This window comes from Oncorhynchus kisutch, linkage group LG10 (genome assembly GCF_002021735.2).
Source record: "Oncorhynchus kisutch isolate 150728-3 linkage group LG10, Okis_V2, whole genome shotgun sequence".
In the NCBI taxonomy this organism is placed as follows: Eukaryota; Metazoa; Chordata; class Actinopteri; order Salmoniformes; family Salmonidae; genus Oncorhynchus; species Oncorhynchus kisutch.
In genome coordinates, this window is record NC_034183.2 from 9,112,732 (window position 1) to 9,173,679 (window position 60,948).

Genomic DNA, 60,948 nt, shown 5'->3' on the forward strand with positions numbered 1-60,948 from the left:
GATGGATCATCTGAGGGCGTAGCGGGATTTCTTATAAGCGTCCGGATTTGTGTCCCGCTCCTCGAAAGTGGCAGCTCTAGCATTTAGCTCGATGAGGATGTTGCCTGTAATCCATAGCTTCTGGTTGGGATATGTACGTACGGTCACTGTGGGGACGACGTCGTCGATGCACTTATTGATGAAGCCGGTGACTGAGGTGGTATACTCCTCAATGACATTGGATGAATACCAGAACATATTCCAGTCTGTGCCAGCAAAACAGTCCTGTAGCGTAGCATCCGCGTCATCTGACCACTTCCGTATTAAGCAAATGACTGGTGCTTCCTGCTTTAGTTTTTGCTTGTAAGCAGGAATCAGGAGGATAGAATTATGGTCAGATTTGCCAAATCGAGGGTGCACGTGTCTCTGTGCGTGGAGTAAATGTGATCTAGAGTTTTTTTTCCCCCTCTGGTTGCACATGTGACGTGCTGGTAGAAATGAGGTGAAATGGATTTAAGTTTGCCTGCATTAAAGTCCCCGGCCACTAGGAGTGCTGCTTCTGTGTGAGCATTTTCTTGTTTGCTTATGGCCCATCTCGTTGAGTGAGGACTTAGTGCCAGCATTGGTTTGCGGTGGTAAATAGAAGGCTACGAATAATATAGATGAGAACTCTTGGTAGATTGTGTGGTGTACAGCTTATCATGAGGTACTCTACCTCAGGAGAGCAATACCTCGAGACTTCTTTAATATCAATGAGGTATTCTTAAGGATTCCTCCTAGATGTTTACTTTAACTGCATATAATAAAAATGTAAATATAAGTATAATAAGGAAAGTCAAAAATGTATTGTAATTTAAAAAGCTACAGCAAAAAATCTTGTTCCAGCAGTCGACAGGTTCTTCCCCTTTTATACCCTCGATCTTCCTTTCTCATTGTGGTTTATCTCCGATGACGCATTCAGTGGTTAACATCCTGTTCGGCAGGATGTTCTGATTCGCAGTATGCCCCCCTTGACAGGATGCCTAATCCTGGCCGCTCTGACCACGGAATTTCCTATGCAAGCTAGCACAATTTAGTACATTCCATTATCAATAACTTTTAAAACATTACCATTGACTACTTGGCTCTATTATAATGCTACTCCAACCCAACGTATTAACTCCCAGTACATCTTAAATCTTCACCAACTTAAACCTTCACCAACTTAAACCTTCACCAACTTAAACCTACACCAACTTAAACCTTCACCAACTTAACCTTCACCATCTTAAACCTTCACCAACTTAAACCTTCACCATCTTAAACCTTCACCAACTTAAACCTTCACCAACTTAAACCTTCACCAACTTAAACCTTTCATCATTTCAACATTGTAACCTTTCATTATCAACCTCCTACACGCCCTAAGGCCTTGTTCCTCCAAGCTTAACAAACATAGTCTATATTCATCATACCTTAAAGCAAACAACATAAAATTGTTAACCATTTAACTGCATTACTTCAATCATCCTTTACTATCTCCCTTGGTACATTTCCCAATGCTTTCACCCTTCAACAGTTAACATATTTAACCTTTAATCATTCTTTACTATCTCCCTTGGTACATTTCCCAATGCTTTCACCCTTCAACAGTTAACATATTTAACCTTTAATCATTCTTTACTATCTCCCTTGGTACATTTCCCAATGCTTTCACCCTTCAACAGTTAACATATTTAACCTTTAATCATTCTTTACTATCTCCCTTGGTACATTTCCCAATGCTTTCACCCTTCAACAGTTAACATATTTAACCTTTAATCATTCTTTACTATCTCCCTTGGTACATTTCCCAATGCTTTCACCCTTCAACAGTTAACATATTTAACCTTTAATCATTCTTTACTATCTCCCTTGGTACATTTCCCAATGCTTTCACCCTTCAACAGTTAACATATTTAACCTTTAATCATTCTTTACTATCTCCCTTGGTACATTTCCCAATGCTTTCACCCTTCAACAGTTAACATATTTAACCTTTAATCATTCTTTACTATCTCCCTTGGTACATTTCCCAATGCTTTCACCCTTCAACAGTTAACATATTTAACCTTTAATCATTCTTTACTATCTCCCTTGGTACATTTCCCAATGCTTTCACCCTTCAACAGTTAACATATTTAACCTTTAATCATTCTTTACTATCTCCCTTGGTACATTTCCCAATGCTTTCACCCTTCAACAGTTAACATATTTAACCTTCAATCATTCTTTACTATCTCCCTTGGTACATTTCCCAATGCTTTCACCCTTCAACAGTTAACATATTTAACCTTTAATCATCCTTTACTATCTCCCTTGGTACATTTCCCAATGCTTTCACCCTTCAACAGTTAACATATTTAACCTTCAATCATTCTTTACTATCTCCCTTGGTACATTTCCCAATGCTTTCACCCTTCAACAGTTAACATATTTAACCTTCAATCATTCTTTTTTGTAAATTCCAGTCCAAATGTATTTATTTTTGTTCTTATTCTTCTTTTCCTTGGTCAATGTCAATTCTCTCTCAATGTTCATTCTCCTTTGTGTGTGTGTGTGTGTGTGTGTGTGTGTGTGTGTGTGTGTGTGTGTGTGTGTGTGTGTGTGTGTGTGTGTGTGTGTGTGTGTGTGTGTGTGTGTGTGTGTGTGCGCGCGTGGGCTTACAGGATGCAAATGTGTCTCTAAAATGTCACAGAGAACTGGGCCTTAAAACTACTACTCTTGATAACCCGAATAGTTGCAACTGTGTAAACAATGGAAGTGACAACGGACGTACCTCAATAGCTTTAATTCATCAGATGAGTGAGTGTTATTTCTGTTGCAGATCCCCTCAGACTGCAATCAGTTCCTATAAGACAATATCAATAATAATTTCTAAATTATAGATTGAGCAACAGAAGTCACCTTATTCACTGGTTGCTCATTCTGCCTGTCCTCCTCTAGGAGCTGACTCATTCTGCCTGTCCTCCTCTAGGAGCTGACTCATTCTGCCTGTCCTCCTCTAGGAGCTGACTCATTCAACCTGTCCTCCTCTAGGAGCTGACACATTCTGCCTGTCCTCCTCTAGGAGCTGACTCATTCTGCCTGTCCTCCTCTAGGTGTGAGGAGCTGACTCATTCTGCCTGTCCTCCTCTAGGAGCTGACTCATTCTGCCTGTCCTCCTGTAGGAGCTGACTCATTCTGCCTGTCCTCCTCTAGGAGCTGACTCATTCTGCCTGTCCTCTTCAAAGACCTGACTCATTCTGCCTTTCTTCCTCTAGGTGTGTGGAGCTGACTCATTCTGCCTGTCATCCTCAGGAACTGACTCATTCTGCCTGTGCTCCTCTAGGTGTGAGGAGCTGACTCATTCTGCCTGTGCTCCTCTAGAAGCTGACTCATTCTGCCTGTGCTCCTCTAGGTGTGAGGAGCTGACTCATTCTGCCTGTGCTCCTCTAGGTATGAGGAGCTGACTCATTCTGCCTGTGCTCCTCTAGGTATGAGGAGCTGACTCATTCTGCCTGTGCTCCTCTAGGTATGAGGAGCTGACTCATTCTGCCTGTCCTCCACTAGGAGCTGACTCATTCTGCCTGTCCTCCTCTAGGAGCTGACTCATTCTGCCTGTCCTCTTCAAAGAGCTGACTCATTCTGCCTTTCTTCCTCTAGGTGTGTGGAGCTGACTCATTCTGCCTGTCATCCTCAGGAACTGACTCATTCTGCCTGTGCTCCTCTAGAAGCTGACTCATTCTGCCTGTGCTCCTCTAGGTGTGAGGAGCTGACTCATTCTGCCTGTGCTCCTCTAGGTATGAGGAGCTGACTCATTCTGCCTGTGCTCCTCTAGGTGTGAGGAGCTGACTCATTCTGCCTGTGATCCTCTAGGTATGAGGAGCTCACTCATTCTGCCTGTGCTCCTCTAGGTATGAGGAGCTGACTCATTCTGCCTGTGCTCCTCTAGGTATGAGGAGCTGACTCATTCTGCCTGTGCTCCTCTAGGTGTGAGGAGCTGACTCATTCTGCCTGTGCTCCTCTAGGTGTGAGGAGCTGACTCATTCTGCCTGTGCTCCTCTAGGTATGAGGAGCTGACTCATTCTGCCTGTGCTCCTCTAGGTATGAGGAGCTGACTCATTCTGCCTGTGCTCCTCTAGGTATGAGGAGCTGACTCATTCTGCCTGTCCTCCTCTAGGTGTGAGGAGCTGACTCATTCTGCCTGTGCTCCTCTAGGTGTGAGGAGCTGACTCATTCTGCCTGTCCTCCTCTAGGTATGAGGAGCTGACTCATTCTGCCTGTGCTCCTCTAGGTGTGAGGAGCTGACTCATTCTGCCTGTGCTCCTCTAGGTATGAGGAGCTGACTCATTCTGCCTGTCCTCCTCTAGGTGTGAGGAGCTGACTCATTCTGCCTGTGCTCCTCTAGGTGTGAGGAGCTGACTCATTCTGCCTGTCCTCCTCTAGGTATGAGGAGCTGACTCATTCTGCCTGTGCTCCTCTAGGTGTGAGGAGCTGACTCATTCTGCCTGTGCTCCTCTAGGTATGAGGAGCTGACTCATTCTGCCTGTCCTCCTCTAGGTGTGAGGAGCTGACTCATTCTGCCTGTGCTCCTCTAGGTGTGTGGAGCTGATCATCGGAGAACAGATGAATAAGTACAGGGCCAGACTGAAGGACATCAACAGTCTGGAGTTTGCTGAGAACAAGGCCAAGAGCAGACTGACACACATCAGGAAGTCCATGGTAAGGCACCAGGACAACAGGGGGTTGTATTCATTAGGCATCAAATGGAAGAAAACAGACAGAAAATTGGAGGGACTTTCTGGACTTGTCTAATAAGAGGGTCTCATTTTCATTGCAAAATGTTTTAAAGCGTTTTCTGTCGTCATAACCTAATGAACACGACCCAGGGGTCTCGTGTGAGGAGAAATGTAACCTTACCCTCTGACTGAGGTCATCCTAGACCTCCCTCTCTGTCTTCCAGTGGTTGACTTTAAACCTTTAACCCTTAATTCCTCTCACACAATGTAATGTCCTCCAACGAAGGTTACCCCCTCTAACCCTATTCTCCCCTTACTTACCCCACTCCAGAAACCTGTACTAATCGCTGTTAAGTTTATTGGCATAACCCGCACGACCACTCCGGTATGTATTCTTAGTATATACTCCATGTGACCACACCCAGTCCTGTTAGCCCATTTGTCTGTGGCGCTGTCAATCAACCAGTCCTGTTAGCCCATTTGTCTGTGGCGCTGTCAATCAACCAGTCCTGTTAGCCCATTTGTCTGTGGCGCTGTCAATCAACCAGTCCTGTTAGCCCATTTATCTGTGGTGCTGACAGTCAATTCTGCATACCCTCACAATGCCATCTCTTCTTTTTTTTCTCTCTCAATCCTACTCTCTCCCTCCTCTATCTCCGTCCTCTCTCACTGTCCTCTCTTTCCCCTTCCTTCTCTCTTTCCCTCCTCTCTGTCCTCTCTCAATCTCCTCTCCCACCTCTCTCTCCCTCCTTCTCGCTCTCTCAATCTCCTCTCTTTCTCCCTCCCCTCTCTCCCTTCTTCTCCCTCCTCTGTCCCCTCTCTCCCTTCTCTCCCTTCTCTCCCTTCTCGCTTTCCCTCTGTTTGTCTTCATCCTCCCTTTCTCTTTCTCTTTATTTTCCACAGAACATTGTCTTTGTGTCATACTCAGCTTGTCACGTACAATGTGTTCAGAAACTATTCAGTCTCCTTCCCTCTTTCCACATTATGTTACGTTACATCTTTATTATTCTAAAATGGATCAAATAAATGTTTTACTTAATCTTCACACAATACCCCATAATGACATCACAATACCCCATAATGACATCACAATACCCCACAATGAGTAAACCTTTTTTTTTTTTTTTTTTTTTTTTTTTTTTTGCACATAAAAAAAGACCATCTCTGCAGCACTCCACCAATCAGGCCTTTATGGTAGAGTGGCCAGATGGAAGCCACTCCTCAGTAAAAGGCACAGGACAGCCCGCGTTGAGTTTGTCAAAAGGCACCTAAAGGACTCTCAGACCATGAGAAACAATAACCTCTGGTCTGATGAAACCAAGATCGAACACTTTGTCTTGAATGCCAAGCACCATCCCTACAGTCAAGCATGGGGGTGGCAGCATCATGCTGTGGGCATGGTTTTCAAAGGCAGGGCCTGGGAGACTAGTCAGGATTAAGGGAAAGATGAACGGAGAAAAGTACAGAGATCCAGAGTGCTCAGGACCTCAGACTGGGGCGAAGGTTCACCTTCCAACAGGTCGACGACCCTAAGCACATAGCCAATTGGCTTCGGGACGAGTCTCTGAATGTCCTTTAGTGGCCCAGCCAGAGCCCGGACTTGAACCCGATTAAACATCTTTGGAGAGACCTGAAAATAGCTGTGCAACGATGCTCCACATCCAACCTGACAGAGTTTGAGAGGATCTGCAGAGAAGAATGAGAGAAACTCCCCAAATACAGGTGTGCCAAGCTTGTAGCGTCATACCCAAGAAGACTCAAAGCTGTAATCGCTGCCAAAGTTGCTTCAACAGAGTACTGAGTAAAGGGTCTGAATACTTACACTTCCGTTCAAAAGTTTGGGGTCACTTAGAAATGTCCTTGTTTTTGAAAGAAAAGCAAATTTTTTGGGCCATTAAAATAGCATCACATTGATCAGAAATACAGTGTAGACATTGTTAATGCTGTAAATGACATGAAACTGGAAACGGAAAAGGAATATCTACATAGGCGCACAGAGGCCCATTATCAGCAACCATCACTCCTGTGTTCTAATGGCACGTTGTGTTAGCTAATCCAAGTTTATCATTTTAAAAGGCTAATTGGTCATGAGAAAACCCTTTTGCAATTATGTTAGCATAGCTGAAAGCTGTTGTTTTGATTAAAGATGCAATAAAACTGGCCTTCTTTAGACGAGTTGAGTATCTGGAGCATCAGAATTTGTGGGTTCGATTACAGGCTCAAAATAGCCAGAAACAAAGAACTTTCTTCTGAAACTCGTCAGTCTATTCTTGTTCTGAGAAAAGAATGCTATTCCATGCGAGAAATTGCCAAGAAACTGAAGATCTCGTACAACTCTGTGTCCTACTCCCTTCACAGAACAGCATAAATCTAACCAGAATAGAAAGAGGCGTGGGAGGCCCCGGTGCACAACTGAGCAAGAGGACAAGTACATTAGTGTCTAGTTTGAGAAACAGACGCCTCACAAGTCCTCAACTGGCAGCTTCATTAAATAGTACTCGTAAAATACCAGTCTCAATGTCAGCAGTGAAGAGGCGACTCCGGGATGCTGGCCTTCTAGGCAGAGTTCCTCTGTCCAGTGTCTGTGTTCTTTTGCCCATCTCAATCTGTTCTTTTTATTGGCCAGTCTGAGATATGGCTTTTTCTTTGCATCTCTGCCTAGAAGACCAGCATCCCGGAGTCGCCTCTTGACTGTTGACGTTGAGATTTGTGTTAAAAAATCTTTTTTAAATGTACACATTTCTAAAAACCTGTTTTTGCTTTGACATTATTTTCATGCATGTTAACATTAGGAGCCCCCCCCCTAAGTTTATTTCATTCACTGCTTTAGCACCCTCTGCCAACCCGGATGTCCTAGCAGTGTCTGAATCCTGGCTTAGGAAGACCACCAAAAACCCTGAAATTTCCATCCCTAACCATAACATTTTCTGACAAGATAGAACTGCCAAAGGGGGCGGTGTTGCAATCTACTGCAGAGAGAGCCTGCAGAGTTCTGTCTTACTATCCAGGTCTGTACCCAAACAATTTGAGCTTCCTACTTTTAAAAATCCACCTTTCCAGAAAAAAGTCTCTAACCATTGCCGCTTGATATAGACCACCCTCTGTCCCCAGCTGTGCCCTGGACACCATATGTGAATTGATTGCCCCCCATCTATCTTCAGAGCTCGTGCTGCTAGGTGACCTAAACTGGGACATGCTTAACACCCCGGCCATCCTATAATCTAAGCTTGATGCCCTCAATCTCACACAAATTATAAATGTACCCATCAGGTACAACCCCAAATCCGTAAACACGGGCACCCTCATAGATAATCATCCTAAGCAACTTGCCCTCCAAATACACCTCTGCTGTTTTCAACCAAGATCTCAGCGATCACTGCCTCATTGCCTGCATCCGTAATGGGTCTGCGACCACCCTTCACCCCTGACCCTCGTCAACCATATCACTGTCAAACGCTCCCTAAAACACTTCAGCGAGCAGGCCTTTCTAATCGACCTGGCCCGGGTATCCTGGAAGGATATTCACCTCATCCCGTCAGTAGAGGATGCCTGGTTATTCTTTTTAAAAGTGCCTTCCTCACCATCTTAAGTAAGCATGCCCCATTCAAAAATGTAGAACCAGGAACAGATATAGCCCTTTGTTCTCTCCAGACCTGACTGCCCTTGACCAGCACAAAAACATCCTGTGGCATTTTGCATTCACATCGAATAGCCCCCACAACATGCAACTTTTCAAGGAAGTCAGGAACCAATATACACAAGCAGTTAGCAAAGCTGAGGCTAGCTTTTTCAAGCAGAAATTTTCATCCTGTAGCACAAACTTAAAAAGGTTCTGGGACATTGTAAATAGCCCATCTGTAAATAGCCCATCCAACTACCTCATCCCCATACTGTATTTATTTATCCTGCTCCTTTGCACCCCAGTATCTCTACTTGCACATTCATCTTCTGCACATCTACCATTCCAGTGTGTAATTGCTAATTTGTAATTACTTTGCCACCATGGCCTATTTATTGCCTTACCTCCCTTGTCCTACCTCATTTGCACACATTGTATTTAGACTTTTTCTACTGTATTATTAACGGAATGTTTGTTTATTCCATGTGTAACTCTGTGTTGTTGTATGTGTAGAACTGCTTTGCTTTATCTTGGCCAGGTCGCAGTTGCAAATGAGAACTTGTTCTCAACTTGTCTACCTGGTTAAATAAGGTGAAAGGTAATAAGGTGAAATAAAAAAATGAAAAATAAAATAAATGATGGGGTATTGTGTGTGCGTATATTGATGAAAGCAAAATAATGTAATCAATTTTAGAATTAGGCTGTAATGTAACAAAATGTGGAAAAAGTCAAGGGGTCTGAATACTTTGCGAATGCATCTCCACACCGATGACATGATAATAAATATAAACCTTTAATTTATTATGTGTTAATTCAAACAGTTCTATGATGAATGTATTATGACTGTCAACAGTCATTACTAGGTCACGTGAGCGAAATGAGAGCTGTGGTTGGTTCATTGGACAGATGGGCAGAGAAGTGGTTGGTTTGTTGGACAGATAGGCAGAGCAGTGGTTGGTTCATTGGACAGATGGGCAGAGAAGTGGTTGGTTTGTTGGACAGATAGGCAGAGCAGTGGTTGATTCGTTGGATAGATGGGCAGAGCGTCGGTTGGTTTGTTGGACAGATTTGCAGAGCGGTGGTTGGTTCGTTGGACAGAGGCAGAGCGGTGGTTGGTTTGTTGGACAGATGGGCAGAGCAGTGGTTGGTTCATTGGACAGATGGGTGGAGCAGTGGTTGGTTTGTTGGACAGATGGGCAGAGCGGTGGTTGGTTCGTTGGACAGATAGGCAGAGCAGTGGTTGATTCGTTGGATAGATGGGCAGAGCGTCGGTTAGTTTGTTGGACAGATTTGCAGAGCGGTGGTTGGTTCGTTGGACAGAGGCAGAGCGGTGGTTGGTTTGTTGGACAGATGGGCAGAGCAGTGGTTGGTTCGTTGGACAGATGGCAGAGCAGTGGTTGGTTTGTTGGACAGATATGCAGAGCAGTGGTTGGTTCGTTGGACAGATATGCAGAGCAGTGGTTGGTTTGTTGGACAGATATGCAGAGCAGTGGTTGGTTTGTTGGACAGATGGGCAGAGCAGTGGTTGGTTCGTTGGACAGATGGCAGAGCAGTGGTTGGTTTGTTGGACAGATATGCAGAGCAGTGGTTGGTTTGTTGGACAGATATGCAGAGCAGTGGTTGGTTCGTTGGACAGATAGGCAGAGCAGTGGTTGGTTCGTTGGACAGATAGGCAGAGCAGTGGTTGGTTCGTTGGACAGATAGGCAGAGCAGTGGTTGGTTTCTGTTAGCATGCTTTGTTTAATTTCTGTTTTGAAGTGTTGCATCCCGACCAAACCAAACCCCAAGGCTAACACAACATGTTTTTAAAAAATATATATGTTTTTGCTTCACAACATAATAACACTCAGCCTAACACAGGTCAAAAGGTCATGACTGTGTGCGCGTGCGTGTCCGCTACAGTTTGTTGGTTTTATAACACTCGTGAAGTAGCTTTGTCATAACGCTGCATAAAAATAGTCAAGAAAAATATGCACATCACTGTATAAATGATCCTCGTCAACCGTATCACTGTATAAATGACCCTCGTCAACCGTATCACAGTTTAAATGACCCTCGTCAACTGTATCGCTGTATAAATGACCCTCGTCAACCGTATCACTGTATAAATGACCCTCGTCAACCGTATCACTGTATAAATGACCCTCGTCAACCGTTTCACTGTATAAATGACCCTCGTCAACCGTATCACTGTATAAATTACCCTTGTCAACTGTATCGCTGTATAAATTACCCTCATCAACCGTATCACAGTTTAAATGACCCTCGTCAACTGTATCGCTGTATAAATGACCCTCGTCAACCGTATCGCAGTATAAATGACCCTCGTCAACCGTATCCACAGTATAAATGACCCTCGTCAACTATATCACAGTATAAATTACCCTCGTCAACTGTATCACAGTATAAATTACCCTCGTCAACTATATCACAGTATAAATTACCCTCGTCAACCGTATCCACAGTATAAATTACCCTCGTCAACTATATCACAGTATAAATGACCCTCGTCAACTATGTCACACATTGAGTTTTCTGTCCAGCCATATTGAACACTCATGTCTCAGGCTGTCTCCACTGTGTATGTGTTGTTAGTAGAAACAATAATCATGACACTGAGTCCGATGTGAACCATTAGATCAGCCTCTATCCTAACTATCTAATAGCCCATTGTAGCCTAGCCTAATAGCCTAGCCTAATAGCTTAGCCTATCTAATAGCCTAGCCTTTCTATCCTATCTAGTGACCTAGCCTAGTCTAGACGATCTTATAGCCTAGCTTCTATCCTAACTAGCTTTGTGTCCTGTGTCCTATAGGGCAAAAGTCGTCTGCGGAGGGGTAGCAGCCACCACACGCCCTCCCCGCCCCTCAGCCCCAGAGTGCTCCCGGTGGTGGATGGGGAGAGTGCAGAGGAGGAGAGGGCAGAGCCAGGGCTGACAGAACAGCAGCAGGCCACCATGCAGCAGGAAGAGAGGGTCCTCACGGAGCAGATTGAGGGCCTGCAGAGAGAGAAGTGAGCCTGATTGTCCCTTATTATTAACAGTATTCACAAGTCATTATACTCTACTAAAACTCTAATACTTTAGAACTCTGGAACTCTAGAACAACTCTAGTACTCTAGAACAACTCTAGTACTCTAGAACAACTCTAGTACTCTAGAACAACTCTAGAACAACTCTAGTACTCTAGAACAACTCTAGTACTCTAGTTCTCTAGAACTCTAGAACAACTCCAGTACTCTAGAACTCTAGTACTCTAGATCTCTAGAACAACTCTAGTACTCTAGAACTCTAGTACTCTAGAACAACTCTAGTACTCTAGAACAACTCTAGAACTCTAGAACAACTCTAGTACTCTAGAACAACTCTAGAACTCTAGTACTCTAGAACTCTAGTACTCTAGAACTCTAGTACTCTAGAACTCTAGTACTCTAGGGCTCTTCCTCAAAAATCTAAGTACAGTAAAGCAGTGGTCACAAACCTTTTCTGACTCAAGATCACTTTCTGAGTCAAAATGCAAACTGAGATTTACCGCTCTGATTTAAACGTAAGCCTTTGCAACATTAACCAATTAAAAACAGTTCTGTATCAATAATGTTTGTGCAGTAGGCTATAGGCCCAAAAATTTGAGATGTGCAATATGATCACACTGGTAATAGATCAGTTGTTGTATTACTTGTAGGACACAGCTGAGTGACTCACGTTTAAATAATGTACTTTTTATTGTTATTTTACTGGGCTGATGGTGCCCGCACCTGATGGTCAGTCTCAGCGGAGGGAGAGAGCAGCAGACTGAGGGTCAGTCTCAGTGGAGGGAGAGAGCAGCAGACTGAGGGTCAGTCTCAGCGGAGGGAGAGAGCAGCAGACTGAGGGTCAGTCTCAGCGGAGGGAGAGAGCAGCAGGCTGAGGATCCGTCTCTCAACATCCCTCCGCTCTCTCTTTCTTCCTGTGACACTGATATATACGCCATTTAGCAGATGGTTATATATATGTCATTAAGCAGATGGTAATATATATGCCATTTAGCAGATGGTAATATATACGCCATTTAGCAGATGGTAATATATACGCCATTTAGCAGATGGTAATATATGCGTCATTTAGCAGATGGTAATATATATGCCATTTAGCAGATGGTAATATATACGCCATTTAGCAGATGGTAATATATACGCCATTTAGCAGATGGTAATATATACGCCATTTAGCAGATGGTTATATATATGTCATTTAGCAGATGGTGATATATATGTCATTTAGCAGTTGGTAATATATATGCCATTTAGCAGATGGTAATATATACGCCATTTAGCAGATGGTTATATATATGTCATTAAGCAGATGGTAACACCACCTAGCAAGGGACACCACCAAGAAAGCAGCACCATGAAGACCAAGGAGCTCTCCCAACAGGTCAGGGACAAAGTTGTGGAGAAGTACAGATCAGGGTTGGGTTATAAAAAAATATCCGAAACATTGAACATCCCACGGAGCACGATTTATTTATTTTTTAAAGAATATGACACCACAACAAACCTGCCAAGAGAGGGCCGCCCACAAACTCACGGACCAGGCAAGCAGGCCATTAATTAGAGAGGCAACAAAGAGACCAAAGATAACCCTGAAGGATCTGCAATACTCCACAGCGGAGATTGGAGTATCTGTCCATAGGACCATTTTAACCCGTACAGTACACTCCACAGAGCTGGGCTTTACGGAAGAGTTTCCAGAAAAAAGCCATGGCTTAAAAAAGAAATAAGCAAACACGTTTGATGTTCGCCAAGAGGCATGTGGGAGACTCCCCAAACATATGGAAGGTACTCTGTTCAGACTATAATTGAGCTTTTTGGCCATCAAGGAAAATGCTATGTCTGGCGAAAACCCAGCAACTCTCATCACCCCAAGAACACCATATCATCCTAAGAACACCAATAACAATTTGACCCCCACAGGAAATCTTCACTGGCAGTTATAGAAAGACCCATTTACTATATATCCATTGATTCTTGAAGAATATAACTTATAAATGCCTCAAATGTTTCAACTGCATTACACAGTGAAGCATGGTGGTGGCAGCATCATGCTGTGGAGATGTTTTTCATCGGCAGGGACTGGGAAACTGGTCAGAATTGTTCAACTGTATTACACAGTGAAGCACGGTGGTGGCAGCATCATGCTGTGGAGATGTTTTTCATCGGCAGGGACTGGGAAACTGGTCAGAATTGAAGGAATGATGGATGGTGCTAAATACAGGGACATTCTTGAGGAAAACCTGTTTCAGTCTTCCAGAGATTTAAGCTGGGATGGAGGTTCACCTTCCAGCAGGACAATGACCCTAAGCATACTGCTAAAGTAACACTTGAGTGGTTTAAGGGGAAACATTTAAATGTCTTGGAATGGCCTAGTCAAAGCCCAGACCTCAATCCAATTGAATCTGTGGTATGACTTAAAGGTTGCTACACACCAGCAGAACCCATCCAACAGCTAGAGCAGTTTTGCCTTGAAGAATGGGCAAAAATCCCAGTGGCTAGATGTGCCAAGCTTATAGAGACATACCCCAAGAGACTTGCAGTTGTAATTGTTGCATAAAGTGGATCTACAAAGTATTGACTTTGGGGGGGGGGGGGGGGGGGGTGAATAGTTATGCACGCTCTAGTTTTTCATTTTTTTTGGTCTTAATTCTTGTTTGTTTCACAAGAAAAATTATTTTGCATCTTCAAAGTGGTAGGCATGTGTAAATCAAATTATACAAACCCCCCAAATATCTATTTTAATTCCAGGTTGTAAGGCAACAAAATAGGAAAAATGACAAGGGGGGGTGAATACTTTCATAAGTCACTGTATGTCATTTAGCAGATGGTTTTATCCAAAGCGTCTTACATTAATGTGTCCATACATTGTGTGTGTGTGTGTGTGTGTGTGTGTGTGTGTGTGTGTGTGTGTGTGTGTGTGTGTGTGTGTGTGTGTGTGTGTGTGTGTGTGTGTGTGTGTGTGTGTAGGGAGGAGTTAACGTATGAGATGTTGATCTTGGAGCCGCGGGCGTCTGATGACGAGACTCTGGAGTCGGAAGCCTCGATAGGAACAGCAGACAGCTCTGAGAAACTCAACATGGACCCTGAAGGAGCCGCCTTCAACCCCTCTGGTGAGACTGGTGTGTGTGTAGTAAACACTTTTCTCTACCATGTAGGGGAGTAAAAGTGGATATCTAGTCAATTCTACAACTGAATGCATTCAACTGAAATGTGTCTTCCACACAAGAGAGGTGCGGGGGGGTGGGGGGCAGTTAAGTGCCCTGCAGAGTGACAGATTCTTTACCTTGTCGGTTCGGGATTCGAACCAGCAACCGTTCGGTTACTGACCCAACGCTCCTACCCGCCAGGCTACCTGCCACCCCCCATGTCCACTCTATACAAAAGTATGTGGATACCTCTTCAAATTAGTGAATTGGGCTATTTCAGCCACACCTGTTGCTGACAGGTGTATAAAATCTAGCACACCGCCATGCAATCTCCGTAGACAAACATTGGCAGTCGATACTGAGCTCAGTGACTTTCTCAGTACCGTCATAGGATGCCACCTTTACAACAAGTCAGTTCATCACATTTCTGCCCTGCTAGAGCTGCCCCAGGCAACTGTAAGTGCTGTTATTGTGAAGTGGAAACGTCTAGGAGCAACAACGGCTCAGCCGCGAAGTGGTAGACCACACAAGCTCACAGAATGGGACCGCCGAGTGCTGAAGCGCATAGTGCGTAAAAATTCTGTCCCCAGTTGCAACACTCACTACCAAGTTCCAAACTGACTCTGGAAGCAACGTCAGCAGAAAAACTGTTCGTTGGGAGCTTCATGAAATGGATTTCCATGGCCGAGCAGCCGCACACAAGCCTAAGATCACCATGCGCAATGCCAAGCGTCGGCTGGAGTGGTGTAAAGCTCGCCGCCATTGGACTCTGGAGCACTGGAAACGCGTTCTCTGGAGTGAGTCACGCTTCACTATCTGGCACTCAAACGGACAAATCTGGGTTTGGCAGATAAATAAAAATAATGGTCAGCTAATTTTTTTCATGGTTCGGGCAAGGCCCTTTAGTTCCAGTGAAGGGAAATCGTAATGCTACAGCATACAATGGCATTATAAACGATTCAATGCTTCTCACTTTTTGGCAACAGTTTGGTTAAAGTCCTTTTCTGTTTCAGCATGACAATGCCCCCGTGCACAAAGAGAGGTCCATACAGAAATGGTTTGTTGAGATTGGTGTGGAAAAAACTTGACTGGTCTGCACAGAGCCCTGACCTCAACTTCATCGCACAACTTTGGGATGAATTGGAACGAGTCAGGCCTAATCGCCCAACATCAGTGCCCGACCGCACTAATGCTCTTCTTGCTAAATGGAAGCAAGTCCCCGCTGTAATGTTCCAACATCTAATGGAAAGCCTTCCCAGAAGAGTGGAGGCTGTTATAGCAGAATAGGGTGGGCCAACTCCATATTAACGCCCATGATTTTGGAATGAGATGTTGGACGAGCAGGTGTCCACATACTTTTAGTCATGAAGTGTATGTAGTATGTAACATGTATGTATGTATGTATGTATATATGTAACAGAAAAAGCTATTTTGTCCTTTCAACAGGCACCTATCACTCCCGGAAGTCTGAAGCCAAGAGCCGCCGCTGCCTCCGGAGACAACCCGACTCGGTCGACTCCACCTCCTCCTCCTCCTCCTCCATTATACCTCAATCCCCCAACTACCGCTTCCGCTCCTCCTCCTCCGGCCCCCTACTCTCCTCCTGCTCCTTGGGCCTAGGAGCCCCTTTAGTGGAATCCGAGGGGGGCCCGAGTGGCACTGTGGGGGTGAAGAGTCGCCACCGGCTCAGGTTGAGTAGAAGCTCGCCGCGCGAGGCCCCTGAGGGCCACAGGAGGGAGTCAGACTTCAGCTCACTGCCCCAACAGCTGGTTCTGTATGGCAGTAACGAGTTTATGGTATGAGGGAGAGTTGCAGAGGAGACAAGACATCCGAACTGCCTTCCATCCTCCATACCAATAGTGTGTATTTGGGGAAAGAGGGAGGGAGGAAGTGAAACAGGGCTGGAATGGGTCATGTGGGCATCCATCTCTCACTGCTGTCCTTCTCTAGCTCTGCCCATCTCTATCCTCCTTCTCAGTGCCCGGAGGAACGCCACCCTTCCCATGATGCAGTTGGGTGCCGTCCTCTCTGCGGGAGAAGTGAAAGGTGATGGAGAAACAAAAAGAGAGATGGAATGATGAATGGATAAAAGAAGGAGGAAGCCTCAGAACTGAGATGGAGGACTGGCAGGAGGCTGTAAAGGAATCAAACAGCGACTAAACGCCAGAAAGCAAGTGAGTGAGGAAAGGATGAGGGTAGCCTCCTTAACTCACCTGACCTTTGACTTCCATGCCCCTCGACCCCTGCTGGAGCCTCGGGGGGGGGGGGGGGGGGGGGGCACTGGGGGGCTGGAGATAAGAAAAGAGAGAAGCAAGTAGACAGCACCTTCTTTTGAACGCAGGTCTACGGTGGCTTGAGCCAGAGTCACTGACTGAGAGGACTATTGGCCATTTTGATACGAGCCACTCAGCTACTCTCCGGCCATTTTGATACAAGCTACTCAGCTACTCTTCGAGTCTTTTTGATACAAGCTACTCAGCTACTCTCCGGCCATTTTGATACAAGCCGTTCAGCTACTCTCCGGGCCATTTTGATACGAGCCACTCAGCTACTCTCCGGCCATTTTGATACAAGCTACTCAGCTACTCTCCGGCCATTTTGATACAAGCCGTTCAGCTACTCTCCGGGCCATTTTGATACAAGCCGTTCAGCTACTCTCCGGGCCATTTTGATACAAGCCGTTCAGCTACTTTCACGTCCGCTTACACGTTTACACAATACAACCTGTCCATGAGGCCGCATGCTCCTTCATTACACGTGTTTCCTATGCCAGTTAAAGAGACTATGGCGATGATGTGTTATAAATATGTATTATGTGACTTAATTGTTATGTTATTAAAAAATATATAAATGGAAGGAACTCCAATGCTGGGGTCGTTCAATGTTTATAATAACCGTCTCTTATCTGGGACCTTTTGCAAAGGGAAGTGTATGAGATTCAGGTTATGGTTTTGTTATTTGTTTGTTATGTGTTTTGTTGATTTTCAACACTGCAAAAAAATGTTTTCTGTCGCATACCCTAATGATCTCGACCCAGTGTTGAGTGTCTTGTTCAGTTAGTGCCACTTCTTCTCTTACAATTCAACAGCAAGAGGCTGATGGCAGTCTATTCTGACACCTAAGTTACACTGTTGCCATTGTGGTTGCTACGGCGACCCTGGATTTCAATGTTTATCAGATATAATGCATTGTAACGCCTTTTCCACCATTGGTCTGTGTTCCCCCACAATCCTACGTTGATGTTACATTGATCCTACATTTGTTCTGAAACATCTGTGTTAAGAGTAACCAAATCAAGGCTCAATCTTTTTTTTTGGGGGGGGGGGGGGGTACATTACTATTGTTGCTGTTGTTATAGTTACCGCTGAAACTATTGTCACCTTAGAAGAAATCCTATCTGTACCAAGAGGTTGTGTGTGTGTGTGTGTGTGTGTGTGTGTGTGTGTGTGTGTGTGTGTGTGTGTGTGTGTGTGTGTGTGTGTGTGTGTGTGTGTGTGTGTGTGTGTGTGTGTGTGTGTGTGTGTAAGTGAAACTGCTTCATGAGTGTGTGCGTGGGCTTACAGGATGCAAATGTGTCTCTAAAAATGTCACAGAGATTAATTATGGGGTTATTGTGTGTAGATGAGGGGAATGTTTTATTCAATCCATTTTAGATGAAGGCTGTAACGTAACAAAATTGTGGAAATAGTAAATGGGTCTGAATACTTTCCAAATGAACTGTACGTGTCAGAGGACTGAGAACCAACCACACACACACAGTCCTCTGACATCCATCTATACACAATAACCCCATAATTACAAAAACAGGTTTTTAGACTTGTTTGCTAATAAAAAATTATAATAATATATAAATACCTTGTTTACGTAATTATTCAGACCCTTTTGCTATGAGACTCGAAGACCAGGTGCATCCTGTTTCCATTGATCATCTTTGAGATGATTGGAGTCCACCTGGAGTCCATCTGTGGTAAACTCAATTGATTGGACATGATTTGGAAAGGCACACACCTGTCTATATAAGGTCCCACAGTTGACAGTGCATGTCAGAGCAGAAACCAAGCCATGAGGTCGAAGGAACTGTCCCCAGGGCCCCAATACAAGATTGTGTCGAGGCACAGATCTGGGGAAGGGTACTAAAAAATGTCTGCCGCATTGAAGGTCCCCAAGAACACAGTGGTCTCCATCATTCTTAAATGGAAGTTTGGATCCACCAAGACTCTTCCTAGAGCTTGCCGCCCGGACAAACGGAGAAATTGGGGTAGAAGGGCCTTGGTCAGGGAGGTGACCAACAACCCGATGGTCACTCTGACAGAGCTCCAGAGTTGCTCTGTGGAGATAGGAGAACAATCCAGAAGGACAACCATCTCTGCAGCACTCTACCAATCAGGCCTTTATGGTAGAATGGCCAGATGGAAGCCACTCCTCAGTAAAAGGCATATGACAGCCCGCTTGGAGTTTGTCAAAAGGCACCTTAGGGACTCTCAGACCACGAGAAACAAGATTTTCATATCTTATGAAACCAAGATTGAACTCTTTGGCCTGAATACCAAGTGTCACATCTGGAGGAAACCTGAACCATTCCTACGGTGAAGCATGCTGGTGACAGCATCATTCTTTGGGGATGTTTTTTAGCGGCAAGGACTGGGAAGCTAGTCAGGATCGAGGGAAAGATGAACGGAGCAGAGTACAGAGAGATCCTTGATGCTCCAGAGCACTCAGGAGCTCAGACTGGGGCGAAGGTTCACCTTCCAAAAGGACAACGACCCTAAGCACACAGCCAAGACAATGCAGGAGTAGCTTCGGGACAGGTCTCTGAATGTCCTTTAGTGGCCCAGCTAGAGCCTGGACTTGAACCTAATCGAACATCTCTGGAGAGACCTGAAAATACCTGTGCAGCAACACTCCCCATCCAACCTGAAAGAGCTTAAGAGGATCTGCAGAGTAGAATGGGAGAAACTCCCCAAATACAGGTGTGCCAAGCATGTTGCGTTATACCCAAAAAGACTTGAGGCTGTAATCACTGCCAAAGGTGCTACAACAAAGTACTGAGGAAAGGGTCTGAATATTTAAATATGTTTATTTTGTATACATTTGCTAAATATTCTTCAAACATGTTTTTGCTTTGTCATTATGAGGTATTGTATTTAGATTATGAGGGGGGGGGGCAATTGAATCCATTTTAGAATAAGGCTGTAACGTAACAAAATGTGGGAAAAGTCAAGGGGTCTGAATACTTTCCAAATGCTCTGTATGTGTCCCATACATCCTTGGTGCCAGCCAAGTCCTTCACCTCTGACTCGTCCTTCCTAGGTGTTTACATTGGTTCAAATATGAGTGAACCTTTCCATCCATTTACTCTGAGCTCAATGTGCATTTAAACACAGAAAAGGCCATCAGTTTCAACCGTCCAGTGGGATTTAACAGACAGACGACTATCTCTGCTACTCTGACAAATACTTCTATAGTCTCTCTGCCACTCTCTATACCGTGCAATATCCTGTGTGTCTTATAGAGAGTCTGTCTGTCTCTTCTCACCAGTGATTAACCTGGGGTTAAATTAGTCTTCTAATATCTTGCCGTTACTGTACTGTACTTGACATCCCGTGCTTTACAACAAGCACGCATTTGAAACAAAACAATCACAGTCTTGTCATGGGCAAGGGATAGGACTTGATTGCAGAATAGTCATAATAATGAATAGGGAATGTGTGGTTGCCTATGTGTTTGTCACAAGCTTGTCTCTTCTTAAACGGTACCATCCGGATTTCCCACTCTGTCCGAAACAGGTAAACGGGACTTGCTGCTTGTGGTCTACTATTAGGGTGGAGCGACGGAAATTCCAAATCATAGTGGTATTTTAGGGAGTGGGCACCTCAACCAGTCACAACCAGTCACAACCAAACAGGAGTCATATGCATTAGGCATCAAACTGAAGAAAACATCCTGAAACAGACAGGGACCACCTGAATTAACTACCAACTGCTTGTTTTCGTTTCTACGTTGTGGTGTGCCCTAATGAATGCCTTAATGAATACCGCCCTGGTTGTCAGAAACGGCACTCGGAAGTTCAGTTTGAGACAGGTGTACTGTGGGGTTTTGAGCAGTGTGGGAGAAAAATAACTATTCCTACTGGTCAACAACAAGCTAAACTAAGACGGTATTTGTATACCCTATAAGGTTAACATTGGCCAATGGTGTCCTGCTAAAGTGAATGTACCTATCACTGGAAGGCAGTTCTCTGCTGTTGTTGTTGTTGTTGTTGTTGTGTTCTTTTTATACACCGTATGTATGTTGTATTTATGATCATGCTTATGAGTGTACATTGTGTAAATGCCTGTTATAAAAATGATATATTATCCTGTGTATGACTCCTTATATAATATGAATCATGTTCAGTTGTTTTTACAGGCAACAACAAAAAAAAGACTTGAGAAATGTTCTCTTTGTGTGTGTGTGTGTGTGTGTGTGTGTGTGTGTGTGTGTGTGTGTGTGTGTGTGTGTGTGTGTGTGTGTGTGTGTGTGTGTGTGTGTGTGTGCGCGTGTGCTCTACTCTGGACACAGTTGTGTTGTTACTAGAGCAGTTATTGTCATATTTATTCTTCATTTTCAAGATATAAAAACAGTACCAGTCCAAAGTTTGGACAAACCTTCTCATTCAAGGATTTTTATTTTATTATGACTATTTTCTACATTGTAGAATAATAGTGAAGACATCAAAACTATGAAATAACACATATGGAATCATGTAGTAAGCAAAAATGTGTTAATCAAATCAATATATATTCACATTTTGAGATTCTTCAAAATATCCACCCTTGTGGCGGTTGCCGTACCAGGTAGTGATGCAACCCGTCAGGATGTGCATGAGGGTGCAGCTGTACAACCTTTTGAGGATCTGAGGACCCATTGCAAATCTTTTCAGTCTCCTGAGGGGGATAGGTTTTGTCGTGCCCACTTCACGACTGTCTTGGTGTGCTTTGACCATGTTAGTTTGTTGGTGATGTGGACGCTAAGGTACATGAAGCATTCAAACTGCTCCACTACAGCCCCATCAATGAGAATGGGGCCGTGCTCCGTCTTCCTTTTCCTGTAGTCCACAATCATCTTTGTCTTGATCACGTTGAGGGAGAGGTTGTTGTCCTTGCACCACACAGTGCAATAGGCTGTCTTGTCGTTGATCAGGCCTACCACTATTGTGTCATCAGCAAACGTAATGTTGGTGTTGGAGTCGTGAATGCTGTGCAGTCGTGAGTGAACAAGGAGTACAGGAGGGGACTGAGCACGCACCCCTGAGGGGCCCCCATGTTGAGGATCAGCGTGGTTGATGTGTTGTTTCCTACCCTTACCATCTGGTTGGCGGCCCAACAGGAAGTCAAGGATCCAGTTGCAGAGGGAGGTGTTTAGACCCAGGGTCCTTAGCTTATTGAAGAGCTTTAAGGAAACTATGGTGTTGAACGCTGAGCTTTAGTCAATGAATAGCATTCTCACATAGGTGTTCCTTTTGTCTAGGTGGGAAAGTGCAGTGTGGAGTGCAAAAGAGATTGCATCATCTGTGGATCTGTTGGTGCGGTATGCAAATTGGAGTGGGTCTAGAGTTAATATCTCCCTCCCGTCCGACTCATTGAAGAAAAACTCTTTGTCTAATCTGAGGTGAGTAATCGCAGTTCTGATGTCCAGAAGCTCTTTTCGGTCATAAGGGATGGTAGCAGCAACATTATGTACAAAACAAGTTACAAACAACGCAAAAAAACTAACAAAATAGCATGGTTGGTTAAGAGCCGATAAGGTGACAGCCATCCCCTCCGCCGATTTTGTCAGCAAAGTCTGGAATTCTCTGGATTTATGGTGGAAACTTGGGGGGGGGGGGACACACACTCCATTGAATAGCAGGCTACTGGTTGCTTAATCACTGATTTCTTCCAAACCACTCATTGTTGAATTTGTGATTTCCAAATGGTTGTATAATCTTTCTGTCCAATGGTCGATGAGCTCCAATACGTTTTATCTATAATTTTGTTTCATATGACAAGGATTAAAAAGGATTTGTCGACATGATTCATGATGATGACTGCTAGCTAAGACCTTGAAAATAAGATGTTGACATGATCAGTCCAATCAAAACTACTGTACATATAATGTGATTTGACTAATTTTATCTGAGGCCAATGACCTTGAGCCTTCTTGGAAGTGCCCTTGTAATATAACTCTCTGGTTGCGGTCACACCCTATCCCCCTCAGCCCTCAAATTAAGTGGACACTTCTGAAGACGTATTATGAACCTCTGACGAGTATACACTTGCAGGGCAAGGGGCGAGGGAGGAAATATATATTTTTAAGAAAAATCTAAAAATCAATTAAAAAGGGGCGAGGAAGGAAGGAATGATTTTTAAATGGACCACCCTTGGCCGGAAATTCTTCACTTGCTTATCCCCCGATGATTGTGTTTTCAGCCACCGGTAGCTTGTGGGTGCTTTATATGCGCTACAGTCAACTATGAGTGCATGTCTACTTATATTAAATATATAATTATTAATATACATATACTGTATGACAGCTAGCAAGTGAACTAACTAACGTTAGCCTGCCTAGCTGGAACTTCTGAAGAAGGAAAATGTTTTATTTCTACAATTTCCAAAAGATAACCAAACAAAAACAAATGTACTTTTTACGTAGTAGCAAAATTTCTAACTTATTTGCATTCGTTTTTCTTCCACTCCATTAATGTTGTTTTTAAGTTTTCGTTGACTTTTCGAATTGAGTTATGTGGCGTTTCAGGCCCCAGAGTGAACATACTTGTACACTCGCAAAGCCGACTAAAAACGGAGTCTGAGAGGCTGCAAACTTCCCTTGCTTTGCTAATTATTTGGACCACCCACCAAGATGGCGACGGGGATTTCCTCAAGGGCATACGGCGAGGGTAAGTGGACGAGGGTGTGTCTTTTGAGTGTTTGGACTGCACACTATTGCAGGACCCAAGGGCTGAAATTCTCTATGTCTGCCCTTACTAAGGACGTACAATTCGGGATGACATGGTGTCCCCATGAGTGACAGAACACTGAGCCAATCACAGCGCAATGCTCCTATTTTTTAGCTGGCTGGCCCAACAGAAAGCATTGATCTAGGCTGAAACACCTGCATTTTGGAGCTGCCTTACCCAAGAAAACAAAAAAGAGGCAATGTGTGTATGCGGCTTTATTAACTCAATGATATATTTTACATTGTTTGCAAACTGATATGTGACAAATATTAATGCCAAAATAACAAGCAAAACAGGCAATCCCTCCCCCAAAACAACTAAAACGTCCCAGAATTACGGGTCTGATCACGAGTCATTCCAGCCGAAAGAATGAAACCAGGCGTGGTGTGTGGAATATTCTACATTTGTTCGTTGTGTTGACGAAATCCTTCTGAAAATAGTCATCGGTAGTCATGCGGTTGTTATTCTTCACTTCCCTCTAGCCCTTTTCTATACCAATGTCACGATGTTTCATTAACGAAACGCATTTCTTTTAAATTGTTTAATGTTGAGTAAGCAATGCCTGAAACGAAAGTAAGTTTATAAGTATCGATTCGCTCTTACCACCTGCCCATCCGTTGTGGCCCATCCCTTATGACCACCTGAATAAACTATTATTTACGAGTCACTATAATATAAAAGGGTACTTCATTCGACGGCAGACAGGATGATTTGAGAAACTATTTAGGATTTTGACAGCTTCGACGTCGTTATGCAGTCCTCTTTGGTAAGATCATAATGCATTGATCAGTTGTTGATTTTATATCATTGACAAAGGATTGTTTAAAAAACGGTTTCGGAGAGTATTATCAAGTCATTCATTCATAATGAAGATATCATACATTGATTCATGGTACTGATTTGACTGACTGTACTTTGCTTATCCAGGGTATGGGAGCAGTGTCTGGTGATACCGTAATATTCTTTGATTTGGAGACTACCGGATTAGGTATTGTACAAAATATATACCCTTGTTTTTAAATATTGTTAGGTTGATAGAGTGCTCTATTGTTTTATGCTAAACGCCTCTATAATAAAACATTGATGTAGTAGATTTACAGTAGACTGAGGGTAATAGCCATTGGTTGGAAAAGTACCCAATTGTCGTCATACTTGAGTAAAACTAAAGATACTCTAATAATCCACTTGAGTAAAAATCTTTATAAAGTATTTGGGTTTTAAATACAGTATACTTAAGTATCAAAAGTATATGTAGTTGCTGAATGTATAGCTAAGTATCAAAAGTAGAAGTATAAATAATTTAAAAAATCCTTCAGCAAACCAGACGGACGGCACAATTTCCGTGATTTAAAAAAAATATATGTTTTACGGATAGCCAGGGACACCCTCCAACACTCAAGACATAATTTACAAATAAAGCATTTGTGTTTAGTGAGTCGGTCAGATCAGAGGCAGTAGAGATGACCAGGGATGTTCTCTGTTTAGTGAGTCGGTCAGATCAGAGGCAGTAGAGATGACCAGGGATGTTCTCTGTTTAGTGAGTCGGTCAGATCAGAGGCAGTAGAGATGACCAGGGATGTTCTCTGTTTAGTGAGTCGGTCAGATCACAGGCAGTAGAGATGACCAGGGATGTTCTCTGTTTAGTGAGTCGGTCAGATCAGAGGCAGTAGAGATGACCAGGGATGTTCTCTAGATAAGTGTGTGAATTGGACCATTTTTCAGTCCTGATAAGTAATTTGGGGTGTCCGAGAAATTGTATGGAGTTAAAAGTACATTGTTTTCTTTAGGAAGGTAGTGGAGTAAAAGTTGTAAAAATAATATATATACCCCAAAAGACAACTTAAGTAGGACTTTAAAGTATTTTAATTTAAGTACTTTACACCACTGGTAATAACTGCTTTGTTGTTGTTGCATTTCCCCTTTTAGTAGTAGACTACACACACAAGGTATTGTAAATGTTAGAGCTAAGAAACCCTGTATACAATTCAGGAACTCTCTTTGGACTACTTTTAAAGCAATATGTATTTCCAGTATATTTGTGACAAAGATGTGCGTGGGAGTTTATAGAGAGACAATTTGATCCCTGCTTTCTCTATTAACGAAAGTGATGTGTGAAAACGAGTTCCTGATGTTGTGCAATATCTACTGGCTCACTTGATGGTCCAGGATAGCTATGTTCTCATATTTATCATCAATAAACCATATTATTTATGAGCCATTCACAATAGAAAAAAAATCTGCGTAGCCTTAACAAGCCATTGGAAATAGAGCAACACGACACATGAGCCTGTGCTGCTATTATAATAAGGTATTATTATGAACTGCACACTATGGGCCCGATTCAGACTTAGAAAATGTACACCTTTCCTATGCACTTCTCAGTAGCTGGTATTCAGACTTAACTTATGTAGGTGCGTAATGGGGTTTCAGGCGTGGTTCCCTTGCGTGCGCTGAATAAATGTAATTCAACCGCTGACAACCCTCCCACTTGCTGGCCATCAGACTTTCATGTGGAGTTTTTATTCAGTAGGGTTTATTTATCTAGAGCCATCCCTTAAAATTTGGTGTACCTTTAATTAGAAATTATATCGACAGACTCATATACTATAATATATGGAATGGTTCCGAATATTAGGGATCCATTTAAAAAAATATTTTTATTTTATTTTACCTTTATTTAACTAGGCAAGTCATTTGAGAACTAAATATAATGGTGAATCAAAAATAGTGGTTTGATTCATCCTGAAAGTTGCTATATTCAATCTACCCAAATAATACTCATTCCTCCCTAACCATGGAACTGTGAGGATAACGGTGAGGATAACGGTCCTGTACAGTCGTCAGTTATAAATGTATGGAAACTAACACTAGTGACAGTTATAAATGTATGGAAACTAACACTAAAGAGACCGTTATAAATGTATGGAAACTAACACTAAAGAGACCGTTATAAATGTATGGAAGCTAACACTAAAGAGACCGTTATAAATGTAAGGAAACTAACACTAGTGACAGTTATAAATGTAAGGAAACTAACACTAGTGACAGTTATAAATGTAAGGAAACTAACACTAAAGAGACAGTTATAAATGTAAGGAAACTAACACTAGAGACCGTTATAAATGTATGGAAACTAACACTAGTGACAGTTATAAATGTACGGTATGTATAGTGGCTAATATTTAGCATGATACAAATTGGGGAAAAAAGACTGGGAAAAGTCCAGACAATTATACTGAACCAAAATAGAAATGCACCATGTTAACATGTAAAGTGTTGCAAGGATCTGTACACAATTCCTGGAAGCTAAAAATGTCCCAGTTCTTCCATGACCTGCATACTCACCAGCATGTTTGAGATGCTCAGGATCGACGTGTACGACAGCGTGTTCCAGTTCCCGCCATTGAAGTGGAGTGGGACAACATTCCACAGGCCACAATCAACAGCCTGATCAACTCTAAGCAAAGGAGATGTGTCGCGCTGCATGAGGCAAATGGTCACACCAGATACTGACTGGTTTTCTGATCAACACCCCTCCTTTTTTGTTAGGTATCTGTGACCAACAGATGCATATCTGTATTCCCAGAGTCATGTGAAATCCATAGATTAGGGCCTAATGAATGTATTTCAATGGACCGATTTCCTTATGAACTGTAATTCAGTAAAATTGTTGTGTTTATATTTTTGTTTCCGTGTAAAACATTCTAGAAATCCTAAAACAACTCTGTAGGTTTGGCGCGGTACTGTCATGGCTACAGAAGCCGATAGCGTGGATCTCCACATTTTATCCCTGCAAGTTATAAGACTAGCATTTCATAAACCTCACTGTGGAAAAGGTGATATGTTGATATGCTTCAGTTTGCTGCCATATGACTGGTTCCACATTTGTCTCCACATTTGTTTCCAGCGATCATACGGCTATATTTCCAATCCCCTTATCCAAACGGCTTAATCATTCACCTATCTCTTATCAATAGCTCTTATCAATAGCTCTTATCAATTAGTCAATTACAGTGCATGGATAATGCTGTTATTTCTATTGGTGGAAAAAAAGGAAAGTAGATGTTCTTCCACTTGGAACAGACAGGTTGCTCGACTTTATTCATCGTGCGTAAAGGTGGTGGAATTATGAAGTATTCAAGTCAAGGTCAGATTACGGTGTATCTGTGGACACTCCTCCTCCACGACCTTCATTTATTTGATCTCCACGCCAAACGAATAGCGGGTGAATAGCATTATCTCATGCTTAAAGTTCAAGGTCAGAAATAAGTGTAGGGAAAAAAGTGCATAAAAAGGAATGATGTTCCATTTACCTGCGATTTAACTCAGGTCAACACCCCCCTATTAGTAAACAGGTGCTGCATTACTCAGGTCAACACCCCCCTATTAGTAAACAGGTGCTGCATTACTCAGGTCAACCCCCCCCCTCTTAGTAAACAGGTGCTGCATTACTCAGGTCAACCCCCCCCCCCCTCTTAGTAAACAGGTGCTGCATTACTCAGGTCAACACACCCCTATTAGTAAACAGGTGCTGCATTACTCAGGTCAACCCCCCCCTATTAGTAAACAGGTGCTGCATTACTCAGGGCAACCCCCCCCCCCCTATTAGTAAACAGGTGCTGCATTACTCAGGTCAACCCCCCCCCCCCCCTATTAGTAAACAGGTGCTGCATTACTCAGGTCAACCCCCCCCCCTATTAGTAAACAGGTGCTGCATTACTCAGGTCAACCCCCCCCCCCCCCCCCCCCCTATTAGTAAACAGGTGCTGCATTACTCAGGTCAACCCCCCCCCTATTAGTAAACAGGTGCTGCATTACTCAGGTCAACCCCCCCCCCCCCCTATTAGTAAACAGGTGCTGCATTACTCAGGTCAACCCCCCCCCCCCCCCTATTAGTAAACAGGTGCTGCATTACTCAGGTCAACCCCCCCCCCCCTATTAGTAAACAGGTGCTGCATTACTCAGGTCAACCCCCCCCCCCCCTATTAGTAAACGGGTGCTGCATTACTCAGGTCAACCCCCCCCTATTAGTAAACAGGTGCTGCATTACTCAGGTCAACCCCCCTATTAGTAAACAGGTGCTGCATTACTCAGGTCAAACCCCCCCCCTATTAGTAAACAGGTGCTGCATTACTCAGGTCAACCCCCCCCCTATTAGTAAACAGGTGCTGCATTACTCAGGTCAACCCCCCCCCCCCCCCTATTAGTAAACAGGTGCTGCATTACTCAGGTCAACCCCCCCCCCCCCCCTATTAGTAAACAGGTGCTGCATTACTCAGGTCAACCCCCCCCCCCCCCTATTAGTAAACAGGTGCTGCATTACTCAGGTCAACCCCCCCCCCCTCTTAGTAAACAGGTGCTGCATTACTCAGGTCAACCCCCCCCACCCCCCCCCCCCCCCTCTTAGTAAACAGGTGCTGCATTACTCAGGTCAACCCCCCCTATTAGTAAACAGGTGCTGCATTACTCAGGGCAACCCCCCCCCCCCTATTAGTAAACAGGTGCTGCATTACTCAGGTCAACCCCCCCCCCCCCCCCTATTAGTAAACAGGTGCTGCATTACTCAGGTCAACCCCCCCCCCCCCCCCTATTAGTAAACAGGTGCTGCATTACTCAGGTCAACCCCCCCCCCCCTATTAGTAAACAGGTGCTGCATTACTCAGGTCAACCCCCCCCCCCCCCCCTATTAGTAAACAGGTGCTGCATTACTCAGGTCAACCCCCCCCCCCCTATTAGTAAACAGGTGCTGCATTACTCAGGTCAACCCCCCCCCCCCTATTAGTAAACAGGTGCTGCATTACTCAGGTCAACCCCCCCCCCCCCCCCCCCCCCCCCCTCTTAGTAAACAGGTGCTGCATTACTCAGGTCAACCCCCCCCACCCCCCCTCTTAGTAAACAGGTGCTGCATTACTCAGGTCAACCCCCCCTATTAGTAAACAGGTGCTGCATTACTCAGGTCAACCCCCCCCCCCCCCCCCCCCCCCTCTTAGTAAACAGGTGCTGCATTACTCAGGTCAACCCCCCCCCCCCCCCCCCCTCTTAGTAAACAGGTGCTGCATTACTCAGGTCAACCCCCCCCACCCCCCCTCTTAGTAAACAGGTGCTGCATTACTCAGGTCAACCCCCCCCCCTATTAGTAAACAGGTGCTGCATTACTCAGGTCAACCCCCCCCCCCCCCCCTATTAGTAAACAGGTGCTGCATTACTCAGGTCAACCCCCCCCCCTATTAGTAAACAGGTGCTGCATTACTCAGGTCAACCCCCCCCCCCCCCTATTAGTAAACAGGTGCTGCATTACTCAGGTCAACCCCCCCCCCCCTCTTAGTAAACAGGTGCTGCATTACTCAGGTCAACCCCCCCCCCCTCCCCCCCCCCCCCCCCCTCTTAGTAAACAGGTGCTGCATTACTCAGGTCAACCCCCCCTATTAGTAAACAGGTGCTGCATTACTCAGGGCAACCCCCCCCCCCCTATTAGTAAACAGGTGCTGCATTACTCAGGTCAACCCCCCCCCCCCCTATTAGTAAACAGGTGCTGCATTACTCAGGTCAACCCCCCCCCCCCCCCCCTATTAGTAAACAGGTGCTGCATTACTCAGGTCAACCCCCCCCCCCTATTAGTAAACAGGTGCTGCATTACTCAGGTCAACCCCCCCCCCCCCCCTATTAGTAAACAGGTGCTGCATTACTCAGGTCAACCCCCCCCCCCCCTATTAGTAAACAGGTGCTGCATTACCCAGGTCAACCCCCCCCCCCCTATTAGTAAACAGGTGCTGCATTACTCAGGTCAACCCCCCCCCCCCCCCTATTAGTAAACAGGTGCTGCATTACTCAGGTCAACCCCCCCCCCCCCCCCCTATTAGTAAACAGGTGCTGCATTACTCAGGTCAACCCCCCCCCCCCCTATTAGTAAACGGGTGCTGCATTACTCAGGTCAACCCCCCCCTATTAGTAAACAGGTGCTGCATTACTCAGGTCAACCCCCCCCTATTAGTAAACAGGTGCTGCATTACTCAGGTCAAACCCCCCCCCTATTAGTAAACAGGTGCTGCATTACTCAGGTCAACCCCCCCCCCCCCTATTAGTAAACAGGTGCTGCATTACTCAGGTCAACCCCCCCCCCCCCCCCCCCCCCCCTATTAGTAAACAGGTGCTGCATTACTCAGGTCAACCCCCCCCACCCCCCCCTCTTAGTAAACAGGTGCTGCATTACTCAGGTCAACCCCCCCTATTAGTAAACAGGTGCTGCATTACTCAGGTCAACCCCCCCCCCCCCCCTCTTAGTAAACAGGTGCTGCATTACTCAGGTCAACCCCCCCCCCCCCCCCCCCCCCCCCCCTCTTAGTAAACAGGTGCTGCATTACTCAGGTCAACCCCCCCCCCCCCCTCTTAGTAAACAGGTGCTGCATTACTCATAAATGTTTTTACACAGAACCAAAACGTCTCCTACAGGGACAGCCGAGGCACACATTGTTTTAGTTAGCACCTTTGTTCATATTTTACATGTGAATCCAGCCTTGCCACAATACTGGCAAGTATTAAACCTACTTACCAACAACCCTAACCCCTCCTAACCTTAACCCAACTGTGAATAGAGTTTATTAACAGGGCATAAGGGTAAACGGTACTATCCTTTAAATATGACGGAATCTCCATCTACCTCCATAGACACATCCATGTGTGACATCATCCAGCTGTCGGCCATCAGCGGGGAGAGGGCATTCAACGTGTACGCTGTTCCCCGTTGCACCATGACGGACGAGGCCTCCAGGGTCACAGGGTTCACCGTCAGGGACCACCGGACCCTGCTCCTACACGGTCGACGGGTGGACACCATCCCCCTCAGGGAGGTCCTCACCTCCTTCATCTCCTTCCTCCGCTCCTTCCATAAGCCTCTGCTGGCGGCCCACAATGCCCGGCGCTTCGACTGCCCCGTGCTGGCCAGGGCTCTGAGGGAATGCTCCCTGACGGACGAGTTCCAGGAAGTAGTGTCTGGTTTCCTAGATACTTTCAGGATTAGTAAGGTGATGTTTCCATTCAAACTGGGCAAGTACTCTCAGGAGTACATGGTGAAGGAGTTCCTCAATAAGACGTACGATGCTCACAATGCCTTGGAGGATGTCAAGGCCCTGCAGGAGCTCTATCAAAAATGGAGTCCCAGCCAGAAACTGGTGCGCCGTCTCACATTCCCCCTGTAACATGCCTCTAACCCAAACACTAGACAAGTTTTCTAGTCGAGGGAAGCATCTGTAAAAAAAATATATATATATATAAACTAATATTTTATTACACATGCAGGTTTTTTCAGTGTTTTCACACTGTATTTCCACAGTTACTTGTTTCTAGTCGAGGGAAGCATCTGTAAAAAAAAAATATATATATATAAACTAATATTTTATTACACATGCAGGTTTTTTCAGTGTTTTCACACTGTATTTCCACAGTTACTTGTTTCTAGTCGAGGGAAGCATCTGTAAAAAAACTATACATATAATAATACTTTATTACACTCAGATTATTTGTGTGCTCTGGTCTTTCCTGTGCATATAGAACTTTTGTGGATGATCTTGTCCACAGTATAAAAATAAGAAAATGTAACTAAGTATTGTCATGCACAATTTTTAGCAAACAATAATCATGTGGTTGTGTGTGTAAAAAAAAAAAAAAAAAAAAAGTTTTTTAACATGCTTTATGAAATTGTTATTTGAAAATTGTTATTAATTAAAGTCTGAAACAGGTTTAGGATTTTTGTTGTCTTCTTGGTTTTAATGTAAACATATATGAAGAAATGGGCCTACCTTGGAGAAACTACTGACTATTAGGTTGGACAGGAACTGGGGATAAAATCTAAACAAATCTGTCAAACCTAATGGATTCTGTGCTTCTCAATAACATTAATAATGCTATATGAGAAACTCAGGGAAACGTTTTGGTTGGACAACTAATTTCAGGTCGAGAGGGGTCAACTCATTAGTGGACTGCGCTTTTCAGGGTCCAGCTGCGATATCATCTCTCAGTGCATCTGTCCGGAAAAATGTGTGTTTCGAAAGGAGTGGTTGTTCCTTTAGAAACCCCCACTTCTCCTTATATGGTTCCTTTATAAACCCCCACATCTCCTTCTATGGTTCCTTTAGAAACCCCCACTTATCTTTATATGGTTCCTTTAGAAACCCCCACTTCTCCTTATATGGTTCCTTTAGAAACCCTCACTTCTCCTTATATGGTTCCTTTAGAAACCCCCACTTCTCCTTATATGGTTCCTTTAGAAACCCCCACTTCTCCTTCTATGGTTCCTTTAGAAACCCCCACTTCTCCTTCTATGGTTCCTTTAGAAACCTCCACTTCTCCTTATATGGTTCCTTCAGAATCCTCCACTTGTCCTTTTTATGGTTCCTTTCGAAACGCCGACTCCGTTCGACACCCCTGCGTTTCCTGAGAGATGCACTGAGAGACGACCTATCAGTAAGTGGAAGCATAGACACCCTGAGGGATGACTGAATTTTTGTATGGAGGTCAATGAGAGAGTGTTGAATTTTGATCAACAAAAAATGCAATTGCTAATTTGCTACTGTATGTGATGCCTAGAAGTATCGTAATTGTATTTATTTTCGGTAATATCAATTACCCAAACAAAGACTTTCTTTAAAAAAAGTATACTTTGTCATAAGACTTTATATGGGCAAATAAAACTCATAGAATAAAAAGGAAAGTTTAACATCTTCCTAAATCTGAGGCTGGTTTTAACCTTCCAGGTTTGGAATTGTATCAACTCACCAGCCAAGGCGTTTACTTGCAACATATAGTTAAATACACTGAAGAGGAACAATGGGTACATATTGAAGATACGCTCATCCCCAAAATCTTCTTATGTGTATATTTTCAAGGGAAAAGCTAAGAACATTAACAACTTGATAGTTAAGAACACTATAACATTAAGGAAGAAAATGAAAGGTATTCTCCATGAACCAATATCAGTCCCTAAAAACACACCTTTATGGAACAAACCTAGGATAGCTTTTCAGAATTCACAGATAAATTGGTCTACATGGAAAACTATAAAGGCATAGAAACTGTAAATGACTTGGTAACAGGAAATCCATTTATTTCAATGACAGAATTAAAAAGACATTTTGGATTGATACATATGCTATTTAATAGTTTCATATCACAGAAATTCTGATTGAAATCTTTTGGACATCAGAGAAACCTTGAGGGAATCTTATTTGAGTCAGAAAAGGATGATCATATGATAGGTAAGATATACAGTGCCTTGCGAAAGTATTCGGCCCCCTTGAACTTTGCGACCTTTTGCCACATTTCAGGCTTCAAACATAAAGATATAAAACTGTATTTTTTTGTGAAGAATCAACAACAAGTGGGACACAATCATGAAGTGGAATGACATTTATTGGATATTTCAAACTTTTTTAACAAATCAAAAACTGAAAAATTGGGCGTGCAAAATTCAATGACAATGACTCATTCCCAATGAGCCATGCTTTCTGGGAACGCTAATGAAGTCCAAAAGTGATGGGCGGAGCTATTAAGTTGGCTGTCAGAAGTATTAGAATGTAAACCTACTTTTAATCCGTCTGTCTGCATATTTCAAGACATGGGATATGGGGTTGTAGTGAGAACCTGTAAGTCTAACTGTCAGTTACATTGGGTATGTCGTTGTTTTTTGTTTGAATTGTTTACGTGTCCGCTGTGCGGGGGAAATGATAATTACAAGCGGAACTACGTAGCTAATGCTGTTGTAACGGGGATCCTTATTGTAGCAACACACTTTTGGAGGGAAGGCGATCCTGCGCTGCGTTAGCTAAGTTTTCATGTCATCGGGTGTATGTTTGAATGTTAAATGACGAGACAGAGGCGTGAAGAAAAATCTTATTGCAAGAACTGGGAGCTCTTTAAATTTGAGGTGTCCAAATATCTTAGAAAATATGGTAGTAATCTTGCTAAGACCAGAAGAGCTGAGGAGGAAAAGGTGATCATTAAGATAACTTCCCTTTCTCAGAGGTCCCCAGCTGACCTCTTGGGGGAGGAGAAGATGGAACTAATTGAGTTACAAAATAAACTGGATAATATATATAAATTAAAAGCAGAAGGAGCCTTTATTAGATCTAGGAAAAAATGGATTGAGGAGGGAGAACAGAATTCATCCTATTTCTTTAGACTTGAGAAATTTCACTCTAAAAATAACACTATCCATAAGTTAAACATTGATGGTGTTATTACAGATGACCAAAAATTCATCGCTAAATACTGCAGCAATTTTTACAGAAAATTGTATAGCTCTACGTACTGTCAGGAATCCACAGATATGTTTTTTAACTCACTGAATAATGTTCACTCTATCAGTGATATAGAATCTAAACAGTGTGATGAACCCATCAAAGTTGAAGAGATTATAGAGTCTATCAAACATCTAAAGAACAATAAATCACCAGGTGTTGATGGAATTACATCAGAATTTTACAAATTATTTTCTGAACAAGTAGCTCCCTTCCTATTTGAAGTCTTTTTAGAGAGTATTAAAAACAATGTTCTCCCTCCTACAATGAGTCAGGGGTTAATAACACTGATACCTAAACCTAAAAAAGAAGTGCTGCTCATCGATAACTGGCGTCCAATTTGTCTTCTTAATAATGACTATAAGATATTAGCCTCACTACTTGCAAAAATAATTAAAGAAGTTCTGGATGCAATTATTGATGAAACACAGTCTGGCTTCATGAGGAACAGACATATTTCTAACAATGTCAGACTAGTATTAGACGTACTTGACTACTCAGACCTAATAACTGAGGATAGCTTCATATTATTTTTAGATTTTTATAAAGCATTTGACACAGTAGAGCATCAGTTTCTCTTCCACTCCCTTGAGAGACTTGGCTTTGGGGATTTTTTCTGTAAGGCTATTAAGACTCTCTATGCAAATGGTAACAGCTCTATCAAATTGAAATATGGCACCTCACCTAGATTTGAGTTAAAGAGAGGAATTAGGCAAGGTTGTCCTATCTCTCCATACCTGTTTTTATTAATCACCCAACTTCTTGCAAATTCTTTAAATAATAGTCCTGTACAAGGTATTTCCATAGCTGGTAAAGAAATTATTATAAGCCAGCTGGCTGACGATACTACACTTTTTCTGAAAGACGCTAACCAAATTCCCATATCGATCAATGTGATACAATCCTTTTCCAAAGCGTCTGGTCTATATCTTAACATTAAGAAATGTGAACTCATGGCTGTCAAAGATTGTGTGACACCTTCATATTATGGTATTCCAGTAAAAGAAGAACTTACATATTTAGGCATAACCATTACAAAGGATCAGAAGTCTAGAGGCTTACTAAATTTTAACCCTCTTATTAAAAAAACCCAGAAGAAACTAAATCAATGGCTACAGAGGGACTTATCTTTAAAAGGTAGAGTCCTGATAACCAAGGCTGAAGGTATCTCTAGACTAACATATGGTGCTCTATCTTTATATCTTGACCGTAAAATAAGCAAGGAGATAGACCAGATGCTTTTCAACTTTCTTTGGAGAAACCGTACCCATTACATTAGGAAAACTGTTGTAATGAACACTTATGAGAATGGTGGACTGAATTTTCTGGATTTTACTACTTTAAATAATACTTTCAAGATCATTTGGATAAAACAATTCCTAAGAAGACCCACTTCTATCTGGAATTTTATTCCTCATCATGTCTTCTCTACTTTTGGTGGCCTTAACTTCATGTTGTTTTGCAATTATAATATTGACAAAGTTCCAGTGAAACTTTCTGCTTTTCATCGGCAGGTTTTCTTGTCATGGTCCTTAATTTATAAACACAATTTTTCTCCACACAGATATTATATATGGAATAATCGGGATATATTGTATAAAAATACCTCTCTGTTTTTAGAATATTGGTTCAGAAATAATATCCTATTGGTGAGCCAACTGGTAAATGCAGAGGGTTTTTTACTCAGTTATAAAGAATTCTTATCACTTTACAAGGTCCCTGTAACACCTAAAGATTTTGCAATTGTTTTAGATGCCATTCCCTCAGGTGTTGCTATGTTATTCAGGAACATGTCAAGACCTGACCCTCAGAGCCTACCTTCTATTGACCCTGTTGACTCATCAGTAGGAAAGATTTGTTTCTCTTTTGGTCCATTCAACAACAGAGCGATACGATCCTTGTTTCAGCAGGATGTTGTATCTATACCTTATGTCATGCCTTATTGGAATGGATTTATTGATAATATCTGTTGGAAAAAAGTTTGGATGTTGCCACAAACATACCTACTTGTTAACAAAATTAAGGAAATTTCCTTTAAAATTATTCATAAATATTATCCTGCCAACCACTATATGAAGAAGTTTAAGGAAAACATCAACTCAAATTGCTCCTTTTGTAATGACCACCCAGAAACAGTTGTGCATCTTTTTTGGCATTGTATGCATGTAAGAAAACTGTGGCAAGACATCAGTAGGTTTATAATTGAACACATTTATGAAGATTTTACACTATTGTGGAGAGATGTACTGTTTGGATTCTTTACATACAATAGAAATAAGCGGAATCATTTTTATGTAATTAATTTCATTATTCTTTTGGCCAAATTTCATATACACAAATGTAAATTTACAAACAGAAAACCACATTTTCGTACCCTACAAAAAGAAATTGAACTGTATTTTAAGACGGTTAAATGCTCTACTAACAAAAAAGCTGTTAGAATTGTAAGTATATGCATGTCCCTTAAGGTCCTTGTGTAATTGTAATGTGATATTGTACCCCCTAGCTCGATTGTCTATTGTTTGTAATCTATGTATGCTTGTGTTCCCTCATGTGCTTTATGTATTGATTTGTTGTTAATAAAAATAAAAATAAAAAAAAATAAATAAATAAAAAAAAATATATAAAAAAAAAAATTAAAAAAAAAATGACGAGACAGAGGCATTGATGCGAGTAACCAGTCTTGTTCAGTACATCACAACCCATCCGAGTATCTCAAGCACCCCGGTAAAACACAAGAGTTGCAGTAATGAACATTTACCAACAGATGGCATCACTGTGCCAGTGTAGTTCATAAAGGTAAAGAAGAGTGTATGTTAGGATGAAGTGTGAATTCATGCCAGGAATAATAAGTGTGAGGTTTGATTTCCTCCCTTCTGTAATAAACCTTTATGAACTACACCCGATGACATGAAAACTTAGCTGACGCGGCGCAGGATTGCCTTCCCTCCAAAAGTGTGTTGCTACAATAAGGATCCCCGTTACAACAGTATTAGCTACGTAGTTCCGCTTGTATTATCATTTCCCCCCGCACAGCGGACACGTAAACAATTCAAACAAAAAACAACGACATAACCTGTAAGTCTAACTGTCAGTTACACCAATGGACTGGACGATTCTCTTCTCATCACTCATCTTGAAAAAAAAACGTATACTAAAAACGTGGGGGTAAATCACTCCGACACCATTAACACAATGGAAAAATAAAATGATTTATTATTGAAATATTGTAATAGCATGTGTGACCAAGAAAAACAAATTGGTACAATTTAAGGCCATGTGGCAAACAATAATGCAGGCACTGTGGATGGGGGTGTGGCCAGGCACTGTGGATGGGGGTGTGGCCAGGCACTGTGGATGGGGGTGTGGCCAGGCACTGGGGATGAGGGTGTGGCCAGGCACTGGGGATGGAGGTGTGGCCAGGCACTGGGGATGGAGGTGTGGCCAGGCACTGGGGATGGAGGTGTGGCCAGGCACTGGGGATGGATGTGTGGCCAGGCACTGGGGATGGATGTGTGGCCAGGCACTGGGGATGGAGGTGTGGCCAGGCACTGGGGATGGATGTGTGGCCAGGCACTGGGGATGGAGGTGTGGCCAGGCACTGGGGATGGAGGTGTGGCCAGGCACTGGGGATGGAGGTGTGGCCAGGCACTGGGGATGGAGGTGTGAGCATGCGAGTCTGGGCAGATGAGATGGAGTCATTATTTGTAAGTCTGTCTGTAAATTGTTGTTCGTATGTGTAACTGGTTTGGGGGAATATTTTTTTTACATTTTTTTTATTGAAAAAGTAATTTCGTAATGGTTAGGTTGTTATGAATGCACTGATATAAGTGGGTGTAAGTGGCATTTCGGCAATTTTGATAAAAACACCTACTTATATTGTTAAATAAAGGTTAAATAAAAATGATTGAAAATATATATACCGGAGTTGTGCCTGGATATAACCTGTTTTAGCATGGACATTGCCATTGAGGGACTACACCATGTTAAAGTAGTCAACTGGTGGAGATTCCTATGAGTTGGGAGCAATAAGCCAATGAAGAAGAAAATGTACAACTTTAAAATGGAGATAGCCTCAATGGCACTTCCCATGCTGTCACAGACAATATAATGGCACAGATACAAAAGGGAGTCCTCTATCTCTATGGTCTGTTGTTCACACACTTATATCTTCCCTCTCATTGGCTAGAATGGTCCCACCTGATTATCGCTTCCTCCCGCATGCCTTCCATCTTTGAGGGCATGTATTTCCATTGTTAGAGTGGTCACTTGAGAAAGTAGAAACCTTCCATCATCCCAGAGAAGAGTCCCCTAAGCAAGCTGGTCCTGGGGCTCTGTTCACAAACACGAACACACCCAACAGATCCCCAGGACAGAAACACAATTAGACCCAACCAAATCCTGAGAAAACAAAAAGATAATTTACTTGACACATTGGAAAGAATTAGCAAAAAAACAGAGCAAACTAGAATGCTATTTGGCCCTAAACAGAGAGTACACAGTGGCAGAATACCTGGCCACTGTGACTGACCCAAACTTAAGGAAAGCTTTAACTATGCACAGACTCAGTGAGCATAGCCTTGCTATTGAGAAAAGTCGCCTTAGGCAGACCTGGCTCTCAAGAGAAGACAGGCTATGTGCTCACTGCCCACAAAATGAGGTGGAAACTGAGCTGCACTTCCTTACCTCCTGCCCAATGTATGATGACCATATTAGAGACACATATTTCCCTCAGATTACACAGACCCACAAATAATTCATATTTATGTTTATTTATTTTCCCTTTTTTACTTGAACTATTTGCACATCATTACAACATTGTATATATACATAAGATGACATTTGAAAAGTCTTTATTAATTTTTGAACTTCTGTGAGTGTAATATGTACTGTTAACTTTTTATTGTTTATTTCACTTTTGTTTATCTATTTCACTTGCTTCGCCAATGTCAACACATGTTTCGCCAATAAAGCCCCTTGAATTGAAATGTGTCTGCAGAAGGGAAAAGCCTAGATGTCCATGTCAAATCAAATCAAACTTTATTTGTCACATGCCGAATACAAGTGTAGACTTTACCGTGAAATGTTTACTTACAAACCCTTAAGAAAATAATTACCAAATAGACTAAAATAAAAAGTAATAATTAAAAGTAACACAATAAGAATAACGAGGTTATATACAGGGGGCACAGGGGGGCACCGGTACCGAGTCAGTGTACAGGGGTACAGGTTAGTTTAGGTCATTTGTACATTTGTACATTTGTTAGTTTAGGTCATTTGTACATTTGTACAGGTAGGGGTGAAGTGACTATTCATAGATAATAAACAGCGAGTAGCAGCAGTGTACAAAAAGGGGGGGTGAATGTAAATTGTCCGGTGGCGATTTTATTAATTGTGTTGTGGAAGAGATTATCTCATGTGTTGTAAAAGTGAAAAGAATGTGAAGTGTTGCAATTGTGGTTGGAACCATGAAGCAACGGTTTTTGGCATGTCCCGACTAGGGCTCCCTGCCATCCAGGACCTCTATACCAGGAGGTGTCAGAGAAAGGCCCTATAAAATGTCTGTCTCCAGCCACCCAAGCCATAGACTGTTCTCTTTGCTACAGCACGGCAAGTGGTAAAGGTGCACCAAGTCTGGAACCAACATGACCCTGAACAGATTCTACCCCCAAGCCATAAGACTGCTTAATAGTTAGTTAAATAGTTCACCAAATGGCAACCCAGATTATCTGCATTGACTCATCACATACACTGCTGCTACTGTTTACTATCAGTCGTTTTTTCCCCTAGTTATATGTACATATTTACCTCAATTACCTAGTACCACTTGTATAGACTCGGTACTCATACCTCTTGTATTTAGCCAAGTTATCGTTACTCATTGTGTATCTATTAATACTTTCATTATTACTTGTTTTACTTTTCTGTTATTTCTCTCGTTTCTTTCTCCCTGCATTGTTGGGAAGGGCTGTAAGGAAGCATTTCACTGTTAGTCCACACCTTTTGTCTACAAAACATGTGACGAATAAAATTGTATTTTATTTTTACCTTGTTTTTTCAACCCCTTCCAGTTGGTGGCGGCAATACACCTTTTTTGGGGATGTAGTTCGCCATGAAACGCACAAGAACAAGAAGCGGAAGAAGACGTCGTCACAGTAAAAACAATGGTTTGTCATACACATCTTTGATATTGTCGTCTTTCTAGAGTTTCCTCCCTCATTGTACTAGTATTTGTGCTGTTGCCCAAGGTTTGGGATTTCCGACACTAGCTGAATAGTCCCAAATAGAAAAGTAAGAATCCAAGCAAATTAGAGAATTGATTTGGTCTAGTGATATTTGTTGTTTCATTGTCTTGTCTCTAGCGAATTGTTTGCTCTTTATAACTTAATTCACGGCGCATTTATAGTAAATCGTCAGCTTGAGCTCTGCATTTTCACAACATTTTTCTCTTTTGATTTATAGACGTGATGAGAGCTAATGGAAAATGAGAACAATCGCCTCGTTGTGGCCACCAGCCCTGGCCGAAGTTTGGTTTTCTTTGACTTGGAGACAACAGGACTTGGTCAGTCACTCGATATTCTTGCTACATTACTGCAGTTTGTCGTGTTGTTGATACATTGTGGCAGTTTGGTTGGGGTCTCTACTTTTGCAACAGTGTATGAAGAACGAACGTTGGCGCGATGTTTATACACTTTCAATCAAAGACAACGTTTACGTTTTTTCATAATCATTCAATATAATCATGTAGGGCAGGTGATATTAATTTCCCATAGTAGTGTGATCAGTCTGTCTTGGTTCTGGGGACCAACAACAGACCTGCCAACATGCACGCATTTTGCGTACCAACTACGCAGTTCTCTGTCCATGTACGCAGGTACGGGACCCGAGTATTTTCTCTATATATTTTTTTGTACATTTTACTGAATAAATACACGGAGTAAATCTAACATCCCGATTCTCGAGCTGCAACACACAGACATGTGCGTAGTTTTTGTCAACGGACATGGATATTAATATATAATTATTCGACGTAGCTACCCAGTGTCTGCCCCTCGTTGTTATTGCAGCCAGTCAGTAAAGCTATGTCAGACGACGAGAGTGAGGAAACCGGCAGAGCAGTAACTCCGAACCCCCCAAAAAGCAGAATACACGCCCCTCAGAAGTTCCTTCCTCGATACCAGAAGTGGTCATGCTTGACGCAATCTAAGCTATCATATCATGCATTTTATACTTTGTGCAAGTATGATGACATCAGTCATCAAGGAAGCTCAGGTAAGTGCTTACAAATAAGGATGCTAAATGATTTGATCCTAAGAAATATTGGATAATATTACTATTGCCCATATTACTTAGTGATTTGAATAAATGGATCATGTCAAATGAATACAGCCATGGCCATGTTATTTCCCCACTCAATTTATTGTACAATGTGGTTCCTCTTTCAGTTTTAGATTGTAGACATCATGTGGATGGGAAAAGGCATCAGAAGCTACTGGCAGCTACAGCATCAACCCCAGCTATAGCAACCTTTTCCCACCAAGCCAGTGATTTAATTTATTTAATTTTTATTTAACCTTTATTTAACTAGGCAAGCCAGTTAAGAACAAATTCTTATTTACAATGATGGCCTAGGAACAGTGGGTTAACTGCCTTGTTAAGGGGCAGAACAACAGATTTTTACCTTGTCAGCAAAGGTATTCGATCTAGCAACCGTTCGGTCACTGGCCCAGCACTCTAACCACTAGGCTACCCGCCCCATCGAATCCTCAAGCTGACAAGGTAAAAATCTGTCGTTCTGCCTAGTTAAATAAAATAAAAATCTGGGCTGAAACTCTCTTTACGGCATATATTGTTGCACACAACCTGCTGTTGTGTGGCAGACCATGCAGGCCCACGTTTTCAGAAGATGTTTCCCAACAGTGACATCACAAAGCAGAATGGCTGTGCCAGGACGAAGACTGCAAACATCAAAACACTGGCCCTTGATAATGAGCAAGGATTCACAGAGGCAATGAAGAGGTGTCCTTTCAGCCTGGCTACCGATGGCAGTACCAACATGGAGCATGTCAAAATGTAACCGATTGTATTACGGCTCTTCGATGCAAGTATGGGCAAGGAAGTGGTGTTATGTGAAGCGAGAGAGAGTCTACAGGAAGAGCTGTAATTGACACTGAAATGAAGAAGAGGAGCATTCCGTGGTGCAATTGTGAGTTTTTTTTGTGGATAATGCTGCTGTCGTACAAGGTCTGGGAAAAGGGGTGGCATAATTTGTGAAGACCTGAAATGAGAATGTGTACTTGGTTTGTTGTGCCTGCCATTTGCTACACATAGCTGCAGAGAGGGCGTCGAGGCAACTCAGTGTTAATACTGAAGACTTTCTCTTAACCATCTTTTACTATCTCGACAAGAGTAGCAAGAGGAAGGCTTCTCTGTTTGACACTGATGTCAGGAAGATTTTGAAGCTGGTATCTACAAGATGGTTGTCCCTTGGCCAGTGTATCAACTGCCTTCTGCAGCAATGGGATCCTCTGTTCTTTGCCGATGAGGTATCGGAGAAAGACCACTGTGCCCCCGAGCTTCACCACAACAGCCACATCCTCGTCCTCACTTGAGCCCTCTGCTAGGCAGCCCAAGAGTTTTTCCTCCTCCTCCACCACCACATTGCCAATGCCACGGCTCAAGCCCCCAGCTGACTCTACTCCACCGGGCTCCCCCGAGCCCCCACCTGGCTTCCCCGAGCCCCCACCGGGCTCCCTCGAGCCCAAATCCCTCACCTGGCTCCCCCGAGCCCTCACCTGGCTCCCCCGAGCCCGGATCCCTCACCTGGCTCCCCCGAGCCCTCACCTGACTCCCCCGAGCCCGGATCCCTCACCTGACTCCCCCGAGCCCTCACCTGACTCCCCCGAGCCCTCACCTGACTCCCCCGAGCCCTCACCTGACTCCCCCGAGCCCTCACCTGACTCCCCCGAGCCCGGATCCCTCACCTGGCTCCCCCGAGCCCTCACCTGGCTCCCCCGAGCCCTCACCTGACTCCCCTGAGTCCTCACCGGGCTCCTCTGGAAGCAAAGTCATGCCATCCTCCATCAAATGTGGACCTACTGACAAAACCTTCGACCTGACTCTCAGTATCTGTTCAAGCAAAGGGATATTGGGGTCAAAGTGGCAAAACAAAAGGCAGAGAAGAATGAAAAAGGACCAAAAGATCTTACAAATCCTGAGAAAGTCCTAAACTCTCTCAGATCCGGTATCAAAAATCTATGCATACTTTACTTTTTTTACAGAGAGCCATATCAATTTTTTTATGTTGGAAATCTGATTCTGCAACGAGAGGAGCAGTGTGTTCAAATTTTACTGTCAATTTTAGAGATGCAACTGCAGAAACTAATGTTGTCCTTCTACAAGCCAGACACTGTCACTACCCTTATGATGGCAGAAACGAGTAGTGGTGTCAAGCCTACACACTACCTGGAGAGACAAAACCAGCTTCCTGACGAGCTGTCCATTGGCCAGGACACCCGCACCTACATAGGAAGCCTTCTAGGCAGATGTCAGAAACATATTTTCTTCTGCGGTAGACTACATGTTGCTGAAATGTCCACTTGGAGATGTGCTCCTCCAGCATGCAGTGGTCGCTGACATTGCCAAGAGGCAGACTGCCAAGTTCTCAACCTTTTCATGGCACGCTTTCCCTGCATTATTCCTGAGGGAGCCTCTGTTGATCTGGTGGAAGATGAGTTTAGACTCTATCAGGCAACAACCTTTGAGCACGGATCAGGCCTGGAGAGAAATCGGCACAATGAGAAGGGGGGGCCAGCCTGGTCTACTCCCACCTTTCGGCTGTGATGCGGGGGATATTGGTCATATTCCACAGCAATTCAGACTGTGAAGAAGGTTTCAATGATTGCCAGAGGAACTGTTTGTCATAGAGAAGTCTACCCTGATGCTATGCTGCGTAAGGCTAAATCTGCTAGCTAACAGGCAAATCTGTCTAGGAAATGAAAGATTTGTTCTCACCCACTGTTTCCTGTCGTAGCCTTTTCCTTTTTATTATGGATAGCATGGCTGATTTGATACTGATGCTCTGCTCTGCTCAAACATTTGTTCTTATCATATCAGAGTTTTAAAATAAATATCGTGGCTCAGACATTTTGTACCTAAACAAATAACTTGTTATTATTTGTTTTAATAAAATGAAAAAAACTCCAAGAATAAAGGCCCTTTGTGTGTTCTTTCCAATTACATCATGTTAGTGATGTTTTACCGTATGTGTAAATAGAATGCTGTCAAGGTATTCCAACCTTGTATAGACTTGATTTGGTACAATTCTATAATTGCAATCAGACTCACAAACAGCGTGTGTGGGGGGGCGGGAGAACCCCTATTTGGCACGTGCTATGCCTGCGAGTTGAATCTCCAATTTGCCGTGCATCTGGTACTCTAAAAACTTTTGTCTCAGGCAGCCCAGAACTAACACAGATAGAATCAAAGAATATCACAGATATGAATTCACCTTGAATCATGTGTGTAGATCTGTAGTGGAAGAAAACCCTTCAACCCCTGTGGGTCTCCAGGACCGGGACTGAAAATCTCTAACCTAATGTTATGTGAACGTCTCAATCATTTCTATACGGGCTATCGTGGTCTTGAAAACTGATTGAGTGTTTGTAATGCTTGTCATTCCAACAGGTCAGAGCTGTGAAATCGTTCAGCTGGCTGCAGTAAGTGGGGGTCACTCCCTGAACCTCTACACTGTCCCTCGACGTCGGATGCAGCGTGGAGCCGCCAAGGTCACAGGCTTCAGAGTCTGGAGGCACAGGCTCTACCACCATCGCTGCCCTGTCCTGACCAACTCCCTCAAAGAAGTCCTAGTCTCCTTCATAGCCTTCTTGCGCATGCTTGACCGCCCAATTGTCATTGGTCACAATATCCGTCGCTTCGACTGCCCTGTGCTAGCTAGAGGGCTTGATGAGTTTGACCTTAAAGCGGAGTTCCAGTTCGCAGTTTCTGGTTGCTTGGACACGCTCCCATTGGCGCGAGAGATTCTGAAGGGACGCGGACTCCAGAGTTTTCGTCAGGAAAACCTTGTTCGGATAGTGGTTGGCATCTCCTACGAGGCACATGATGCCTTGGAGGATCTGCGGGCACTGCAGAGGCTCTATGGTGCCCTCAGGCCCACGCCACAGCAGGTCCTCAGGCAGAGCTTCACCCTGGACACCATGGCAGAGCCAGCACCCAAGCAGCCCCCTGCAGCCAAGGCCAAGGGGTCCTGTAGGGCAACAGGTCAGTGGCCCCTGTGGAAGAACTTCAAACAGGAAGTGAAGGTCACAGAGGGACCCAAAGGGGGCACCACAGGCCAGGGTGATGCAACTCTTATAATGGATAATGGTTGTAAATGAAACTAAATGGGCATTTTCACATGTTGTGGAGATAATAAATTAGACGCTCAGTTAAATAATTTAAGGTTCTGACTTTGTGATGGATTGTAATGTGTTTGTGTAATTGTTTTTAAATTCAATATGTTTTCAGAAAATAAAACTTATTTTGTTTTTGTAACACTTCAACCTGTTAGGGGAATTCAACCAGAGATGGGTTAGAACAGTTACCTGCTACCCTCCCAGGGGAATTGTTAGATATCTCTGTATAAATGCTATGGCTATCAAATGTCTTAGAATAGGGAGTGCTGATTTTATGATCAGGTTTGCCTTCTTAAATCCCTATGAATAATATTACATGGAGATGGGACCTGATCCTAGATCAGCACCACTACTCTGAGATGCTCTCCTTTCCAAATTCTACTTTACCAATAATGTTATGGGTTTGTTACATTTGTTGAGGAATAAAAGTACATTCAAAAGGTGTGTAGTAGGCTAGAAATGTATCTTTTTTTGAGAAAAGGGGATTGGTAAAATGAGAACCTGTGAACTTCTGGAACCTAATCCCACTGTTCACTGTGGCAGTAGGGGGAAGTGCACCACCCTTGTTATTTCACATATTTAAAGAGACACTAACGTACTCACACAGGAGAGACCCATATCACTGCTCCCAGTGTGGGAATAATTACACACCCTCTAGTGTCTTAAAGACACACTAACATACTCACACAGGAGGGAAGCCATATTACTGCTCCCAGTGTGGGAAGAGTTACACGCCCTCTGGTGTCTTAAAGAGACACTAACATACTCACACAGGAGAGACCCATATCACTGGTCCCAGTGGGAATAATTACACGCCCTCTGGTGCCTTAAAGAAACACCAGCTCACTCACACAGGAGAGAAGCCATATCACTGCTCCAAGTGTGGGAAGAGTTACACGCCCTCTAGTGTCTTAAAGAGACACTAACGTACTCACACAGGAGAGAAGCCGTATCACTGCTCCCAGTGTGGGAAGAATTTCAGCGTCCAGCATAATTTTAAAAGTCACCAGTTCACTCATACAGGAGAAAAAATGTACATTTGATCTACTATTTATTAGGATCCTCAATAAGCTGCTGCTGAGACAGTGGCTACTCTTCCTGGGGTCCAAACAGGAAACACAAATAAAATACATCAATATATACAAAGCACTACATTTACAATTGAATCATTTAGCAGATGCTCCCATCCAGAGAGACTTGCAGCTAGTGCATTCATCTTAAGATAGCCATGCGAGACAACCACATATCACAGTCGTATCCGAACCTTGTATCACATACATAATCCAATGCAAAATACATAATGTCTGTGTGTGTCTCTTCACAGTCCCTGTAATGCCGTATGGTGTTCCTCTATCCGTTTTTTATCTGGTTTTATTGCTAGCTTGAGTTACCTGGGTGACAGAGTCATGTAGTCATGGCTATATTTAATACTGTGCGTTTCCCAGCCGCTGTTCTGGACCTGGGTACTGTAAAGTAACCTCAGGCTGCATGTCTTGTGTTGTACAGATGAGTGTCTGAACTGTGTGCCAACTGCTTGAACAGACAGTTCGGTCACATCAACACTTTGCACAAAGACTAATAGTGACGCAGTCAATCTCTCCTTAACATTGAACCAGGAGAGACTGACATGCACGTCACTGACATTCACCCTCTGTGTACATATAAGTGCCATATGTGCTGCTCTGTTCTGGACCAACTGCAATTTGCCTATGTCTTTCTTTGCCGCACCTGACAAAACTAGGGCCTGTAGGACGTATCTGGTTGACTGAGAAGTCAAGAAATCAGGGCAACGTCTTATCATGGACAGACCTCTTCCCAATTTAAGAAAGGGAAAGGGGGATACAACCACTGAGTCTATGTTTTGACCATGACAGCATGCTATCTAGGGTTACACCCAGCGGTTTAATCTCCTCAACTTACTCAATAGCCACATTATTATTAATTTTTTATGCTTTTAGTTTTTTAGGTATTTAGCACCAGTCTATTGCGGCAGGGTAGCCTAGTGGTTAGAGCGTTGGACTAGTAAACCCCCGAGCTGACAAGGTACAAATCTGTCGTTCTGCCCCTGAACAGGCAGTTAAACCCACTGTTCCTAGGCCGTCATTGAAAATAAGAATTTGTTCTTAACTGACTTGCCTTGTTAAATAAAGGTTAAATAAAAAATACAACTGACTGTAGCTCTATGTTAAGGGAGTCAGTTATTTATTGGAAGTTTATTAGTAAAAACCAAAAAACAATAATGGACCTAGCCAGTTGCCCTGTGGTACACCACACTCAACCGAATTTGCATCAGAGAGTGTTCCTTTAAAGAAAACCCTCTGTGTTCTATTAGATAGGTAACTCTCAATCCTTGATAAGTCAGAGGATGTTAATCCATAACACCTACGTTTGCTATGACCAATGTTTGAACCATTGAAGGGTGCTTTACGGAATGAGTGTTGCTTCCCTCCAGGCCTGAGGGCACACTCCGTCTTCAAGGCTTTGATTGAAGACGTGACAAATAGGAGTTGCAATGTATTCCGCTACCAACCACAGTAATATACCATCCAGGTTGTCGGTACCAGGTGGCTTGTCCTTATTTAGAGAGAGCAGTATTTTTTTCACCTCTTCCACACTAACTTTGCAGACTTCAAAAGCTACAGTGATTGGCTTTCATTATTTGGTTCGTTATGCGTGAATTTAAAAGCTCAGCATTTGTTGTTTGCATGTCATGCCTAAACGTTCTAATCTTGTCAACAAAAAAGTTATTTGTGTAAAAATCAAAGGCTTTTGTTTTATTACATTTTTTTTTATCATGAATGAGCTATCAGCCTCAATACAAAATGGAGCTTAGCCTTTCTGCCTAGAAATTCATTTAAGCTACTCAAGCTTTTTTACTAGTATTCTTTATATGATTTATCTTTGTTACATAGTATAGTATTTGTTTATTTTTGTTTAGTTACGTGAATTTCTCAATTTACTGTATCTTTGCCAATCTGCTGTGTTGCCAGGCTTATTTGCCATTCCCTTTGCCTCATCCCACTCAGCCATACCGTTTTTTTCAATTCATCATATATCCGGTGGGATTTAGTAGTTTTAACAGTCAGTTTCTTCAGTGGCATGTATTCATTGATGCTAAGGGAATCCAGGCTTCGCCAAAACATTTACCAAGAAAATAAAATCTATTATTTTATATTTAGTCTCTCTGTGATTCAGATTCTTCCTTCAATTCGGGAAGAGGCTGAATTTATCTCACTGGAGATGGCTGTTTCGCTCGCTCGGATGCTATCTGTCTCAGTATGTGTAGCTGATCTATACTGAACAAAAATAGAAACGCAACATGTAAAGTGTTGGTCGCATGTTTCATGAGCTAAAATAAAAGATCCAGTAATTTTCCATACTCACAAAAAGCTTATTTCTCTCAAAGTTTGGTGCACAATTTTATTTACATCCCTGTTAGTGAACATTTCTCCTTTTTCCAAGATAATCCGTCCACCTGACAGGTGTGACATATCAAGAAGCTGATTAAAGAGCGTGATCATTACACAGGTGCACTTTGTGCTGGGGACAATAAAAGGCCACTCTAAAATGTGCAGTTTTGTCACACAACACAATGTCACAGATGTCTCAAGTTTTGAGGGAGCGTGCAATTGGCATGCTGACTGCAGAAATGTCCATCAGAGCTGTTGTCAGATAATTTAATGTTAATTTCTCTACCATAAGCCGCCCCCAACATTGTTTTAGAGAATTTGGTAGTACGCCCAACCGGCCTCACAACTGCAGACCACGTGTAACCACCCAGCCCAGGACCTTCACATCCGGCTTCTTCACCTGCAGGATCGTCTGAGATCAGCCACCCGGACAGCTGATTAAACTGTGGGTTTGCACAACCAAAGAATTTCCACACAAACTGTCAGAAATGTCTCAGGGAAGATAATCTGCATGCTGGTTGTCCTCACCAGGGTCTTGACCTGACTGCAGTTCAACGCCGTAACCAGTGGACAAATGCTCACCATCAGTGCCCACTGGCACCCTGGATAAGTGTGCTCTTCATGGATGAATCCCGGTTTCAACTGTACCAGGCGTTGTGTGGGCGAGCGGTTTGCTGATGTCAAAGTTTTAAACAGAGTGACCCATGGTCGGGTTATGGCATGTACAGACATATGTTATGGACAACTACACTGCTCAAAAAAATAAAGGGAACACTTAAACAACACAATGTAACTCCAAGTCAATCACACTTCTGTGAAATCGAAATGCCCACTTAGAAAGCAGATTGACAATAAATGTCACATGCTGTTGTGCAAATGGAATAGACAACAGGTGGAAATTATAGGCATTTATAGCAAGACACCCCCAATAAAGGAGTGGTTCTGCAGGTGGGGACCACAGACCACTTCTCAGTTCCTATGCTTCCTGGCTGATGTTTTGGTCACTTTTGAATGCTGGCGGTGCTTTCACTCTAGTGGTAGCATGAGACGGAGTCTACAACCCACAAGTGGCTCAGGTAGTGCAGCTCATCCAGGATGGCACATCAATGCGAGATGTGGCAAGAAGGTTTGCTGTGTCTGTCAGCGTAGTGTCCAGAGCATGGAGGCGCTACCAGGAGACAGGCCAGTACATCAGGAGACGTGGAGGAGGCCGTAGGAGGGCAACAACCCAGCAGCAGGACCGCTACCGCCACCTTTGTGCAAGGAGGAGCAGGAGGAGCACTGCCAGAGCCCTGCAAAATGACCTCCAGCAGGCCACAAATGTGCATGTCAGAAACAGACTCCATGAGGGTGGTATGAGGGCCTGACGTCCACAGGTGGGGGTTGTGCTTACATGTATATTTTATAACAATTTAAAAGTAAAATGCATTTCCGCATTCGACTAAATTAAACAATTTACCGTATATTGATTCCTTCTTGATTCCAGTGGTTGGATCACCTCGTTGTCTGCCATCGCCTCCAACAAGGCGGTGGAAGCCATCATGATGGTGGTGGCCTACTTCTTCACTGCCTGTGCTGTGCTGTCAGTCATCCTGCTGAGGATGGTACGTGGCGTTACCGTAACTCCCTGGGAGAATCTCTATTGCATTTCCTTGATTCCTCGCATCCTCACCACCTCATCAAAACCCATCGGATGAGAAGGTCAGAGGGGAGGAACCTCATCCAGTTGATTTTAGGAATTTAACCACGGTGTAGTGACTGTATCCATGTAGTTAAACAGAATGTAAGCTGGTGAGATCAGGATGCTTCTTACGGCAATGTTATAATTAACCTGATTCATTTTATCAACCATCTAATTATTAGAATCAGGTGTGCTAGATTAGGATTGGAGTGAATTTACAGGACGGTAGCTCTCCAGGGACAGGGTTGGAGAGAACCTAGAGGATGGTAGCTCTCTAGGGACAGGGTTGGAGAGAACCTAGAGGACGGTAACTCTCCAGGGACAGGGTTGGAGAGCCCTGCTATACATTCTATACTATAACCCCTAATGATGTGGTGTCCTCCCCCAGGTGCACAGCCAGTACAGGCGTACCGGGGCCAGCTTCCAGAAGGCCCAGCAGGAGTTCTCCCAGGGCGTGCTCACCAACAAGACCTTTCAGACGGCTGCCACCTCCACAGCCGCCTCCGCTGCCTTCCAGGGGAACAACTAGACCCAGGCCGGGCTAACTCAACCCCCAGATACCCCCTTCACCTCCTCCATCCAATGTCCACCACCACAACACTTGTTTGGGATGGATCCCCTCCCCTGCTGTCACCATCCAGTGCAGGTCCCACCATGGAGCTCATTTAATATATGAGATGTGGTCATCAGACAGCAACAAAATGGTTGCTTGAGTAGGAAACTGTACCCACTGTGTTTTTTGGGAATTGGAAGCCTGATGTTGTGATGTTCTTCAGTATGTGTTCATGTACATCTTTTTTTGCGATGCTCGTATGTGTGGATATTCTCTTTCTAGCGGTTCTTTCTGTGTGTGTGTGTGTGTGGGGGGGGGTGTCTTACATGCCTGGCTGTTGTAAAGGAACCACCCGTTGAGACTCTGTTGTAAAGGAACCACCCGTTGAGACTCTGTTGTAAAGGAACCACCCGTTGAGACTCTGTTGTAAAGTTGAGACTCTGTTGTAAAGGAACCATCCGTTGAGACTCTGTTGTAAAGGAACCACCAGTTGAGACTCTGTTGTAAAGTTGAGACTCTGTTGTAAAGGAACCACCCGTTGAGACTCTGTTGTAAAAGAACCACCCGTTGAGACTCTGTTGTAAAGGAACCACCCGTTGAGACTCTGTTGTAAAGTTGAGACTCTGTTGTAAAGTTGAGACTCTGTTGTAAAGGAACCACCCAGTTGAGACTCTGTTGTAAAGGAACCATCCGTTGAGACTCTGTTGTAAAGGAACCACCAGTTGAGACTCTGTTGTAAAGTTGAGACTCTGTTGTAAAGGAACCACCCGTTGAGACTCTGTTGTAAAGGAACCACCCGTTGAGACTCTGTTGTAAAGGAACCACCCGTTGAGACTCTGTTGTAAAGTTGAGACTCTGCTGTAAAGTTGAGACTCTGTTGTAAAGGAACCACCCAGTTGAGACTCTGTTGTAAAGGAACCACCCGTTGAGACTCTGTTGTAAAGGAACCACCCGTTGAGACTCTGTTGTAAAGGAACCACCCGTTGAGACTCTGTTGTAAAGGAACCACCCGTTGAGACTCTGTTGTAAAGGAACCACCCGTTGAGACTCTGTTGTAAAGGAACCACCCGTTGAGACTCTGTTGTAAAGGAACCACCCGTTGAGACTCTGTTGTAAAGGAACCACCCGTTGAGACTCTGTTGTAAAGTTGAGACTCTGTTGTAAAGGAACCATCCGTTGAGACTCTGTTGTAAAGGAACCACCAGTTGAGACTCTGTTGTAAAGTTGAGACTCTGTTGTAAAGGAACCACCCGTTGAGACTCTGTTGTAAAGGAACCACCCGTTGAGACTCTGTTGTAAAGTTGAGACTCTGTTGTAAAGTTGAGACTCTGTTGTAAAGGAACCACCCGTTGAGACTCTGTTGTAAAGGAACCACCCGTTGAGACTCTGTTGTAAAGTTGAGACTCTGTTGTAAAGGAACCATCCGTTGAGACTCTGTTGTAAAGGAACCACCAGTTGAGACTCTGTTGTAAAGTTGAGACTCTGTTGTAAAGGAACCACCCGTTGAGACTCTGTTGTAAAGGAACCACCCGTTGAGACTCTGTTGTAAAGGAACCACCCGTTGAGACTCTGTTGTAAAGTTGAGACTCTGTTGTAAAGTTGAGACTCTGTTGTAAAGTTGAGACTCTGTTGTAAAGGAACCACCCGTTGAGACTCTGTTGTAAAGTTGAGACTCTGTTGTAAAGGAACCATCCGTTGAGACTCTGTTGTAAAGGAACCACCAGTTGAGACTCTGTTGTAAAGTTGAGACTCTGTTGTAAAGGAACCACCCGTTGAGACTCTGTTGTAAAGGAACCACCCGTTGAGACTCTGTTGTAAAGTTGAGACTCTGTTGTAAAGTTGAGACTCTGTTGTAAAGGAACCACCCGTTGAGACTCTGTTGTAAAGGAACCACCCGTTGAGACTCTGTTGTAAAGGAACCACCCGTTGAGACTCTGTGGTAAAGTTGAGACTATGTTGTAAAGGAACCACTGGTTTAGTCTCTCAACAATGGTGTCTTTTCAGCATCCTTTAATTTCAATGTACAAATGAAGACCACGAGTGTTGCTTTTAGCAGGGTGAAACCTGAATGAAAAATATAATGAAGTTTAAAGTGTGTACTCTGTCTCATAAGACTATGATAATCACCTAGGTTATTAGTTACCAGGGCTACTGTAATTATTAGATGCATATTTTCCATTATACTTAGAAATCACCTCAAACTAACGCACCTTCAGATCCACACCATTTCATTAGCCTTTTCAGATCGTTTTCGTCAAAATGAGGTACTTTGTTTCCAATGTCTTCATGTTGCACATAGTCCTGCTGTATGTGTAGAGTATTGGCTTTGGCAATGAGAGACAGGTGTTGTGTAAGAATGGCTTGAATATTTAACAGCGGGTTGGTTTGTCAGTATAGGCTGTCCCATTCAACTTAAAGGGACAGTTCACCCCATTGTCATTATAGGCTGTCCTATTCAACTTAAAGGGACAGTTCACCCCATTGTCAGTATAGGCTGTCCCATTCAACTTAAAGGGACAGTTCACCCCATTGTCATTATAGGCTGTCCTATTCAACTTAAAGGGACAGTTCACCCCGGAACCAAAGTTTGTCATTTTCATACCCCTGTCTGGTAAACTTGGCTTTTGGAATGGACTATACCTTTTGACCAAAACTTTGACGTGTGCCTCTCCAGTTTGTCGCTGTAGCCATCGGTTCCTACGGTAACCAACCCTTTTGCTCCTTTTTATTGTGGGAGAAATTCCATTATTAAATAACTATTTTTTTATCAAAATTTAAAAAATGTATGACACATGCCCTGTTCATACTATCGTTTCGACCTGAATCGTGCTGTACACATTTTTTTTCTTCACATTGTCCTTTCCAGCACGGTTCAGGCAACTATGCTGGATGAATAACCAGGCCAGTACACTTCTGTTCAGCTCAGCTCAGTAGTGTGAAAATGGTATCGTTTAGATTGACACACTCACTTACAAATGATTTGCTATGTTATATTTTATGGATTTGCCACTAACAGATTCAACATGTGAACAATGCGAAATAACTTTTTGCTCTGCTTTTGATTAGTTTTTTGGTAACTCAGGTCGGGAAGCGCTTGTCACTCAAAATTAGAGCTGGACAAAGTAGAGCTGAGTGGTCAAACAATAAGATAAATGCTCTTATTTGAGATGTCTTTCTTACTGTAACACAAATGATTAGACAAAAGATCAAGTACTTAAATGATTTGTGAATGGATTGATGTAAATGATCTATTTTATCATTTTGATTTGCCACATTCACTGGAGCATGTATGTATACATTTGTTTAAGTGTCGGTTTAAATGTAAGAATTGTCCGAAATCAACAAAGCAAATTGATCATGAAGAATGTAATATTTGATCTGTTGGTTTACTAATGTTTTTTACTGTATCTCAAATCAGTGTTTACTTATCATAAAAATACTATTGATATGGAAATAGATTTTGTTTTCTTAATTCATATCTGTGTGAATATAACCATTGACCTGCATTGTATTAGGAGTGGAGAATTTTATATTGCCTTTTTGACATTCAAATTATAAAAACTTTTAGCATTTTTCTAATAAAAAAATGTTTGCTTTAATTGATACAATTGTTGTTTTTAAAGGAGGATAAGTTAACTAACAACATACTGTGTGGCGTTCTAACGGATGTATTTTGATTCAAAATCTTTCAAATTCATCCGTTTCTTCCTTCCTTGAAGTGATCACTAATCTAACATTTTAATTGGACAGGTGAGAGCAAGGCTTCTGCTGCATTGCCTTCACCAATCCGGTCATATCAGTACCGAGATAATGGCACCCTATTCCCTACAAAGTGCTCTCCTTTTTGACTAGAGATGCAGCCTACTTTTAGGAAACTAGGAAGGAAGGATGCAATTCTGAAGTATTGGAATGGGACCAATATTGAAATGCGCTGTAGCCTTTTATTTCCTCCACCTTGACCCTTGACCCACTCCACCTCTACACTGTCTGATGCTGCAGTGACTTTGCAATAAAGAACAAACAGAACAGCAGCTGATGCTCTCCTCTCTCCAGGGTGCAGGCCAGAATAACAACAAAGCCTCCTCCTCCCCCCTCTCCTACTCCACCTTCATGAAATGGGCCAGACAGCGTCCCAGCCAACCATCGCCTCTTCATCCTCCTCCCTCTCCTCTTCCTCCTCATATACCTCTGCTATCAACAAATGGGCCAGACGGCATCCCAGCCAACCACCTGACCCTGCACACCACTCATTCAGATCCCAGGCTGTAAGACACAGCGACCCAGTGGAATTCTCCTGACGCTTCACAGGTACATTACACGGCAGGGCAGCTATTTATAAGTCGAACAAAGGAATCGAGGTCGACAAGGCGAGGAGCAGTCAGAGTTTGAACACTGGAGGGAGGGGAGGCTGTACCTGTTGTACTATGTAGCTGCAAATGGAACAGATTCTGGTGGTTTTCTTTGCAGGAACTATGGGATGTTCGAGTCATAGCCTGGACCCATGTCTTGTCGACATATAAGGTAATCGATGGCCATCAATCACCATAGGGTTTGGGAAGACAGCACAAACAGATCTGGGACCAGGCTAGTCGAGGCCTATCTTGTTAAATAGATAGATTCTGAATGTACAGAGTTTTGGAGGTGTTGGTTGATTGGTATCAGAACGAGAAAGTGAAATTTTAGAAAAGGAAACAAAATATGCTTCGAAAAGTGACGTGTGTTGAGAGAGGTCAAGCAGCAGAGGTCACTCCAGCTCTTCATGAGTTATTAACTTGTACATTTACATAATTGGCATGGCAACACCTACCATAAAGAAGCTAAGCTGATAGCTCTCACAAAAACTTGGGATTTGATTTATCCTAATTGTTTTATTATTAACAAACAAATATTTTCAGCACTGCAGGGATATGAATGACAGGGAATATTTATTTTTAAACTAGGAGAGTCAATGTTTTTTTTTCCCCAGTAGGGGGCAGCACGCTGGAGTTTCTGGAACATGCTGAAATGAAGTGCTGACTCACCGCTCGGTGCTTGGATCATATGAGGAGACTGGGTATGGTTGTAACACAATTTAATACAAATAACATCTGTCCTCTACAAATTAGTGAAGTTATTATATACCTCACTCAAACCGCAAATGCATGGTTTTGTTTTAAATACAATTTATCCCATAGTCTGGCTCAGTTGCTTGTTGAGGTTAAATGTAACAGTTGGAAAAAAAAATTCATGATTCATCAACTAAACATTAAAAATACATGAGAACTCACATCGCCATGTGGCAGAAATTATATTACAAATTATACACTGTTTATTGTTGAACTCCATCCACAGGCCCTTCTCAACTATTCAACGACATCTGAACTAAACAGTGTGTGTGTGTGTGTGTGTGTGTTACATGTACGCTCAATCAGAGTCACAGTTGTGACAGTGGCACGGTAGACCTGGGTTTACAGGCTTGGTGGGCCCATCGGTATTCACAGCACTGCACCTAGACCTTCTTAGACTTGTTACAACTAACCCTGACCCTTGCAGCCATTAGCTAGCTTCAATTTTAAACATCGATAAATTACATCAAATATTTCTACACAGATTGGTTAGAAACCTGATATAAGTTTGGCGAATCTAACTACAAAGCAGGTGATACCATCATCCCCCTCCCAAAAATAAAGAATATGTTACCTCAAAATCATATTTTGGTCAACAGTTTTGCTTCTACACATGAGGGTTGAGGACTAAACTGAGCATGTGCAAAGTGAATTACATGATTCTACCTTGCTCCTGGTTGGAGGAATTGAAAGATTCCAACTATCCCAAGTTACAACCATCCCCAGTCTCCCCGAACCTGCAGCCCATACTGTACATGTACTGCTTTGTGTATGTATTCAACTGAACTATCTATGAATGCCTGTCTGTCTGTCTGTACATGTACTGCTTTGTGTATGTATTCAACTGAACTATCTATGAATGCCTGTCTGTCTGTCTGTACATGTACTGCTTTGTGTATGTATTCAACTGAACTATCTATGAATGCCTGTCTGTCTGTCTGTCTGTCTGTACATGTACTGCTTTGTGTATGTATTCAACTGAACTATCTATGAATGCCTGTCTGTCTGTCTGTACATGTACTGCTTTGTGTATGTATTCAACTGAACTATCTATGAATGCCTGTCTGTCTGTCTGTCTGTCTGTCTGTCTGTCTGTCTGTCTGTCTGTCTGTCTGTCTGTCTGTCTGTCTGCCTGTCTGCCTGTCTGTCTGCCTGTCTGCCTTTCTGCTTGTCTGTCTGTCTGCTTGTCTGTCTGCCTGCCTGTCTGCCTGTCTGCCTGCCTGCCTGTCTGTCTGTCTGTCTGTCTGCCTGTCTGTCTGTCTGTCTGTCTGTCTGTCTGTCTGTCTGTCTGTCTGCCTGCCTGTCTGCCTGTCTGCCTGTCTGTCTGTCTGTCTGCCTGTCTGTCTGCCTGTCTGCCTGTCTGCCTGTCTGTCTGTCTGTCTGCCTGTCTGTCTGCCTGTCTGTCTGTCTGTCTGTCTGTCTGTCTGTCTGTCTGCCTGCCTGCCTGTCTGTCTGTCTGTCTGTCTGTCTGTCTGTCTGTCTGTCTGTCTGTCTGTCTGTCTGTCTGTCTGCCTGTCTGTCTGTCTGTCTGTCTGTCTGTCTGTCTGTCTGTCTGTCTGTCTGTCTGTCTGTCTGCCTGTCTGCCTGTCTGTCTCCCAGGCCTGCCTGTCTGTCTGTCTGTCTGTCTGTCTGTCTGTCTGTCTGTCTGTCTGTCTGTCTGTCTGCCTGTCTGTCTGTGTCTGTCTGCCTGTCTGTCTGCCTGTCTGCCAGCCTGTCTGCCTGTCTGCCTGTCTGCCTGCCTGTCTGTCTGTCTGTCTGTCTGCCTGTCTGTCTGTCTGTCTGTCTGTCTGTCTGTCTGTCTGTCTGTCTGCCTGTCTGTCTGTCTGTCTGTCTGTCTGTCTGTCTGTCTCCCAGGCCTGCCTGTCTGCCTGCCTGCCTGCCTGCCTGCCTGTCTGTCTGTCTGTCTGTCTGTCTGTCTGCCTGTCTGCCTGTCTGTCTGTCTGTCTGCCTGCCTCCCAAATAACCTAAAATATAGCCTATTGGAACTCCAGCCTTTTAACCCAATTGCATCAACCTTCAGAAAAGGTTATCATCAAGTCCTGTGGTGATGGTTTCTGATGGAACACCTTCTGCTATATATTTAGATGTGTGAACCGCAGGCACTAGGGTAGTGTCCCAAATAGAATCCTATTCTCTACAAAGTGCACTACTCCCTATGTGGCCTGGTCAAAAGTAGTGCACTATATAGGGAATAGGGTGCCATTTGGGAGAAAAGTCAAAGTCAACGAGGAGAAAAGCTGAATTAGGCAGTCACAGAGAATAAAGAGAGTTTGAAGACTGGCCTTTGCACTGAACTCACCGCACGGGCCTGAATGGGGAAATAGCAACTGATATCTTTGACATTTTCCACTGATCATATTAATATCCTCTTCCACTGTAGCAGATTGCCTGGGTTAGACCATTGAACAAATGGGAAATGGGCTACAAATTCATTTTAGACACATCAAAAGTCCCTAAAATAGTGCCTTTATATATATATTAAATATAAAAAATAGTTTTCACTACATTTTAGCCATCTAAATAAAAATCTAGCAACTAAATCACACTTTTTATCTGACTAATTAATTTAATTTGTGTTGTGGGAGTCCTATTGCAATGACTAAGGCTTGTCTTTACTTTTAACAGAATTAAATTGCTAAACATTGATAATGATGTCTTAAGAGGCTTCCTCTGCATTTTTGTTTAGAATTCATCCAAGCTTGTCTGACAGACCCAGTAGAAATACAACGAAGGGAGGATCTCCGAGGCAGCAAGAGATCTGTGTTCGGCGGTCCACTTCTGGACCTTTTTTGGAACAACATTATTTTTCCTCTTACTGAGATTCACTGAAATAAATCATTCTCTCTACTATTATTCTGACATTTCACATTCTTAAAATAAAGTGGTGATCCTAACTGACCTAAGACAGGGATTTTTTTACTAGGATTAAATGTCAGGAATTGTGAAAAACTGAGTTTAAATGTATTTGGCTAAGGTGTATGTAAACTTCTGACTTCAACTGTAGATATATAGTTTTTTGTGTGCTCTAGTGCAACAGTGTCTAGATTGAATTTGTATTTGTTGTCCTGGCTACTGGACCTTTATTGGAGAACTTTTATTTTTGTCTTACAGAGATTTACTGTCAAGGCCCAAGTCTGACAGAATCTGTGGAGAAGATCTAGGTGCTGCTGTAGGCCTTTCTTGATTGGGTACAGGAGCACCAGATAATCTGCAACCAGTAGACTTTTAATTTCCAAGTCCAGCAGGGTGAGGCCGGGTGCTGCAGACTGTTCTAGTGGTGGTTGGTGTTGTTTAAGATGAGGGAAGCCGATTTCTATTACAGCATATTGGATGACTTTCATTCATATTCCATTCCCCAGTTCAATGTAACATGGATAGGTTTGGTCTACTACATGATACTCTAATGTTCCCTGTACTCATCATGGGGTTGCTACAACCTAGTCTGTTGCTACAACCTAGTCTGTTGCTACAACACCTAGTCTGTTGCTACAAAACCTAGTCTGTTGCTACAAAACCTAGTCTGTTGCTACAAAACCTAGTCTGTTGCTACAAAACCTAGTCTGTTGCTACAAAACCTAGTCTGTTGCTACAACCTAGTCTGTTGCTACAAAACCTAGTCTGTTGCTACAAAACCTAGTCTGTTGCTACAAAATCTAGTCTGTTGCTACAACCTAGTCTGTCGCTACAACCTAGTCTGTTGCTACAACCTAGTCTATGAAACTTTAGAAAGTAGGTTCATAGGTCAAGATAATTTGTAGTAACCAAGGTGACCGACAGTAATACATTCGATGCACACTCGTACCCGCATCTATCTCATCTAGGGTGTAATCATTAGTCCAAACAGTTGCGTTTTACAATCAAAACGAGAGTTTCTATTGGACAGATTCAGATAGGTCTTTCCCAGTTTAGGTTTGCTTCTGTTTTAAGAAAAGGTTTTTAACAGAATCGGCAGCAAGAAAACAAAGTTCACTTTTATAGCAGCCACATACCAACAGCATCATCTC

At 43.2% G+C, this 60,948-nt stretch overlaps 3 protein-coding genes across 10 annotated transcripts in view; all 3 read left to right on the forward strand.

Moving 5' to 3' along the window:
* LOC109898287 (unconventional myosin-IXAa-like) overlaps positions 1 to 17,349 on the forward strand; it is a 274,482-nt gene extending 257,133 nt beyond the window's left edge. For 3 of the 4 annotated variants that reach the window (XM_031833013.1, XM_031833014.1, XM_031833016.1), the window contains 5 exons: positions 4,578 to 4,701; positions 5,050 to 5,103; positions 11,153 to 11,349; positions 14,335 to 14,477; positions 15,960 to 16,782. In XM_031833013.1, coding sequence (XP_031688873.1) covers positions 4,578 to 4,701; positions 5,050 to 5,103; positions 11,153 to 11,349; positions 14,335 to 14,477; positions 15,960 to 16,315 — 874 coding nt within the window. In that variant the 3' untranslated portion in view covers positions 16,316 to 16,782. Of the gene's footprint in view, positions 1 to 4,577; positions 4,702 to 5,049; positions 5,104 to 11,152; positions 11,350 to 14,334; positions 14,478 to 15,959 lie in introns of all 4 variants that reach the window. The other variant, XM_031833015.1, reaches the window with a different exon arrangement.
* A 5,938-nt stretch (positions 17,350 to 23,287) lies between these two features.
* Positions 23,288 to 32,232, forward strand: LOC109897701 (protein PML). Of its 3 annotated transcripts, none has more exons than XM_031833017.1 (3): positions 23,297 to 23,430; positions 24,418 to 24,478; positions 31,156 to 32,232. In XM_031833017.1, exons 2-3 carry the CDS (start codon positions 24,421 to 24,423, stop codon positions 31,683 to 31,685), a joined length of 588 nt encoding a protein of 195 aa, XP_031688877.1. In that variant the 5' UTR covers positions 23,297 to 23,430; positions 24,418 to 24,420; the 3' UTR covers positions 31,686 to 32,232. The 3 variants fall into 3 exon arrangements, with proteins under 3 accessions (XP_031688878.1, XP_031688877.1, XP_020347814.1); XM_020492225.2 differs by lacking the exon at positions 23,297 to 23,430 and adding an exon at positions 23,832 to 24,256; XM_031833018.1 differs by lacking the exon at positions 24,418 to 24,478 and having other exon boundaries at positions 23,288 to 23,430.
* Positions 32,233 to 40,847: 8,615 nt separating this feature from the next.
* On the forward strand, positions 40,848 to 46,639 carry LOC109897700 (uncharacterized). Of its 3 annotated transcripts, none has more exons than XM_020492224.2 (3): positions 40,848 to 40,948; positions 41,244 to 41,343; positions 45,468 to 46,639. In XM_020492224.2, exons 2-3 carry the CDS (start codon positions 41,259 to 41,261, stop codon positions 46,175 to 46,177), a joined length of 795 nt encoding a protein of 264 aa, XP_020347813.1. In that variant the 5' UTR covers positions 40,848 to 40,948; positions 41,244 to 41,258; the 3' UTR covers positions 46,178 to 46,639. The 3 variants fall into 3 exon arrangements, with proteins under 3 accessions (XP_020347813.1, XP_020347812.1, XP_031688879.1); XM_020492223.2 differs by having other exon boundaries at positions 40,902 to 41,072; XM_031833019.1 differs by lacking the exons at positions 40,848 to 40,948; positions 41,244 to 41,343 and adding an exon at positions 41,367 to 42,053.
* The last annotated feature ends 14,309 nt before the right edge of the window (positions 46,640 to 60,948 follow it).

What these genes read in the sequence shown, in the direction of transcription:
- LOC109897701 (XM_020492225.2), top strand. An exon ending in TTTGGAGACTACCGGATTAG is followed by an intron (nt 24,479 to 31,155) that starts GTATTGTACAAA and finishes CTACCTCCATAG; the next exon opens with ACACATCCATGTGTGACATC.
- LOC109897700 (XM_031833019.1), top strand. Translation starts at nt 41,864, where the DNA reads ATGTCAGACGACGAGAGTGAGGAAACCGGCAGAGCAGTAACTCCGAAC. An exon ending in CAGTCATCAAGGAAGCTCAG is followed by an intron (nt 42,054 to 45,467) that starts GTAAGTGCTTAC and finishes TCATTCCAACAG; the next exon opens with GTCAGAGCTGTGAAATCGTT.